At 41.7% G+C, this 60,948-nt stretch overlaps 1 protein-coding gene across 1 annotated transcript; it reads left to right on the top strand.

Moving 5' to 3' along the window:
• Positions 1-2,179: 2,179 nt before the first annotated feature.
• On the top strand, positions 2,180-32,402 carry LOC137272155 (uncharacterized). Its single transcript, XM_067804509.1, has 3 exons — positions 2,180-2,247; positions 5,163-5,302; positions 31,030-32,402. Exons 1-3 carry the CDS (start codon positions 2,180-2,182, stop codon positions 32,400-32,402), a joined length of 1,581 nt encoding a protein of 526 aa, XP_067660610.1.
• The last annotated feature ends 28,546 nt before the right edge of the window (positions 32,403-60,948 follow it).

The following is a 60,948-nucleotide window of genomic DNA, read 5'->3' as shown; positions in this document are numbered from 1 at the left end:
GCGACTGTCTCAATACATCCAAATTGTACCTCTTAGGACACTAGTACTCGTATGCGAGGAATATCAGTAACAGCATACGGCAGTGGAAAAATCGAACTGAAGACAAAAGCTCACGTAGCGAAACAGAGCACACTTCTCTTGCTTGTTAAAAGATATCATCGATAGGCAGCTGAAATTAGTAACCACACAATCTCACACACCTGCACACCAGTCACCTCACAAGACCACATACACTCACACGCTCTTTCCAAACTAATCTCTCTCTGTCTCTCTGTCTTCTCTCTCTCTCTCACACACACACTCTCTCTCTCTCTCACACACACACACACACCCACACACACACACACTTGTTCGAACCAGTAGACTGTCACAAACCAAGCATCAAAGTACGTGTATCTTTCACAATGTCTGCTATATGTTAGTTCCGAGCTACCTGTAGTCGCTCCAGTGTCTGGTAGCCTACCACCATGTGCTAGCCGGTCCTGCTTGGCTTACCGGCCCGTCGTGTTACTGTTTTCTGGGGCTATTTGTGACAGATGGGAGCGGATGAGGGTTTACAATGTGTCATATGTTAGCCAGGCAATAAGACGCCGACACACAACATCACATTCTCTTCCGCTATTCTTTACAACAAATTTAGCACTGAATAACGATGGATCAGTGATGGATCAATGTTTTTGGATCTTAATGTCTGTTTAGATTAAGAAAATTAATTCTACCACACCCATGCAGATGCATTTAACATCAAAGAATAGATAGCAGAATTGAAAGTGGCGCGTTTTCCAATTAACACGTTGATACTGAGTCATTTGCATGTTGGTTGTAAGAGACAAACAATGAGAAAAAGAACCTCAATTTTAGAGGGCGTATTTTTAGTTAAAGCATTAATGTTGATAAACTGGAGCCGTCAAGACAAGCCAAACAATTTTTAAAAATCGATTGTATTTCTTTCTTTAAAAAAAACTGTATGGCAGTCTTTGAAGTATGTGTTTGATTTATGTGGAAAATATAATGTGTTAAAGCTTCTATGACTTTACGCAGAGCACACCCTGGGGACGGAACACACTCATACAACGTGTTCGGATTGCGCTGCGCTCGTATCGCAGGTCACGTGGTCCGTCAAGAAAACTAGTAACAAACGTTTTCCTTCGAGAGTATCACACAATTTTTTTATTTACAATTTTCAAATTGTATCAACACAATTGTGTTTTTTTCTTCAATGACTTCTTAAATATTTATGTGTTACACCGTAAGTAGTAAATAAAGATAGCTTCTCAGGCCTGTATTCAGTCAGTACATTGTGTGTGGACAACATGGAAAATACAAAATGTGCAAATGACTTGTTTTATTAATTTGGGTTTAGGTTTGATTTTATGGATAGGCGTATATTTGTTATTTTCATTTCATTGTGTGTGTGCGTGCGTGCGTGCGTGCGTGCGTGCTTGCGCGTGCGCGCGCGTGTGTGTAGGGGAGAGGGAGGGGTAGAAAAGGACATGTAAGCTTACTCCTTTAAAATGTCCTCTTTTTGATTGTCATCTGTCCTGTCGTTGTGCGGGAAAGGATATCGTTGATGATACCAATGGATACTGTTGTGGTAAACTTAGCAAAGCATGGTTTCGGATTCTAACCCACAACCTTTAGAAGATTGTCAACACCTTTATCATCGCACTTTGAATCCAGGGTTGGAGTGAAGCTGTTAGATACGTTGAAACGTTGTCCAGGGCGTCATGTTCAAACCAGAGTATGACTCAAGGAGCGTTGCATGTAACACACAGTATTGGTGTTTTGTGGGCATATTGATATATATTCAGAATCAGCAGACATCTACGCTGGTAAACAACGGTGGTGAAATACCGACTGTTACACGATCTATGTCCCACTTGTGCTACCATTCTTTAAACATACAAAACAACAGTGTATGCTACTTTAGGGACCTAACCTGTCCTCCATTGGAAGATAAATCGATCACTATCTGAATCAAAGCGGATATGAAGGATTCACTGATTAATTTGTTATAGTTGAAATGAAGAAGTCACATGATGAAAGACATAATCGGTCACGGAGCCCGCTGAGGATATTCCAACAGTAATCATATTTGTACATGGATTATCTGCCCCTGGATTGTGCGGTCTTCGGTGCGTGGTCTATTATTATTGCGCTAACCCGGTTTTTGTTTGATATGAGGGCGTGTGGTGGGCCGGGAGCTCTCAAAACACGGCCAACAAATATGGCACCAGGAACCTACAGGTGACTACAAATCAGAATCGGACCTTTTGACAAACGAATTGTGAATACGTATCCAGTGTTTCAGGACCAGCAATAATCTCTTGATTTTGTTTTAAACCCATTCTATTCATTATGAACGGACTGGGAGTTATCCAACTTAGAGAAAGCCGTCTCCCGATAATTACACCATTCATCTTAGAACAATGTACACAAGTGGCAGACATAGGCTAGGATATGTACAATAGATGTTAACTGAGGAAGCGTAATGTTTCACAGATATAGCCATGTACACATTGGAAAGGTTTTTGGTTTTAATCTGTTTGGTATATGTGCGTGAGGGCATGTGTATGTTAGTATATGAAACTGAGTGTGTGAAGCATGCGTCTGTGTGTTTGTGCGGTTGCTTTTCAGAGGATGTGTCCTGAGCACGGGCCTGTAGTTAGTCAGCACCTCAAGTTGTCTGAAACATGCGATGTACGTTTCTCCCATGTTCAGCTGGCATATCTCAACATAACCAAAACTATAAAATTACACGCCATGTAGAACTGTTCAAGGGACAATTTTAGACAATACATGACGCAAAAGCCAATATGTCAACTTGTTACGTGGTGTGCGTCATCAGAAGATAGTGCCACAGGCTGTGGCATTGTTCAGCTAACCAAGAGTAATTACATCTTTGTATCTTCCTTACCTCGATTTACCAAGTCTCGCTAAACTCGGCTGTGACGAGGTGACCTTAATTGCTTATACATGAAGTTAGGTGAACGGAATATTTTGTATATCACATTGTGTTATCTAAGGTCTTCCTAAAGACACACCTTTGTTTGATCAGTTCTTGGTTTGGTTCAGATCTGACTTCATATCTAAACAGCAGTACCCACATCCGCACAACACCCTGTCCCTATTGCAACCGGGAGATTCAATCATCTACGTACTGACATGATCTGAAAGGAGCCTACCATTATGGGATGTGACGAAAGCGCTGTAGATAAAGACGTCAATCAATGGAGGTGGTACGTACATATATATCCAGGTCTCTAGTAGTTCGGAACGCTAGCAGTTAAGAACGGAAATAATTTTCAGATATTGTTGGGATCGGCATTTGAATATACCAAATATACTGTTGCGGTATCAATAACTGTCAAATATATATCATGATTACCACGAAATAAACTGTATTACCTCAACAGTGTCCGCATGGCAAGTATGTTTGCTACAGAAATGAAATGAAGCTGAAAACCTATGATGTGTGTCTGTGTCTGTGCATGTGCATGTGTCTGTGCATGTGCCTGTGTCTGTGCCTGTGTTTGTGTCTTTGTCTGTCTGTGACTGAATTTGTCTGTCTGTGTCTGTTTTTGTATGTCTGTTTGTATCTATGTCTATCTGTGCCTGCCTGTATCTGTCTGTGACTGTCCGTGTCTTCTATATTGTCTGTGTTTGTCTGCGTCTGTGTCTGCCACTGTGCTTATGTGCGCATTCCCTTAAGCATGACGTCTTCCACGCTTGCTGCAATACTCCATGTTCCTACAGAGAGCGGGGACATCCAGTTGTATTAGGATCGATGGGAGTTATAGATTTGTAAAGCATCTCTTATGGAAGTGACAATCTGTGGACATATCAGCGACTCATCCACGTCACCCTCTCTTCCCTGTTGGTTCTCCGGATTAGGCATGTACCGGGCCAAATATTGACCACGTGGTGGTGAAACACTCTTTATCCCCATGCTGGCGTGTGTGCTTGACAGACCCTGGATACCCTATGTGGCCGTCAGACTCATGTAATATTTCCTTGACAAACATCATTCGGGCGTCTTGTAAAGTTGGTGGTCATTTGGAAACGATTGCCGTTAAAGAGCTTAGGTTAATTGACAAATTTTGCTGTCTTCAGAGTCAGATAGGATGTGTGGAGATGAGCAAACATGACATGGCTTTACTTATCACCCGCGCTCTGCGGCCAAATTGGGTCTTGCGCCATCAATTGAAAAGCGATGAGGATTTGATTCAAATGTGTCACCTCCAGGGTCGTTTGAATGCGAGGTTGACCTTTTTCACATCCCGCACAAGTAATAACTATTTTGAAATGATATTTCGTCCAAACTAGTAACCGCATGTTTCCCGGTTGTAGTGGGTATGTGCGTCGTCATCTGTTGACCCATTCAAAACTACGATCAGATTAATTCAGAAGTATAATCCTCAATGTAACTCAGTACGTATCTATGCAATGAAACGATCGTGTATTTACCTCTAATATCGCCTTCACACTAAACTTGTCTCAGTACCTCCTTGAAAATGTTCGGATCGGGCTTGAAACTGTGTGCATCTAAACTGGAAGTAGTGGCACCGGTTTACAGTCTGTTTAATAACTTCAGAATTGGGCTTGATCTGACTGCTCCAGAACGTTCAACATGTCCAATGTTATTCCCAATCTAAATTAGGACTGAGTGGCAGCGTACTTAAAACGAGATTGCCGTACTACGAACGAGACTGCCTCACTACGAACGAGTTTACCGTACTACGAACGAGACTGCCGTGCTTTAATCTGGGGACTTGTGCTCGCACAGTGCGGTCAGGCATTTTTTGCAATACGTTTGTACACAGTTACCATCACGCTCATCACGTTCGCAGACAGAACAAACTCGACCCCATTACGTCCTTAGTTGGTAGTATTCCTTACAAATATGCTCAAAGCAAAATTAATTGTTCTGAAGAAGTTCGAAGTACCTTTCTACACTGTCCTGAAAGTTGGCATTAACTTCTCAGTACGTTCTACTGGTTGTTAGTACGGTTATTTTCTTACTACGTCCACACCGTATGCAGTACGATATGACAAGGTTTGGTATAAATACTTGCGGTTTTAACACGATTTCTACCTGGGAAACCTGAACAAGTTTTCAGCTGTTAACATGCAGCTGTCAACATGTAGCTGTCAACATGCAGCTGTCAACTGAAGGAGGAGCTCCGCCTTGATGATCATGAGTCCTTGCACAACTTCTTGAGAATCACCCCAGCCACGTTTGATGAACTGCTTCCACGCATCACTCCAAAAGCTGTGGAACCAAGGATGAAGCTTGCCATCGGTAGGCACCATCTGGCATCAAGAGATTCCAGTGTCGCCTCACAGTTCCGGGTAGCCAGAAACACAATCTGCTTCTTGGTGAAAGATATATGTAATGAATGCTTTGGTAATGGATCTCAGCAAAGAAGTCATCAAATGCCCTGTTCACAGAGCCACTTGGGAAGAAGCTACCGAGGAGTTCCTGAAACGCCATTTTAGCCATTCCACCATGTCCTCTTGTTTTGGGAGGAGGTGGGTGTGAGTCTTTAGTTTCCTATTCTCGCTCTTCCGAGTCTCAGACATGGTACACTCGGACTGTCCTACTAAGGCCTCTGAACGTCCAGGGAACACAGCCCTCTCTTCTGTCACAACTCTGACTTCATCTGGGCTTGTGGATCTTGGAATGAATCTCCCACAACCTGTCGTTCTTGTGTAGCAGGGCTTGGAGTCATCCCGCAGATGACATCCTTATCTTGTCAGCTTGCGGACGGGGTTAACCTCTTTGATAATGAGGACAAGGCGTCCGACTGCGGATCAGAACGTTTTAAACCCAGCACGTGACTCGGAAATTTTGTGGCCGCTACACTTGGTCCAGACTTCTTCATTACTGGAGGCATGGTAATATCGATGTTTCCACCTTGAAACTGAGAACGGGAATGAGAACGGACAACAACGTGCGAGGACTTAGAGAAATCGGGCCAGGACATCACTGTAGTTACGATTGCGGGCACTAGGAACGTAATACCAACTGTCTGGGGACAGGGTCAAGACGACATGGAGGACGGTTTTTGACCGAACTAAACCGATGGTTTATGAACCATCGTAATTCCACTCTGTAACTGGGTAACAGAAACATTATGCTTGTGATGTGGATGACATGATGTGACTACGTTTTGCTTCTCGCTGTATCTGCAGTAACTGCAGTGTCATGTGGCCAGGCTATGCTAGTCTGTGACGTCGTAGGGGACCATTGTGTTGGCGAGCATAGTTTCATGTGTTTACTCGCAATACGTGTTTTGGTAAGGTAGCAAAGGTCTTTCAGATCTGTTTCTATATAACCAAACAAGAGTGAGAAACCCTTTCACGTCCATACTTGTATTTGTCAGACACTGTGGCGAGGATGTCTTTACCAATCACTATGCTATCACTATTCACTATCATTGAATACCCGGGTTTGGCAATAATGTAAGTGTATGCTGCCATAGCAAATGGTCACCCAATTGTTCACGAGAGAAAAAAGGGAAAGTAATGTCAAATTCAGGAATAGACATAATTCTGGTCACTCTTACGTCAGATGTAGACAGCGTGTCTTTGCTGCTGACACCACTGGTGCTGGAAGCATGACTGAAGAACGTCTAGAATGACGCTCTTTGAAATCTTTATTTAGAAGCCATTGCTCGATTGTACCTCAAAAGTTCTAAAATGGTTAAAGATGTTGGAATATTGCTTGACAATTGGTGTCATGGGGATGCAGACGTCTAGCGCAAAGGTCTTACCCTACAAGTTTATGTAGACAGGTAGATCAGGAAGCGAAGTATGTTTTCTCGGTTGACATTTGCTTTCGGTTTCAGCACACTGTCTGCAAGATAGACATGCAATCATATCTTTACTTACCATATTTAGGAACTAATGAAGTTATTCCTCAAGTTGTCCATGTTGGATACTGGTGTACAACTTTGAAAATTCAAATGGTTTGACAGAATAGTACTCAGTCCGTTTCATGGATCGAAACACTCAAGCAAATCCTTTGAAGCCACTCTTCTTGCTTATCTGTTCCTGTATGTCAGCAGGAATTTGTGTTTGGTGCCAGCGTATTGAAACTGTTCATATACAGTCGGTCGTACGTTCTTACAACGAATACAGTTCGGGTTGTTCGCTCAAGCCTGAAACAGTAATGGTTTCAGAAGCATTACTGACAAAAGCTATGTAATTCTATATTTTGACTTCTACTATAAAATGTGTACCCTTCGTCATGAAGTTAACAATTGCCTTTCCTTTGCATGTGTTTTTCACACGTGACACTGTCGAGGCAGAATACGCTCACCGATTCGTACACGCGCATACCTGATATCGTCGGATTTATGAACTCTTTAAATTTTTGTCGCTCTCATTCCCTGAAAACTCGTCTTCTATGACGTTGCAAATGCATGTACCTTCATCAAACCAATGTTGTTTTGATTTTTTTTCATTACTGTTCTGATGGGGGAATTTCAACTTGCTGCAAGCCCAGAATATACAGCCTTCTGCCAAGCCTATCATTAACACTAATTGTGCTCAATAATAATGGGTATTGACTTATCTTATATCCCATGGCGCCTAGCTAAGAAATGTGTGGTAATAAGTTCAACATAGATAACGTATAGAGCGATGCAGTTTTGTCTCAGGGGTATGTTATCAGACAATAAACATTAGATCATCGTTAATTCAGCTTGAGTTTATAATCTACTGCCAATGCAGAGGCCGTTTTAGGTATTTATAATTATGATATTTTGTTGATTTGTAAAGTAAAGCGTTTCAAATAAGCCGCCTTCTCTACCTTTTTCGGAGGACGTGGCGCCATCAACACTGGCACTGAAACGCTGGGTGCTGGTTGTCAGGATATGTTGCCATGCAGTATCTTTGCTCGGAACTCCCATATCCATACAGGCAGTGTGACGTACCTTGAGGGGTTTGATACATTGAAGTTGATAGTCCGGAACATTTTAGATATGTTTTCCTTTTTCACCATTAATATTAATGAAAGCGTGGATTGATATATTTGACATCTGAATTATGTTTCAGTGTATATTCTGCACGAAGGTTACCACGAAATATAGATATGAGTATAGGCAAAGATGGGGTTAAATTAGATTAGACTAGACTAGATTTATTTAAATAAGATTCTATTATCCATGACTAATCATTTGTATTAAGGTCTACTTGGACTGACATGTAAAGTGCAGGTTGATTATCGTCAGAACACAACTCTGGCCTCTAGGGACCTATGGAAGGTGGGTGAGAGTGGAGCAGAGCAATGTCTTTATCCCCGCTACTACACATGATGGAGAGAATGTGGCTGGACAAAGAAACGAACTGGTTTCTTTTTTATTGAAACAAATGACGATCTGTTGTTGTTTGCATTCCACTATGTTACTAGCTGTCAGGTTTCTAGTTAGCATATTCCCTGCAGGGGCTAGGTTTCCATATCAGCAAACCTCGTTACTGTTTTCCGTCTTCGTTCACTAACTAACCTTACTGTGAGGAAGTTCGTCTTTCTCTATTAAGGGTGGGGCCTACGTTTATGGATATACAACTTATTCATTCTGTCACTTGATTGACAACGAGATTAGACTCTGTGTGGGAACGTCGCTTATACACAATATATAAGTTGTATAGCCATAAAAGCAGTCCTTATTCTACCCAACTTCTCCATCGTCTATCAGGATGTAAGAGTTAAAGGTGCCAGTATATCGGGTTATAATGTACTAATTACGTATTATTAATGCCGAAAAACAGTTTTAACACACTTTATGCTAATGAGACATGTTTCGATGAACCTGGGAGTGCGTCGTCATTTAATACAGGGGATCTTTGCTAGGAACAAGGCTATAAATGTCAAATTAGGAGTATGAATAGGAACCCAAAATACGAAAAGACGGAAAACATGCTGTACCTATTTTAAACATTAAACGACAGTCAGCAATACTGCAAGTCAAGTCCACTCAACATTTCAAAGAGCAAAATTCCAATCACAGTGATCGTCTCACAGAGAGGGTGGCCATAACGATGCGGAGCATATGTGAACATGTTTGCATTTGTTATCCTGAGCTTCCAAGCAGAACAAATAAATGTGTGATTAGTTCGGTGTAGAATATTCATTCTAAATCCCATCATCAATTTTACAATCCACAACGTTTGGGCTTTGCTCGTTATATAAATATTTAACGGTGTAAAGGATACGGCGATAGACTGCCTCAAGTTTGTATAGCTAAATACGTTTAAACCACTGAAATTGAACGAATGTATGGATTCCTAAAGCTCAATAACACTGTCATTTCTACAGCACTGTGTTCATTGAAGAATTTCCTCTGATGTGGCTAAAGGTTTTGTGTCGTACACAGCACAGAAACCATGAGAAATACAATTACTTTTACATATACTTTGAAATGTTATGGATCTATCCAGTTACAGTGAATTGACAAACATAGATCGACACAGTTTAACAGTGTTGGGTGGGTGGGGGATGGGGTAGTCTCACAGGATCTGTATGATAGGGATCTTGTGTAATGTAATCTGTAACACAGGGATCCTGTATAATGCAATCCGTAACAGCGAGATATTGAGTAATGCTATCTGTAACAACGAGATCATGTGCAATGCTATCCGTAGCAAAGGGGTCTTGTGCAGCGCCACCCGTAACAAGAGGGTCTTGTGCAATGCCATCCGTAACAAAGGGATCTTGTGTAGCAGGGGTCTTTGTCACTGAAAGATCTGAAGTACTGAGATCTGTACTGAAAGGATCTGGAGTTCTGGGATTCGTATTGAAATCATCTGGAATACTGGGACCCGTATTGAAACATCTAGAGAACTGGGACCCTTACTGAAAGGATCTTATTTAATGAGATCTTTATTGAACGGGGTTCGTTTGGTAAACATTTGGAGTAATGGGGTCTGTACTGAAATGATCTGAAGTAATGGGGTCAGTATTGAAAGCGTTTGGTGTAATGGGATCCGTATTGAATGGAATCTGGAGAGTATTGGCGTCCTTTTGGAAAGGAACTGGAGTAATGGGATCTGTTGTGAAAGAATCTGGAGTAATTAGATCGTATTGAAGAATCTGGAGTAATGGCATCCGTACTGAAAGGATCTGGAGTAATTAGATCCGTATTGAAAGGATGTAGTGTAATGGGATCCGTATTGAAAGGACCTGGGGTTCTGGGATCCGTACTGAAAGGATCTGGAGTACTGGGATAAGTACGGAAAGGATCAGGTGTAACAGTAATACCACGAAAGGTAGGCTGACATTAGAAAGAAAATGCAATGAAACAACACATGGCTCTACGGCGACAGTAAGTGGTCCTACAATACTATTGGGCTTTGTAGTAAGAGGTAAAACACATTTCGTTGTTGCAAGCGATGGTATTGCCCTAAGGCGGAATAAGAAAAGGAAAGGAAAGCCATAGAAATGGCAAGAAATGTATTTTTGTCGTTTATTACGGCAATTGTTTCTGGTCAGCAGCGACTGTGGTTGACATGTGGCATATACCTGTCTGAAGTGCACGATGAGGAACAAATACCATATAACGTATACTCTGGTTGTACAAGGAAATGAGATACGGTTAAAATCAGTACAATTAAACACTTCAAGCTTTGTGTGTTGATCTAGAGGAACTCAGGACGTATGGACGATGTAAGCCATCCACGTCAGCTTTATCGTCACTTGTCCGCTATTGCTCTGGTCGTACAACAGTAGGCATCAACAGCCACATATTTGATTCAGTAAAAAGTATCGGTTTCATTTTCTCTGCTGCGGAAGAACATCAGTTGGCTCTAATCACTTTCACGTTTTAAATATTTCATTGCCATTAAATAAGACAGAACACTGCTGTTGGGAGCACCGCTCTGGCACATGGATCTCCATCGATCGAATGAGTAATAAATACACAATCACTATGGTTCTTCAATCAACTGAAAATGGTTGAACACTTCTAAAACATAGTCCAGCTATATAACACCAAATATTGTCCATTACCTTCGATTCAGGTGCAACTATCTTCAAGTATTATTTAAATCTTTAAATAGCTTAAATTTATCGAACTCTGTAGATATGTACGGAATTCGTACTTACATGAAAAATATCGCAATGGCGAGAAGGAATGCGCAAATATCTCAGATCACAAACTAGTTTTGTTCTCCTACATACACTCCCACTCACTCACAGAAGACAACAAGGTGCTACTGTCTGAAAACAAGGTGCCATTCAGAGAACAAGGTAAAGTGTTATTCACAGACAACAAGGTGCCACCATGAGGTGTCACGGACAGTGAATGGGCTGTCACGGACAGTGCATGGGATGTCACGGACAGTGAATGTGGTGTCACGGACAGTGAATGGGGTGTCACGGACAGTGAATGGGGTGTCACGGAAAGTGAATGGGGTTTCCCGGACAGTGAATGGGATGTCACGGACAGTGAACGCCTTTCCGGTATGAATGAGCATCGGATGTCGTCACTGCCTGGCTGGTCTTCATTCATGTCAGGTTTGTTTATGAAAAGACTTGTTAAATGTGAAGCGTCGAATGGAAGCAAACATCTCATTTAAATCTCATGTTGGTGTACCAGAATAAAACTTCTTCAGTGTCACTGTATCATTGTTAATGTCAGAATGTCTCTCGTCGACACTGTGACCAGAGGAACCGATCGTCTATTGGCGTATATCCGGACGACTCGAACAGGATTTCAAATGACATGCAAATAGAAGTATCATGATTTCATGACTTTGGATATTTTGAACTTCCTTGTGCGGATGTAAATATTTTAGTCCTAAATATATTGAGTGATACATGATACTGATGAAAAGATCGTGCTATATAATTAGATTTGTGCTATCACTCTCCGTGTATATAGTTTCTGGTGTCAATAAAAGCATACCTCTGCAGATCTGTTGATCTTCATCATGTCCGTGGTCCTGTATGAGGAGTCTGAAACGTCGTCACGACAACCAACTTCTACAACAGGGTGATTTCCCACGCCAGGTTGGGAGACTGGGGTGGAAATTGATGGACTCGTATCGAGCTTCTTGAGACCCTCAATATCTCGCTGAGTATTTACTTTTAGCCATTACCTGTATTTCTCGTTATTTGTGCAAAACGGTATGACAGTTGTTAGATCACCATGTGGTTAATGCTATACTCCAGTCAGTCATTGCTGCACTGTCAGACCGGCAGTCGTCTACCCATGGAGGAAATATTCCCCACTAACAGAGGATGTCACGACATTTGTATACTGTTCATCCAGAGAAGGAAGGATATGGAGAGAAAAAGTTGGGCTTTCCTCCGTCAGCGCTGACAAATTCAGAACATGGAGATTCCTACCAGCGTTATGTGTAATGCACTTATCGGCGGGGTGCAAACCTTCTTTTAGGTTTCAGCTTGATGACAGTATCAAGTAGAGATGTGTGGTTTAACATGTCAAATTGGTTTATTCTCAAGTGTTTGTATGTTTTCTCCTTTCGTGTTAGTCATGGGTGTGATGGTCCTCGCCGTGTGTAAGAAAACTTGCTTGTGTTGTCAGCTTAACACGTACTCAACACCAGTCTTGCTGCGCCCAACACTCCGGTGATTGACTGGATCAGGATCATCGATCCACACAAATTATATATAATGGCATTCATGAGCCAAGTCACATGTTAGACCAACAATCGGTTTGAGAAGGCAGACCTATAGTTGTCTTCCAGTACAAACACTTTCAGTTTTTTCTGAAAATTTGGACATATTAGAGAACCTTGAGAATGTTTAGTTTGTCAACACGTGCTGAACGTGTCACAATACATAATAATCTTAATGCAACAATGACAGTATTTGATACTGTCGAGCCGCAGATTAGCAGTGTCTAATCCGGGAGATCACAGTAAGTATCAGTCACTGGGATGCTACACATTGATGATAACGCACCTAGTTGACTCCAATCTACATTCACTTATCTATTGATCTCCATGTATTGTTTTGCAACAAGGGGTGCATATATACCGATATACAATACATATATACCGACATATAATCGGGTAATTGAGACAGAAATGCAACAAAAGATGCTTTGCTCATTACGTAGATGAACTGAAGGAAGATTTCAAGGTCAGAGTGCAAGGTCAAACTATGCTACATGCCATAAGTGCGGGATATCGTGATCGGTGTAACGTTGTATACAGTAGTGTTACATTTGTAGTTCCTGAATTGATAGTCTATCACAGCCTACTCCCTGAATGTTGAGTAGCCGTCCATCCCGATACATAGCTTTTCAAAGACGATTGTATTTCACTATTGTGTACACCTCCTACATTAATCAGCACACGCTACAATATAATAGACGGTTCTTTTATCATCAGAAAGTGTGCTAAATATTACATGCTGAAGACATGTATTTAAATAGTGTATGTACTGATGATCAAAAAGGTTTGTGCTTGCTCACGATTTGATTAAACATTGTATTTCGTTCCATGGGAGCCTCTCTTTGCTGAAAATGTTGTCATAATTCATTTTTACTTTGTAACTATTGTTTGTTTCCCTAATGAGAGATATGGCCTTTACTGGATTGTTTTTTCCTTTGATTCTAAATATATAGAGTTACGTTTGCACTAATCTTCCTGATATATGTGTCAGGGAAGTGGTCAACTTCTTCTACATGTTTACATAGTGACGGTCACGCTCACGTTCACAAAACCTAGGAATCAGTATTTCAGTCTGTTCTTTCAAGAAGGAACATACTGGATTATCTATGCATCCGATTTTATCCAAACGCAATGTATTGTATAGCGATGGTGCAAAATAGTTTATTTTGAAACAAATGTTTGACTTAGTATTTTGTGTGTATCTATACGATGCTATGCTCCCATGTTTTCGTAAGTCCTTTGCAGAAATTTTGCCAAATATTTTGTTCATGTTGTAAGAGCTTCTTGCAAGGATAAGAGAGTAATATAGTTTATAAACTACAACTTCTTTATTACAAATGTTGCGAAGATATAGGTACCTATGATAACCGTTGTCAAGCAACGGGTTTTAAATTTAATTTTAAAAATACAACTTTTATAATTGAGATAAAAGTACTGTGTTGGAAAATAAGAGGTATATATTGAAATTATAATAACTCTAAATCTGAATTAAAACCGCAGGCATAGCGTAAGGTTTTAAATAATTTAGCGCTATTATAGTTTGGTTTTACACATGTGATTTCCAAACAGAGAACGTTTATCTCCATTTTACTATAACTGCGTTATTCAGATACAAAAAATACAAGCTGTCCTGGACAATCGGAGGCGCATAACGTGATTATCTACCTCTGCATGACTTTGATTAACCAAACACAATCTAGTATTTACAGAAGCCATGATGGAATTTCATATGTTTCTATAAATTCACTAAATGCACACTACTCATCTGTTTCATTTAACAGACCACAGACCACAGACCACAGACCACAGACCACAGACCACAGACCACAGACCACAGACCACAGACCACAGACCACAGACCATGCTCAGAAGTGTGTTATACTTCCTGAATAATACTTTCATCGACTGGCATGCTGGCTGAATATCACTTTGTGCCATGTTACAATATTATTTAAATATGCAACATTTAAAATTTGTCTGCGACCAGTCCACCTGTCGTGCGTTAAAACGTTTTATTACGATATCAGTCATGTCAGTAGTGTCAGTGGGTCCGTAGATATTAAGTATGTATATCACCACGATCCGTCTATACAAGTGTAGTCATCAGCATATAGATTCAGTATGCTCTTTAATATCTATCTTAACTCCATGTGACGTGTGACAATTATCCTTTATTAATATCAAAGTTACCCCACAAGGAACTTGGTCTCTTCTGGGTATCACGTGATTACGACTCTCACCTTGGTTACGTCATAATTTGAGACTCAAGCAAAGAGCCAAGGGATCATTCTACGACAGGTGTTCGCAACTCATAACAGGTATACGTGGCTTTTTGAGCGGTGGGTTGTTATATCCAGTGTTATATTTCATGTAGAGTCATCTCACTACAGTCTCATCACCATGGTGAGTTGACGAGGTCGATTGTCCTTGGTGCAATCCTTTTAGTTCGGAATTGTAGCTTTTAAACTTGATTTTCCACGTAGTGTCCGGCCTAAATGAATGGCAGTAGACCGTTATCTGATGTACCCATCCACCCTTCCGCTGCCTGCAGCTATGTTTACTCAGATCGTAAAGGTAATGTTCTCCCCTATTCAATCACAGCCCTCGCACTCAAATTCAATTAAACCTTAAGTTTCAGAAAACCAAAACGAGAGCAGTGACCTTTTTTCTCGAAAGCCTTCATTCAGTGAAAATTTGTTTCTGTATTAGGTGACGTTTGAAGGGCTACTGGAATAACGCCGGAACTTAAGTGTTCATTTTCTACTGCAGCATTCTCTGGTAGTCCTTTCAATTTCCTAACTTATCTTTGGAGGCCATTACGATGTCTATGTTCAATTTGCCTTTGCATGTTTGATGCAATTTATCAAGTCATATTAGAGATCGTAATTCGGACACTGGCAGAAAAATGTTATTGTTCCAGACGAAAACGCACTGAATTCACATAGACAGCTAGATTTAAAACACTAGACCCAATCATGCCCTTGGATTTACCTGTAAACTCTAATTGGCAGTCGTTGCATATACATCGCTCCTGCCAACGAGCGACGGGTGCATTCTGGAAGAACGGAATACATTCTATTCAGAAACGACCCGTTCGTTGTCTTCTCTCAGCGATTTGATACGTGCTGCTCCTTCAAAGAAGAATGAAAATGAAATCTAATTTAATATCTTCCACGTGCATTCAGGTTTACCAATTTCAAACTTTGTTTGGAAGAACAAATTTGGGTTAAGAAGCATCTGGCTCATGTTCGCGTATCTGCAGAGAAACAGAAGGTAATGGCTATTCAGCACTGATATGTAGCATCTGTTTAGCAAAAGACTCTCTAACATGACATTCTAAGTGTATCGTTTGCTGAAGATTCATGTTAGTTCATGGAATGTTAGCAAGGACACATCTCGATGAAAAACCTTCCACGCTAAGGTGTACCTGGAAAACAGCGTTTAGCGGGTCGTGAAATCAATGTTGACGAAGCACAAGACATTCCATTGTCTAGAGATTCTCAGTTCTCATATTGCTCTCATTGTAATACCTATCTTACAAAACACATGTGAATTTTTCATGAAACATACAATCATCAATATTCTGGCCTTCACTACACACAACCCGCCATGTTTTGGTGAAACCGCGAATAAGGCGGTACCCAAACATAGATCTTGTACTCCTGCCATGCCGAAGGAGGATTACACCTGTATGAGTTTCCCGCAGCGGGTCCTCCTCTAGAGCATTAGGGCCCCACGGTCATGTCGTTGAAAGATATAACGGCGGCTTTAATTGGTAAAATTATCTTTCCTGTACCTATTGAGAACACGGAGAAAGTGGATATAAGACACGACATATTCGCTGCCATTTGAAAAGACCTTATACGTTACTGTCTGTGTGATTCTTTTCATTCTTGCATCCATTCAGTGCATACTTTTGTCCACTGGTTCATGCTTCCAGCTGACATGGAATTAGAGTACCATGTGTACGAGTGACACTGGTGTGTAGTCCAAGAAACAAACCACAGTAACATGTTGCGAGTGAGAAAGCTATGCATTTTGGGAGCGATTGAGCGATCTGCTATTGGCCTTGAGCTTTCAGTCAGCGCTTTTTTACTATATAATCAAAATGCCATTTGTTGTTGGGACATATTAAATCATGCAAACAACACAGACTTGTTTGGAAGCACAGTTGAACAAGCACATCCCCCCGCCATGTCTTGACAACAGGACCAGTATGATAAATAATTAATTATGTTATTTACAGTTTCGTCTACAACCTCCACCACACACAACCCACCCTCAACAACCTCCACCACACACAACCCACCCTTAACAACATCCACCACACATAACCCACCCTCAACAATCTCCGTCATACACATCTTGTTTTGTATGTATTGCCTTATCAAGTTGCTTTCAAATAAAGGCAGTTACTGGTCTTATGTATATTTCAATTTTTCCTATAATTGGCCTGACGGGCCCACACAATATAAGCTATTAACACACAATAGCATATATTATATACGCATTCAATATTATATGTTATATATTCTTCCCATAACTGGACTCACAGGCCCACACAATATTATATATTAACAAGGGTTGCCACTGAACCAGTGAACCTGTGACACTTAATTTTCTATAATCATGCCTTTTTGCAAAATTCTCTGATGAATATACCTTCTTAGACAGTTATGTTGATTTCATTTACATTAATTCTTTTGGCATCGTTTTGGCATTTTTCCATAAATGTATGAACTGTTTTCATAAAAATAAATTATTTAATCTGAATACGTTCACGATGACTCTGTGTATCGATCCGCGCTACGATGTGTGAAATATGTACTTATTGTATCAATGTATCCTCCCAGCATCTATTAATCTTACAAACTAGCTGTCGCCCCCTCTACATTACCATTCAGACCGAACTAACTGACATGTGGCATTCAGAAGTATCAGTTTCAGTTTGAAATATTTACAAACATGACCCAGAATCTTAGGACTGACATTTCCAGGGTTCAGTACAAGTGCACCAAGCACTTAAACATCTGACAAGCCTGAGTGTTTCGTATAACATCCAGTCCAGGGCGCTGTATAGGGAATGAACTTTCCTTGGACGAGCATCAGGAACTGAAGAAAAGGAGAACATGTTGATGACGGGTGAAAGGCAGTTGCTGATCTGACTCATCAATGATGGCAAACTATGTCTACTTACCATGGCGGGTTGTTGGTGGTGGCTTGTTGTCGTCTCTCCATTCTGGTGGTCATGAAGACTCGTGATTAATAAATCACATGATCGATATAATTATCACAAGAAACCCACAATACCCTTTATTTTTATTAAGAAACACATGTTCTGCCATCGTATTTTATGTCACTGGATTGTCTGGTTCAGATACGACTGTTTACCGGCAGCCGGCAAATAGCTGTATGAGTGCCGGTTTAACATACAAACAACCATGTTGTGCAATACAAGTGTAGTCGCTTTTATCTGTATTACCGCTGTGAGTTCACTGACAAGGTGCTTGTCGGCCCCGTTCAGTTAGTTGCATAATCTACTTGTCATATGAACACTTGACGCAGAGTCACACATTGACGCTTTACTCAAATCTTTTGTTTCACATTTCAAGTTGGTCCATTTCGCCCAAGCAAAGAACTTTGAGCGTTGCAGTCCTTCTCCACAAACTGCACGGAAGCTCCTCGCAGTGGTCGTTCAGGGAGACTTCCCTTGAAACACTAAACCGACGATACCTGGACGTCAAGACTACAGAATTTCTGATTCAGGCATTATGTAAAAATCTCTTCTGGACTACTGTAATGCGCTTCTTGTCGGTATCCCAAATTATCGTATACACAAACTTCACAAGGTGGAGAATACTGCAGCCAGAGTGATGTCTCAGTCAGAGAAATCGGACCACATTACTCATATTCTTCACTCACTTCACTGGCTTCCAATCCACTACCGCATAACATATAAAATTCTACTCCTTGTTTACAAAAGTATACATGGTCTAGCTCCTCAGTACCTAAGTGATCTGTTCCACCGTTACACTGCTGTACGCACCCTCCGATCAAATGACAAGTGTCTTTTGACAGTTCCTGTGACTAGGACAAAACTTATGGTGAGAGGTGACTCTAGGCAACCGGCCCTCATCTATGCAGCAATCTGTCATCTCACCTCAGAACACAACCAGATTTGGCTGTTTTTAAATCAGATGTAAAGACTTGTCTTTTCGCTGAGGCATTTGAACTCTATGTGAAATCAATACCATCTTAGAGCCAAAGCACCTTTGAGCGGTTAACGGATATTGGCGTTTTACAATTGTATGTATGTATGTATGTATGTATGTATGTATGTATGTATGTACGTACGTACGTACGTACGTACGTATGTATGTATGTATGTATGAGCCTGTGCTGATTGGACATGGCACTTCACCCATAAACACACCATTAACATTGAGATGATATACTACATTCCGTGAATAACTGGGGAAGGCCTTCATAGCGGGTAATTAATTTCGACATGCCTCACAAATTTATCTGTACGAACAATGTACAATATTTCTGTCATGAGGACTCTTCATATTAATCATACACCTCCCTCCCGCATCCTTGTGTAGTGAGTGTGTGTAGTTTTACGCTACATTCAACAGTATCCAAGCTATATGGCAATGGTCTGTAAATAATCAATATTGGACCATACAGTCGAATGATCAACAGCATAAGCATCGATAAGAGCAAGTGGAATACGATGCCATGTGTCAACCAAACCATCGAGCCTTACTACCCGATCCTGTTAGTCGCCTCTTACTACAGGTACAGGTTACTAGTGATCAATTTTAACTGGGATCTTCACGGATGCCTCCGATTATAAGTTATATAATGTTGCCAGGCTCTGGTGACGGGCATGATTCATGTATGAGGGTGTCAGTACTCTTGTTTTGTCCAGTCAGTTTAAATGGAAAATGAAAACATGTAAGGACGGGTACACCCAACATAAATATTTTTTGTGAAATTGTGAGCCTTTAGCTCCGAGCTCCAGAATTTCTGAGTGTGTTTGTCCTTTATCTGTGTATCCTGGAGTTTGTCTAGCCTCCATATGTAGGTACACACAGACCTGACCTGCCATGAGATCGTCAACAACTTAAGTTAACTGTATGATACTCCTCCTTTTAACTTGCCACCTTTAGAAGCAGAATGCTACATTTGTTGAGTCCAACAAACCAATGTCACCGAAAAAACAATCGGCATTTGTTCTTGTCTTTTGTTCAGAGTGGATTCACCCTTGCGAAGACGTTCAATGTCATCTATGAGACAAGCAGCGTTGCAGCTTCTGGAGGTCTGTAATGGGGAGGTTTAATCATCTTTATTATTTGAAGCTTATTTGTCAACAACAACCCGAGCTCGCGAGGTCGCATATACTTTACAAGGTCTATTCAGATCCATACCCTTCCAGGCTTTAGTGCTGGACCACGGGGACATGTAATAATAGGCGTTTACTCACAATACACAGAGCGACTCTATAATACAATCTCTGCGGTGTTCGCGTCTTTATCCTTGACGTTTCAGTGGTCAGTGGTTCTTCAGGTTATGGAATCTCTTTCTGCCGATAATACAAACTGTTTTTTTTCTCTGGAATTACTTTCAAATTTTCTATGTCCTTTTGTTGAAAACGCAATATATTTATGCCTTTTTGTGATCAAGAGTGTACTGTCTCTCGTATATTCCGACCTCACGAATATTTATTATCTCAGATGTTCTTGAGGGACATGTCAGCGTGGACATTCTTACCTTCAGTGTATTGGTGTATTGAAAGCACCACGATTCAGTGTTTAATAGGTCAGGAGACCTCTAACTTGGGACAAACGATATATCGCAGCTCTAGATGCAACTCAATACAATCATTTCGTCATTTGGACCTGTCTACTGGGAGACGTTATTCTCCCGAGTGGGACAACGACTACATCAGGCAGTATCAAGTATGTGCATACTGAAATTAGTATATCAACCTTTAGTCTTTAGAACATAGAGAAGGCGTGGCATGCCCTGATGCTTTCAAACTCATATAATATTGTTGTATTATTAATGAGTCTCTATCGTTCTTGCTGAATGATATAGTTCCAGCGTTTCAGAAGTTTCAAACAGACGTGCAGCAGTATTGTCTTTGACACAAAACACTACCACATCACCATCCAAACTGCCACAGACTAGGCTACATCTCTGATCTCGGGAGACATGTGTTCCTCACGCCTGTTTGTCAATGCGATTGGTGATATGTTGAAATATTGATATGAAAGGCGGGAGAATAAGTGCATCTACGCCCAACACGTATTACTTGCAAATGACACTTACTATTAACATCGTCGCGAACGTTTTTACCTTCCATTAGGTGATTAAATGTCAGTCAGAGCGTCTTGTCAAATGTAATGAGCTGGTGTCTTTTTGTTGATTCCAACCTGAATACAATCGCTTCAAAGAACCAAGTCATCTAATTTTGCATAATAGGTAGCGCAGCGTCCTAGGTGTGTATTCCTTTCTTGCCTATTGGTGACTCCCACGTGACCGCTCATAGAAACACCAAGTCCGCGCATTCTTATGCATATTTCAATGCGTTTAATAAATCAGATAGGACTTAACTATACGTGAAACTGTCAACTCAAGCTGAAGAGATTTGTATTTTGGAAGATTTCAGTGGCAGGGGTTAGACATGATACCACAGAATACTGAATAACGTCTTGGGAAGATGTATATGAGAGTTTGCTGTATCAGGCCAAAGTCAGAAACAGATTCGTGTTTTGTATCCTTTGATCAAACTACCAAAATCAGATTGTTCCATCATAGTTCTATTTATTTATTTATTTATTTATTTATTTATTTATTTATTTATTTATTTATTTATTTATTTATTTATTTATTTATTTATTTATTTATTTATTTATTTATTTATTTTGTTTTTGTTTTGTTTGGGTTTTTTCTTTTTGTTTTTTTGGTGGGGGAGGTTGGTTTGGGCTAGTTTGTTATTTTTTGTTTGTTTGTTATTTTTTGTTTGTTTGGGGTTTTTTTTTTTGCTTGTTTGTTTTCTGTTTGTTTGGGCTTTGGTCTTTTGTTGTTGTTGATGTTTTGACATCACCGGTGGGATTTTATCGAGGCTAACCGAATATCCCACAAAAGCCTGCAGTCACGCAAAATCATCGTAAGTATTATGTTTTGACAAGTTGAGTACACCCCGTCATGTGTCACTAGTGCTTGGGGTACGGCTCAGGACTTTCAATTTTCCACTAGTCTCAGGACGCCAACCTGCGTTTTCCTTTGACGGTTAAGTTCTATGTGTAATTAGGGTTGCAGATAATCAACTCAAGATGTAAACTCGTCGCACAAGGTGATCATATAGCAGCTCACATTACAATAACAATATGCAGGGTGCTAATATTGAACATTGTTTATATCTTTGGAATAAGTAACTGTGGAACGCCCAATAGATTCACGCATTCATGGCAAAAGCAGCACCTAGATCTGCGATTCATCCCTACATTTCGCACAAGTTGTTGCCGGGTCCACGTACAGAGTCAGCAAGAGAAAACGAGAGTGGATGTCTTGGATATGTACTGTATAAGACTAGGTCCACTGCATAAACAACGAATGGCATCGATGACCACTGCAAACAACTCGGAGAATGACCAGTGTCTGGGAGGAGGGAGATCTGCACAGTTCACATGGGCCACGAACTCACAACCACCTGGAAAGGTGGCATTAACGTCTGAAGAGATGAGCCGCACCCAAACATCTTCGAGATCGTGTCGTTCCTTCACGAAAACAGACCAACACGCAAAACAAGCTGGTCCAGTAGACTGCTGGCCAGATGCGTCCGACAGGATGACGTCCGTCACCCACGTCGGACAACGAACACTGTCCCATAAGTTTGCTGACTCCCACTTGTTAAACTAGGGTTAAATCTGTGGATCAATCACTGTGAAAGACGCGTGCTGTATGTGTCATGAATACGCATCGGATATGAGATGTATTTATTAAGAATATGCATTTACTTATGCAAACCGTTGTAAAAATAAATCGGTAAAATCTGTCAACTGAGTATGTTGATGAGTGCTCTAAATATGGAAAAAGACTGGTAAAAATATTAACTGTGACCGTCTTCTCATTGGGTGTGCTCTCATCCGCATAATCCGGATTATCCCCTCCTAACAACACGTTGATCCCCAACTGTACCCATAATCTGTCACTAATAGTCTCCGGACGCCGATAGTTGTTTTTCACTGAGCCGTGAAGCTCGGTCGAAAGGTCGCTTGAACCGTGCTGGGTATAACCGGGTTTGCGTTCGAATTTAAATACAAGCAAGCACCAAGGTGGTATTCTCTAGCTAAAGTAAAAACATCCGAAGCTTTACTTTGACGTTAGGTAATCACACTAGTAGCATCGCGATGCCTGGTTTAATTATCATGGAGTCCCTGTGTAAGAAAGGAGTCTTTCAGAGAGTTAACGTTGTATCATTGGTACAATGTTGTTTGATGTATTGTGCAGCAGGCTGCACATAGCAATGTACCATGATTATGATACGTCTCAATGAGTTCAAAGAGTACTACGGTCAATCATCATTATAGTCATGTCAAGTCGCGAATTGCGGGGTGATAGCTCACTTGACAAGAGGTATGACTTTCCAACCCACTCACAACACAGCACCTGAGTAAAATAAACAAGGAGTTTATTACACCACGGTCACGGGATCATTTTTACATGATCATTCAATAGTAATATGTTACAATAATAGTTATCAATCAGCTGTCAAAGAACATAAACACCATACGTAGATTCGTTATACGATATACATTCAAAAGTATGTACCGTAATGTCATTTTAAATGCATTACACATGAAGCCAGGGTGAGTTTATACTCTCTACATTGTACAGTTACAACACAGCGTAGTATTCGCAATGTAATACAGAAGATAAAATATCCGATACATTTAATACAACATCTACACCAAACAAGGTAGAGTTAATCACTAAGTAACTGAGTACTACATTTAGAGACGTCACGTTCCACATAGCCCTAACGGTTGACATCTACTGGAGATTATGGTTAATATAGAATTGCAATGGTAAACATAAGTCGAAAAAGAAAAAAGTAAAGTTACATACTTGAGTGGATTTACTAGACAGCCACCCCCTGATTTGTGACTGTCATCCGTATTACATACCTATTCCAGCTATCGCAGATAATCGCCTTTACAGATAAAACTTGCGATAACGTTGTTATTGTAAACTTGAGATTATGTCATTGAGATGGCCCAAGGCATCGATGGCCAGTCGTGAGTATGCCGCGAAGGTATACGTGGCACGCACGTGATTTGACCAGCGTGAACTACAAACGGCCTTAAAGACAGATGCATGCCTTGCACCGTGGTTCTGTCAGTTGTAGAGATACTTCTTGGGGGGGGGGGGGGGGGGGGAGAGAGGAGGGGGCATAGAGCGTCAATCCACTCTCGATCAGATGTTGTTTAACATTTAAGGTTACATCATTGAAGAACTCAGTGAAGCTTCAGGGAGATTTATAACCGACACGTGGAGGTAATTCCAAATCTCACATATCCGAGGGAATTCCTTAGTTTGCCATACGTTCGCGAATTATTTCAGGTGAACACATAACTAGACGTAGCAGATGTTTGTGACTGGTGCAGGTGGGGCAGGATACGTTCACCTTTCCGCGAACACCTTTTATCGTCACTATTTCACAGTGATCCATAAACACATGCTCTGTCATCATATCACATGGTGTCAATCACTGGATTGTTTGGTTCAGACCCGATTTATTTACAAGCAACATTATGCAGCTGTAATACTGCTGAAATAAATATCCGCTCACAATAAAGTCACTATTTGACAACTGACTGTGCTTTTGGCAGAGATTTCTTCTGGATGTGAATACGGTTTTCTCGCCTCTATTAACATAGTGGTTTTCCGGATGTTTCACGATCTCTTCTTTTACAGCGTAATTACACACTACTGATCATTCAACATTTACTGTGTGCATATTTTGCATTTCTCAAACAACACTCATGTGCTTACAAGACAAGAGATACATAAAGGATAACCTAAACAAAACAATCATAACAAGCTTGACCACACATCGACTGAGCAATGCTCGAGTGCAACCGCTCAATATTGATATGTAGAGTTACACTGTGCCCCCATTTAAAAGTGTAACCACATATCACACTAGTTTCATTCCATGTGTAGAGCTACTCTACTCAACGACTCCATATGATCTCGGCACAGAAATCTGCGCACGTCTTAACAAGCACAAAGAGATATTCCCTGGTCTAAACTCAAGATGATTTGTGAGTAAAAGTGTGAAATCCATTTGAGGAAACAGTTCCTTCCACTTCGACTGGGATCCTCTGGCTCCGTCGTGTGGAGGACTTCAGAGGACGATACTTGATGCCCGGCTTGCTGTGCAGCGTTATGGGGATACAAAAACTACTGGTCGGCTTGTACTGAGATGTGTGTTAGTGGGATATCCATGTTCAACTGCTAAATGGCCAGCTCCACACAATCATCGGCTTGCGGTCCGACGTGCAAGACGCTTTTAAATACACGTATCTTGAACGTAACACTAAACGGCATTTAAACTCAAAACATTTGGATGTCATGAGGGTGAATCGCTGGGTGAGACAGTAGTTTCAGCATATTATGAAAGAAAGCTAGGTGGTACAATTTACGAAAATGTAACAAGATAGTACAGAAATACTGCTCGACTGATAGTGGGACGTAAGTTGAAAAGACGACATAGTAAGAAGCAGAACGAAAACTTTCCAACAGACAATTTTCTGATTATGTTCAGCAATATCCCACCAGTTCCAAAGTTTAGTTATATTGTTAGTTGTATATCATAACATTTGAGATGCAGTCGACATTATATCGTCTTTTCATAAATATTTTAAAGAGCCTCAGGCGGCACTTGCTAAAACGCTCTGTGATTGAGGTTACAACGTTGAAGTAATATTTAATAAGAGATATGTGGAGGATATGCTCGATATCCGATACGACGCTGACAACAATCACCATAATGGTTGCCATTTCATGTGAGCGATTGCCAACCCATTGTCCACTCTACTAGTGTTCATTAATTTCTAATGGATGTGCAAATGCTTTCGTCGCTTCTTGTTTAAGAGTAAATCAACAATTCACACGTGTCATCGGTTCCCAGTTCCGCATATCGATACTTATGTTGATGATCACTGGATTGTCTGGTCCAGACTCGATTACATACAGACATTTACATTTAAAGACCTCCGACACATAGGTGGAATGTTGCTGAGTGCGGCGTAAAATTTAATTCTCTCACTCACCATACCGTGGTCCAGGTCTGAAAGTAGTACACAGTGTTGGAAGAAACAGTATTCTGTTGATGTGTTAATATTCGGTACACGTATAATCGACACAGACAGAGACAGAGAGACGGATTGATAAAGGAACAAGTCCCAAAATGTAGTGTAGGCCTGGTCAATAAGTTGCCATCCATTATATTCTAACATGCTTCTTTTTCATCCATTCCCATGCATACCTCAGCCCCACAACACAACGACGGTCCCTGTGCGCACCTCAGCCCCACAACACAAATACGATCCCTGTGCACACTTCAGCCCCACAACACAACGACGGTCCCTGTGCACACCTCAGCCCCACAACACAAATACGACCCCTGTACACACCTCAGCCCCACAACACAACGACGGTCCCTGTGCACACCTCAGCCCCACAACACAAATACGATCCCTGTGCACACCTCAGCCCCACAACACAAATACGATCCCTGTGCACACCTCAGCCCCACAACACAAATACGATCCCTGTGCACACCTCAGACCCACAACACAACCACGGTCCCTGTATCTGACACATAACCATTGTACATCCATTCTGTTTTATCATTCCCACTTTTTCTGCCCGTCAGACAATGTGTCTGTATGGTGAAGGGAAGGGAAGGGATAAAAATATTACATTTCATGTTCTCAGTAGATTGTGATTCAGTGTGCTTCCAAAGTCACGTGACAGTAATTAACGCGCTATGGAATGTACATTCTTATCGAGTGACGACATCCGTTTACACAGTCGGCATATTGCCATGTCACGACATCATATGGACATCCAGTTTGGGACTTCTCCCCTGACCCTTTAACATATGATCTAAAATGCCATTACATGTAACACCGTATCACAATAATTACCAGCAACATCGAGCCTCGCTGGCGGCAGATGAGCAACAGACACACAGAATATACAACCGTTGTTCAGTTTAAAATATCATCTGTAATCTATAAGCTGGTGACAAGTAACATCCTCTAATGGGTATGTGATGTATCAAATCCTTCAGTATAAACCTTATCGGAAAGTATGTAACGGTTTTGCTGTTTATCGTAAGCCTTATGGGTCGTTAGTGGAATCAATCAATTGTTTGCTCTTAATGTTACTTAGGGTAACGGTTGCTGATAAAAGTCCCAGCTATGGATGTGTTGACGTGGATGTGTTGACAGCGTCCCAATGTGACACATGCTCCACCATGTACAGCAATGTCATCTGCTACATTGGCCAGTCAATATAGATGACAACACAATGCTACACTGATAATTTAATTTGTTTTGCTTCCCCCCATCTCATAAATAAAAATATGCATATTTAAATTTAACGGGTTGGTCTTTTTCCCCACGAGAGCCTGTTTCGCGCTGTTTGTATTCAGACACCCTTGACAATATTGATTGGACTTTCGAGGTTTTAATAATATAATATATTTCTATTAATTATTCATAGAGACGAGAATAATGTTGAACACTTGGCATCAAACATGAACTTTAAAATATAGAATTAGATATCTAGTTGCACGCCACAACTGACATCACTTTCTAAATGTTATTTGCAAGTATAAATGCTTTGATTATATTTTGATAATTTGGTTTTAATGTGTATACGTGAGTATACAAAACATATTAATACTACGCCTCAAATTTAACTTCATGTAACTTTCATTTCTTTTTTCCTATCTTTCCATATCGCCATTCCTCGATGTCTTCACTATCTCCCTCTATCCCTCCATATCGACATTCCTCGATGTCCTCACTATCTCCCTCTATCCCTCCATATCGTCATTCCACGATGTCTTCACTATCTCCCTCTATCCCTCCATATCTCCATTCCTTGATGTCCTCACTATCTCCCTCTATCCTCCCATATCGCCATTACACGATGTCTTCACTATCTCCCTCTATCCTTCCATATCGCCATCCCTCGATGTCCTCACTATATCCCTCTATCCCTCTATCCCTCCATATCGCCATTTCTCGATGTCCTCACTATCTCCCTCTATCCCTCCATATCGACATTCCTTGATGTCCTCACTATCTCCCTCTATCCCTCCATATCGACATTCCTTGATGTCCTCACTATCTCCCTCTATCCCTCCATATCGCCATTCCTCGATGGCCTCACTATCTCCCTCTATCCCTCCATATCGCCATTCCTCGATGTCCTCACTATCTCTCTATCCCTCCATATCGCTATTCCTCGATGTCCTCACTATATCCCTCTATCCCACCACCCCCGATGTCCTCACTGTCTCCAGACTATAATAGCCACCCCTGTCCGTATCGTCTCTCTCTATAGCCACTTCTATTAAATACCGACTCCGGCAGCTAAACAGCTTGAGCCCTCATCTAGCACCACCATGCATAATAAATGTATGCATCTCAGTCAAGGTGTTGTCACTGATCCAGTCTACCCACAAGTAAGAAGCAGGCGACTGGCTCAGTATTGACACAATCTGTTCCTCAAATTCAGTTCTCCACTAAACGATCTTATTAGAACTCTTTTGTAAACAGAGGCTTTGTAATTGATTCCGCAAATAAAACATTTTCTTAATAATATCTTTTTAACAGATTTGTAAAAAGACTACTCTTCACATTCTAGGTAATCATTCGGTTAGCTTTCACCATTCTAATTTCCTCAGACAAGAAAGTGTGTGAATGCTGAAGGTGTTTGTTATTCTGTCAGATGACCGATGCTAAGCCTCTAACCTAATTTGTAGCCAACTGCTCTTCAGTCTTGTGCTTAAATCAGGCTAAATTGAATACCAGGCTGAGTGAATGTGTTTGAACACGATCTGTGGAAAACACAGTGTGTAAAGTCTGCTGTCAATGAAGAGTCCATCCCCCTTGTAATGTAAGCCAGATGAACCTGTCTTTTGAAAACGGTATTTCGGAAAAGCAATCATCATTGGCCGATTAATCATCTTCGCAACCGTTTAAAAAAAGTGTTTTAATCACATGTTTCTTAACAACTAATCATTTTTGATCGATATGATGCATTTCAACTGAATATTCAGATAAATAAATGCTTGATACGAGAAGCCAGTGACGACACGACTGTGCCAAAAGCACTATTTATCTTGCACAAATTTCAAATATCTCCCTGGGGGTTTCAAGTACGGCAAGTCTTTAACTGGGCTAAACAGATGTCACATATCGCGTCTGTTTTAACACAAATAATGCGGTTATCATGTGAAGTAGGTCTATATACAGAAGATGGAAATACACTGACATTTCTCTTTGATCCCAGCACACTAGCAAGGCCTTCCTTTCAGTCTTGTCCGTTTTTGGACAACCGTTCTTGTTATGTGCACATGAGTGATTGAATGCGCGCGTGCATGTGTGTTTCTCTCTCTCTCTCTCTCTCTCTCTCTCTCTCTCTCTGTGTGTGTGTGTGTGTGTGTATGTGTGTACAGAAGACCCATCGATATATCCAGTCATCAGTCCCACTGAGTTAGCCTGACAGTTTTATGCCAGCAGTCATACGCTGTTACGCGGTCGGTCATATGTCCACAGGATTGTTAATCTGTCGTCAACACACTGAAATATAAAGACGAACTAAGGATTTGTTCGCTGAATATCCAATTGAAGCAAAGCGCCAGTGTTGTGTCCCAGCATATCCTCTTTACTTGCATGTACATTAATATTTCGCGTTGATACTTGATACAGTTGCATTTTGCCCGTTCTCGTCGGTAGTCGGTTACATAGTTTTAGCTTCTGTAAATAATAGAAATTAATATTTTTAAAGAACCTCTTACAATCTCTGTGGGCTTTTGTTTTGGGGTATCAAAGTTTCAAGGTATTTATTTACTACCGCAACAAGATCAGCGCCAACTCCTTGCATCTAATCATATGCCCCAGATCAGTTAAATCGCTATAATAATTCGTCATGGTATTTCAAAAAGAAATAAAATCTCGATTAATTCTGTGTAATAGTTTGGCTTCTTGTTTCCATTATGTTTCATTAAACATCTGAACATATATTTCTCTCTCCACGTTGTATTCTGATGCTGACAAAGGGTGGAATCATGACTCAGGGTCTTCACGCCATCTTGTCTTAAGCTTTTGCAGCACATCTACACAATTTGCCGCATCGTCATTAGAAATGAGTTAAACATCCTGCCTGTCAGTCAATCGGTTAGCCAACAATTTCGTGATGCCTTTGTGACGTTCATTCAATATGCGGGGTCGGAAGGATAGCCAGGTGGTTAAAGACCCGGGTTTAATTCCGACATGTGTTCAACCTGTGCAGGCTATGTATGGCATCAGCTAGCGTTCTGTTGCTAGCCAAGCGTGGACACAGGGGTCTGAATTTTACACAGATGAAGCTGTAAGGACAGACTTAGATTAATACACGAATTTTAAACAATACAGATAAAATTATACAATTTATGCAATAGCATATCATGATACGCGAAATAAATAAAACATAACTTAAATTATACAAATTAAACAATAATTAAACAAGATTGAATGTCTGCGACTTGAAACACAAATTCAAAGCTTTTGCACAGTAATTTTATTTGGATGTGAAAAACAGCAAACCAAACCATCTGCATTTTGATAATAGAACAATGAAGGTCTTACGCCACATGTAATCAGCTTCTACTCTGTAATTCCTACAATCACATTTTAAAATGGATTTTCTCGTGGAGTTAATCAGGATTTTGGATACAACTAACATCGGGAAGAAACGACTTAGTTACAAAGTTTATGATACACATCAGTCTCACAGTCGGGTCAAGCAGCTACAGCGTGATCCATAGAGTTTCATACTGCACCATTAATTCCAGCGTCAGTAACTCCTGGACACGACAGGAAATGCCACGACGTGATGTACGACTCCAGCTACCACCACACAACAACCACGAGGAATGCAGCACACAACAACCACGAGGACTGCAGCACACAACAGCCACGAGGAGACGTTTCCTTCTGTGATAAAGGTTTCTAACATTCTGACAATGTTAGATCCTCTGGCATTTGATGATCATGCTGACATGAACAAACTTTGAAATTTACAAAGGACATGTAGCACACAACAGCCACGAGGACTGCAGCACACAACAGCTACGTGGACTGCAGCACACAACAGCCACGAGGACTGCAGCACACAACAGCCACGAGGACTGCAGCACACAACAGCTACGTGGACTGCAGCACACAACAGCCACGAGGACTGCAGCACACAACAGCCACGAGGACTGCAGCACACAACAGCCACGAGGACTGCAGCACACAACAGCCACGAGGACTGCAGCACACAACAGCCACGAGGACTGCAGCACACAACAGCCACGAGGACTGCAGCACACAACAGCCACGAGGACTGCAGCACACAACAGCCACGAGGACTGCAGCACACAACAGCCACGAGGACTGCAGCACACAACAGCCACGAGGACTGCAGCACACAACAGCCACGAGGACTGCAGCACACAACAGCCACGAGGACTGCAGCACACAACAGCTACGTGGACTGCAGCACACAACAGCCACGAGGACTGCAGCACACAACAGCCACGAGGACTGCAGCACACAACAGCCACGAGGACTGCAGCACACAACAGCCACGAGGACTGCAGCACACAACAGCCACGAGGACTGCAGCACACAACAGCCACGAGGACTGCAGCACACAACAGCCACGAGGACTGCAGCACACAACAGCCACGAGGACTGCAGCACACAACAGCTACGTGGACTGCAGCACACAACAGCTACGAGGACTGCAGCACACAACAGCCACGAGGACTGCAGCACACAACAGCTACGTGGACTGCAGCACACAACAGCCACGTGGACTGCAGCACACAACAGCTACGTGGACTGCAGCACACAACAGCCACGAGGACTGCAGCACACAACAGCCACGAGGACTGCAGCACACAACAGCTACGTGGACTGCAGCACACAACAGCCACGAGGACTGCAGCACACAACAGCCACGTGGACTGCAGCACACAACAGCTACGTGGACTGCAGCACACAACAGCCACGAGGACTGCAGCACACAACAGCCACGAGGACTGCAGCACACAACAGCTACGTGGACTGCAGCACACAACAGCTACGAGGACTGCAGCACACAACAGCCACGAGGACTGCAGCACACAACAGCTACGTGGACTGCAGCACACAACAGCCACGTGGACTGCAGCACACAACAGCTACGTGGACTGCAGCACACAACAGCCACGAGGACTGCAGCACACAACAGCTACGAGGACTGCAGCACACAACAGCTACGTGGACTGCAGCACACAACAGCCACGAGGACTGCAGCACACAACAGCCACGAGGACTGCAGCACACAACAGCCACGAGGACTGCAGCACACAACAGCCACGAGGACTGCAGCACACAACAGCCACGAGGACTGCAGCACACAACACATAGTCAAACGGAGTATATGAAACATATTCTTCTACCATGTCATTAACAGAACAACAATCGCAGTATCACAATTGTAATTATCTAACCATGACAAGGCTAAGTCCAATGCCGTGATAGCGCTAGATTATGATATCGTCATCAATGCTAGCTCACACAAACACTCACTCACTCCAAATGTGGAAACTATAGCATTAGCTGTGCCTTGTTTTCATAACATTTGCATGTTTTACATCAGTGGGACTGTTTTTCGTTCAATGTGTTTTCACTCCACCAATTATCCTGCGGAGATTGGAAGCAATCTTCATAATGTTGTTTTTTCCGTGAATCATAGTTCTTGCATGAGTTATGTCATCTTCGTCTGATCACCCCTTTCACAGGTGTTAATACGATTACATTTGTGTGAACGAGGTGATCATTAATATCCCAAGCTCATCCTCATCTGAGAGGAGGCGTTTGCCGTTTTGCTGTTCCGGAGATTAACATCTGGTGAGGATAATGCTTTGGACATTTATTAAACTGGTTTTCATCGACGTTCAAAACCAAATAAATGAGTTCATTATCTCCAAAGGTTGAGAAATGCTCGTGCTATACATTGACAAATATTACAGAACAGATGCCGGGAGGGAGAGGGGGTGGGATGGGGGTGGGGGGTTGTGTTGAATTGATTTGCCTCGTCACTGTGTGGGAGCAACATCATTCAAATTGTTTATCATGTAAGATCGATATATCTGGTTGTTAGGGACAGTTAGTTTCGTTACAAAGCATTCTGCAAAAACTGCTTCCTTTTTGTTTGTTTTGTTTGTTTTATACACCTTGTCCACATGAGCTAAAAGGGTAACCCCGTCAGCAAGCTGACAAGATAAGGATGTCATCTGCGGGATGACTCCAAGCCCTGCCACACAAGAACGACAGGTCGTGGGATATTCAACAAGCCCAGATGAAGCCAGAGTTGTGGCTGGACGTTCATAAGGTCATAGTAGGACAGTCCGAGTGTACCGTGTCTGAGACTCGGAAGTGCGAGAATGCACAGAAGCCACGTCCCGGGTCGCATTGCTGTATGTTGAGGCTTATTTTGTTCAAATTTGATATGAACGCGCTCAGCCCCACGTTGGGCACAAATGTGGCGGCTGGGATTCGAACGACGGACCTTCTGATACGAGTCGGACGCCTTGTTCACATGACCAAAAAGGTTACCCCCGCCCGCAAGCTGACAAGGTAAGGGTGTCATCTGTGGGATGACTCCACGCCCTGCTACACAGTAAAGGAACTGTTATCTGTGGGATGACACCACGCCCTGCTACATAGTAAAGGAACTGTTATCTGTGGGATGACTCCACGCCCTGCTACATAGTAAAGGAACTGTTATCTGTGGGATGACTCCACGCCCTGCTACATAGTAAAGGAACTATTATCTGTGGGATGACTCCACGCCCTGCTACACAGTAAAGGAACTGTTATCTGTGGGATGACTCCACACCCTGACACATAATAAAGGAACTGTTATCTGTGTAATGTTATGTTGGCATTACCACCAGCAGAAGATTAACTTGCTAGTGTGTACTTATCCTTACATTGCATCTAACTTTGTAACCGTAAGTTAACATATAAGGAGAATTAAAATATTTGACACGAAAACCATCATCTTCTGTTTTTACTAAATATATTTCCTTGCTTGCACGTGGATATTGCGGCTAAGGGATTAGTAATTATTTGCATCTGATAACTGCCATACGTGTCTAAATGTGGTCTTTTTTGACGGAAGCATAGCAGTTGACTGCTGTGTGTTTTCGGAGACCTTCTAAAGCGAGTTCCCTAGAGTTAATCTGTGAGTGTTGTAGACATAAGTAACCGGGACACAAACGTTGGATTTGTACAATATTTGGGTTGTAACAAACACACAAGTGAATCTGGTCTTTACATGTGTTCCTTATTTCCATACAAGACTCATTATCTTTCAATCTTGGACCACAAGGCGTCTGCATTTAATTGAGAAATTAAAAAAAACTTAACGCACTTTTGTGGGTTATAGCCATTTGTATCTTGTATAATGCACCTTCTACTGGCATTGCTTTAACGCACATCAGCTGTTGGAGGATAAAGAAAGTTACCGACACTTCGCATGTATGCAGAAAACACTTGTTGGTTTCTGTCAAATGCATACTCCGCTAGCGAACGTATTTGTTGGACTAATGATTTTGCTTAGGTAATGTTGTGATTCCTGGTCAACAACGACAGTTATAACTGATGACGACATAACAGGTTTATAGAAACGATGAAGGAGTTAATGGTAGCTACATGCAGAGGGTTTAACGGATGCTGCAGAGTCCAAATGGCGATCACCGTCATGACGCGCACCTACGCTATTTGCTCACACCTGTAATGGAGTGCTTACAGTCCGACCTGTAGTTACAGGCATCTGGTTAAGCTTGACCTAGCCTCGAAGGGATCCTAATTCAAATAGCTACTGCAACTTTGTCATATAGATTGTCTTGGTTAATGGTTATCCATGACGACTTCTCGTTCCTATTTCTGACAACTTCTAGAATGTCTTCCACGAGTATTGACTAGAACGCCTTCCACGAGTATTGACTAGAACGCCTTCCACGAGTATTGACTAGAACGCCTTCCACGAGTATTGACTAGAACGCCTTCCACGAGTATTGACTAGAATGCCTTCCACGAGTATTGACTAGAACGCCTTCCACGAGTATTGACTAGAACGCCTTCAACGAGTATTGACTAGAACGCCTTCCACGAGTATTGGCTAGAATGCCTTCCACGAGTATTGGCTAGAATGCCTTCCACGAGTATTGACTAGAATGCTTTCCACGAGTAATGACTAGAACGCCTTCCACGAGTATTGGCTAGAATGCCTTCCACGAGTATTGACTAGAATGCCTTCCACGAGTATTGGCTAGAATGCCTTCCACGAGTATTGGCTAGAACGCCTTCCACGAGTATTGGCTAGAATGCCTTCCACGAGTATTGACTAGAACGCCTTCCACGAGTATTGACTAGAATGCCTTCCACGAGTATTGACTAGAATGCCTTCCACGAGTATTGACTAGAATGCCTTCCACGAGTATTGACTAGAATGCCTTCCACGAGTATTGACTAGAACGCCTTCCACGAGTATTGACTAGAATGCCTTCCACGAGTATTGGCTAGAACGCCTTCCACGAGTATTGACTAGAACGCCTTCAACGAGTATTGGCTAGAACGCCTTCCACGAGTATTGACTAGAATGCCTTCCACGAGTATTGACTAGAATGCCTTCCACGAGTATTGACTAGAACACCTTCAACGAGTATTGACTAGAATGCCTTCCACGAGTATTGACTAGAATGCCTTCCACGAGTATTGGCTAGAACGCCTTCCACGAGTATTCACTAGAATGCCTTCTGGCTAGAATGCCTTCCACGTGTACTGACTAGAATGCCTTCCACGAGTATTGGCTAGAACGCCTTCCACGAGTATTGACTAGAATGCCTTCCACGAGTATTGGCTAGAACGCGTTCCACGAGTATTGACTAGAACACCTTCAACGAGTATTGGCTAGAACGCCTTCCACGAGTATTGACTAGAATGCCTTCCACGAGTATTGACTAGAATGCCTTCCACGAGTATTGACTAGAACACCTTCAACGAGTATTGACTAGAATGCCTTCCACGAGTATTGACTAGAATGCCTTCCACGAGTATTGACTAGAATGCCTTCCACGAGTATTGGCTAGAACGCCTTCCACGAGTATTCACTAGAATGCCTTCTGGCTAGAATGCCTTCCACGTGTACTGACTAGAATGCCTTCCACGAGTATTGGCTAGAACGCCTTCCACGAGTATTGACTAGAACGCCTTCCACGAGTATTGGCTAGAATGCCTTCCACGAGTATTGGCTAGAACGCCTTCCACGAGTATTGACTAGAACACCTTCAACGAGTATTGGCTAGAACGCCTTCCACGAGTATTGACTAGAATGCCTTCCACGAGTATTGACTAGAATGCCTTCCACGAGTATTGGCTAGAATGCCTTCCACGAGTATTGGCTAGAACGCCTTCCACGAGTATTGGCTAGAACGCCTTCCACGAGTATTGACTAGAATGCCTTCCACGAGTATTGACTAGAATGCCTTCCACGAGTATTGGCTAGAATGCCTTCCACGAGTATCGGTTGCTACAAAGGTTAACCGTTGCTCAATCCAAGCAATAGTGACACCCTAAGCTAAAGATGTAGGGATATCAGCAGTAAGAGAGAAGGTCCTGCCAAGCACAAGGCAGGAAATGCACCGTGTTCCAACACTAGGATGTGTTTACTCGCATATATACATATGGAAATTAATTAAGCAACACCAAATTCAAAGACACATAAAAACTTAACAAAGTTTAACGAAGTAATTTTGATGATTGATTATTCAATTTTGATGTATTGACATACAGCATGAGCTTTTCATGGGTTGATATGACGCGCGTGAAGCTTGCACAGCGCACGTGCATTGCTTTAACCTCAACTTTCGAAAAATGCACTTTTTCCCTGGGGTGTTTACAAGCGCAGGTTGTCGATTGCATTCGGTTTTTCATTCATTTCAATGTCATGGCACGTAGGAAATTATCAGAGGCCACTCGTTGGCAAATAATCGGCATGAGGAATGCTGGTATGTCTCTAAGACAAATCGGGACTCAAATCGGACGACATCATTCCATAATTTCAAAACTTTTGAAAAAATACCGGGCCACTAATGAAGTTAAAGACCTGCCTAGACCAGGAAGACCCAGGAAGACCACAGTCCGGGAGGACAGAGCTTTACTGAGACTTGTACGGCGCAGGTCCTTCGACTCGAGCTCTCGGTTGAGACAGGAGTGGCTTCCAGGGAGACCCATCTCGAACAGGACTGTTCGGAATCGTCTGAAAGCTGCAGGATACCGGGCAAGGAGGCCAATCAAGCGACCCAGACTGTCTCCAGCCCATAAGGCAGCCCGACTGGCCTGGTGTAATGACCGTTTGCACTGGAACATTGCCTCTTGGAGGAAGGTCCATTTCTCAGATGAGAGCCGGTTCTTGCTGCACATGGTGGACGGTCGTACTCGGGTCTGGAGGCAGAGGAACACAGCAATGGCTCCACGGAACATCCAGGAGACTGTGGCCTTTGGGGGAGGTTCCGTTATGGTATGGGGGTGCATTTCCATGAACTGCAAGTTGGATATCATTACCATCCGTGGCAACCTTAACGGTGTTCGTTACCAACAGGAGGTTCTTGACAGGGCTGTGGTACCTCATTTTGAGAACCATCCTCTGGCAACGAGACCCATATTTATGGACGACAATGCTAGACCTCACAGGGCGCATGCTGTAAATGATTTTTTGCGGCAAAATGCAATTGACAGAATTCCATGGCCTGCCATGAGCCCTGACCTCAACCCCATTGAACATTTGTGGGACTTTATTGGCCGTCGTGTGAGGCAGAGAGACCCACCAGTCCATAATCTCAACGAATTGACGGCTGCCCTGCATGAGGAGTGGAACAGGATCCCCCAGAATCAGATCCGGAGACTCATCCAAGGAATGAGGAGGCGTCTGGAATCGGTGGTGCGTGCGCAGGGAGGACACACTAGATATTGATGAAAGTCGGTGTGCAGACTCTCAGATGACTGTTCTTTCTTTCCATGTGACATTTGTGTTAATACACCTGACAACAACGTCTGTGGATGAATAGTAAATTGTGTCCATTTTTTCATGAATTTAAGACAGTTTTAAGAATTTGGATTTCGTTGCAATAAAGCAAAGTCTTGATACTTTTTCCCTTTAAGTTGTTTGTCAGAGATCGTCTGTTGAATAAAAAAGTGTCAAACTATATCAACCCGGCATATTTTGATTGTCAGAACACTTCAAAGTTGCTCCAATAGAAAAAATTGGGGTGTTGCTTGATTAATTTCCAGGTGTATACATTACAGATGAATGTCAATAACAATGTTTCATAAATGACAGTGCGCACACCACCATCAAATACAACGTAAATCGGGCGGAAATTAAAGAAAAGATAATTACGTCTCTGGGCTACATGTCCTTTGTAAATTTCAAAGTCTGTTCATGTCAGCATGATCATCAAATGCCAGAGGATCTATCATTGTCAGAATGTTAGAAACCTTTATCACAGAAGGAAGCGTCTCAGAATCCAGCTCCCCATAGCCGAGGTTGTACGTTGCCTACTGCTAAAACAAGGCTAGCATGGTGCTAAACGTACAGGATATTTTCAAAGATCAGTGGATTTCTTCTTCACACTCACCCAGACGGGATCTTCTATGTTTGTGGATTATCTCCCCTTGTATTGTTCTTCGAATAATCCACACATGCTAACATACAGATCATGACAGTGGTCTTCTTAGTGCTACGCTCCGTTCCTCCGGGACACACACAGGCGCGCGCTGGCAGGTAGACAGACAGACAGACGGACATAGACAGACAGGCATACAGGCAGGCACGCACGCCCGCTCTCAGACACGAAGTCAAAGTTTTCGGGCTGCAAAGGGCATATTATTTACAGAAACAATGCAAATACAGGTTTACAATCTATTTTATATATGAATACAAGTCAATGCAATTCGGATGCCTTAACCTTTTCTGACAGACTGTTTCAGTTGAAGTTCCTCAAAAGAACATATTGGATCTATGTGAAATGCATAGTCCCTGTAGGGCCCGATAAACCTTTGCTCTTAAAACCTTGACGGTGAAATTAAAACATTTCAAAGAACCAATCAATGTTATGCCAGAGGTACAGGACGCCTTTGTGCTGCAGGATGAGAAACTGTACCCAAGGTACTTGCTTCAGCCACCATCTTAACTCCGGTAGCATCATTCATAACTTTAAAAATTGAAACCATACATTCTCGATGACATTCCGGACGCGAACAGAAACCTAGCATCAAATAAGGCCAGTACTGATAATGGGCGGAAATAAAAACTAGTCCTCTATTTGAAAATTGCGTCACGGATTCTTATTTGGAGGATAGCAGTAATTCCGCTTGACACACTGCGGTACATCTGAGCAATTATCTAATGTAGATGTCTCCCACTGGGTGTTATATCAGCTGGCCTCCAATCCAAGTGGTTTGATCTTGCAGCATATCTTGGTTTGCTTTGTGTCACCTCATGTACAGATTTTCTCTCCCCATCCCCTAAGAGATTTTTATCTGTGACAATCGTAAATTTATTTAAATGATATATTTCCAAAATATTCCAGGTCTCATTATTTGGGTGTTATATAATACCGTCGCTGTCGTCTTCACAGTTTACTGCTGAACTCTGTAATACTTGTGACAGATCAACGGGTGATATGACTCCTCTATTGTAGTTGTGTACCTTACAAAAGAAAGCAAAAATATTTAAAAGTGGCAAAACCCTTTCTCTTCTCCTGAGCATGCTGTACTACGGACAGAATGATGTGTTTGTGAATCTTTATCACATGTTGATGATACCCGGGATTTGCAAAGAGGCCAGCGCATCTTGAATAGGAGAGAACATGGCTAAACATGGACCTCGGTCAAGGTTTAGGTATTCGCCGCCTCAGTTTTAACTGTACTGAGGCGGTGAATGCCTAAACATTGAACGTATATAACACTTTTTTTCTCTCGTTTTTGCTTTTCTCTTTTCCCTTTTCCTTGTTGTTGTTGTTGTTGCTGTTACCTGTAGTATGTATATCAAACGATGTTTTTTCCAAGCCAACATGCAAACTCAACGTGCTCAGAAAGACATACACACACGGGTGAATTGGTTCACCCCGACTACCACGACGGTAGTGATTTTGCTCAGTACACTTGGTAGACGCAAGTCATGCATACTTTAAATGCATACTCTCCTTAAATACAATAATAATTGCAGACAGCCGTGTGACACACACATGGAAGAATTCCAGACAGCAGGTGACGCACACACACATGGAAGAACTGCAGACAGCAGTGTGACACACACACACATGGTAGTATTGCAGACAGCAGTGTGACACACACACATGGTAGTATTGCAGACAGCAGTGTGACACACACACATGGAAGAATTGCAGACAGCAGTGTGACACACACACATGGAAGAATTACAGACAGAGGTGTGACACACACACATGGAAGAATTGCAGACAGCAGTGTGACACGCACCCATGGATGAATTGCAGAAAGCAGTGTTACACACACATGGAAGAATTGCAGACAGCAGTGTGACACACACACATGGAAGAATTGCAGACAGCTGCGTCACACTCACACACATTTGTGTCACGAGCTAGATCGCGGCCGCAACCGTCTGGGTCAGTGTTGCTTTTCTTCGATATACTGGCACGGGATTAAGATGAAGAAAGGTGGGTTATTGGTTGATGCCAGTGGGGTGAGTTAGTTCTACTGCACATATTTCACCTGCTCCAGCAACTGCTGCAGCGATACCGTCAAGTACAGATGCTACATGTTCCCAGTGTAGGTCAATACTTCCACACACACAGCTATTCAAGTGTGTAGGGCTCGGGACCAACACCCAAGGCAAAACTAATTTCAAGTGGGTGATACTTTAAAGATAATATTGAAAAAATCACCTCCTCTCCCTCTAAGCTCTAATCATAAAGTAATATCATCTTTCCTTGGGCTATCATCGTCTCGGTTATAGGTTTTCTACACCCTGCATTAGTCAGGGGATGAACAAGAGGATGTATAAATCCCCCTCCGAGGCCAGCTAGGACGGAAGTATGCCATCCAGTCTATTGCAGAGACAGCAATTGGAAAACTCATGAATGGAAATCTGGAAGTCAAATCAATTCTTTTCACAATAAACTTTTCAATACTGCAGCAGCGTGCTGAATATGCATTTCTGGAAATTAGCGTGTAGATTTAAAAAAAAAAGATTTGTCTTCAAATTGTTAGTGTAGGGATGACCAGACTATAACCCATAGTGTACTTCAACTATGTGTGGCATAGAAACAAGATGTTATTGCCAAGGGAGGACAGACAGAGAGATTTGTCGATATGCAGTAGCAGTTGTTGGTCTGCAGTGTCATGGCTGGCGTCATAAGGTAAAACTACCATTAAATGTTAAACTCATTATGTCCACATAGTGGCATGCAAGCATACCAATTTGCTTTCCACGGTTTCCGAACAGTTCCAGGGCCTTTAGAACAGGTGATGTGGGAACATTCAGTCATCCTCTGTATAGTTTTTTCTGCCTTTCCCAGCAGGGCACTCGCGTTCCGCCGTTATAAACCCTAGTCCTCTTGGGATTTTTCTATCATACAATTCTATCACACCATGTTCACCAATCCTTCCCTCGTGCAGATAAATACACATTCTAGGTAGCTTTGAGCTTAGCCTTTGAAACCCTTCGTTCCCTCACTCACTCACTCACCGCAACCCCCGTTCCCTCACTCTTGCACCCCAGCCGAAGTTTGTTTCACTCTAGCACAATAGTTCATGGAATGAATTCCTCAACTTCGACACAATAAGACCACACTATGAAATGGATTCCTCAACTCCGACACAAGATCACACCAGCACCTGACAGCAATCATTCGTCTCTATTTCTCATTCGATTGGTGACATGTGAGAGCCTTTACTTTTCGTCATACGACCACAGGAGACACTGGACTCAATGATACAATTATTGACCCAAAATAACCCACTGTTATCAACAACAGAATCTACTCCTGCTCTGCTTTTGTCTCACGGAACCTGGTTAAATTTGCTCTGGTTATTGAGGAGCATCAATAGACACCTGATTGAACCACCTTGCCCAAACACCATGTTATTGACATCCAGGTGCTTAACCGTATACAGTGTAAAACAAATAACGAGTTATCAATAGACTTGAATAATGGTTGAAATGATCCGTGAGAGGTCTGTTGTACACAATGCGAACATTACAGCAGTACAAATTATCCTTGAATAAGGCGGATAACGTTGAGCAAGCCAGACACTACTGAGAAATCAATTCTAGTTTCCAATGTATCTTGTCAAATACAAAACTGATGCATAGTTCCTAAAGGTTCCTCCTCCCGCATCTACTCTATGTGTTCTCCCCACCATACAAAACAAATCATTAGGCGAACATAAGGTTTCAGTAACAAAACTGTGTCCTTGTGATTGTTTCAAACATTCTGTGTTCGGAGGATAAATGTGTTGCTACTGTGATGGGATGTATTAACGAATCTGGGTTGAGTCGCCAATATCGCAAGCCTTCAACTAAAAGCATGTTCGCGTTTTTTTAAAACATGGAAAATATTCTCGCTATACTGTGGACGTCGCGCGACTTCGGTGCGCTTTAAAAAGAGAACATTTCCCTCAACTCGGAATCACATATTCTTCACATCTCATAGTTTCTTCCAAACCCGTGAAGGTCCCGGGGTAAAATAGGCCTTCAGCAACCCATGCTTGCCATAAAAAGCAACTATGCTTGTCGAAAGAGACGACTAACGGGATCGGGTGGTCAGGTTCGTTGACTTGGTTGACACATGTCATCGGTTCCCAATTGCGCAGATCGATGCTCATGTTATTGATCACTAGATTGTCTGGTCCAGACTCGATTATTTACAGACCGCCGCCATATAGCTGGAATATTGCTGAGTGCGGTGTTAAGCTAAACTCACTCATTCACTCACTCACTCTCCCAACTTTGACAACGTTATCAAAACATTTCAGCGACCCAACAACCGATATGCTAGCGATACAAAAAATAACATTTGCAGTAGAAGGTAGCCTAGTAAGTTGTCTCCACCATTATTTGAACACCATTCTCATCGTCTTCATCATGGACAAAGAGACCCATAAGTGAATGAAGAATGTCCTATCTGTACCATAGCGTCTTCAATACAGAACGTGAAGGCATCAAACAAGAGAAGTGAATACAAACATACAAAGGTGTTGCAATGAAGTGTATTAACATTGTAGGAACCAGAAAGACTTGAGTGATTGAATTCATATAAACCATCAACCAGATGGGAATTGGCTCTCTCTAAAACATAAACAGAAGACAGAGACAGTCAGTCAGTATGTAGTTAGGAAATATGTTTATGTGACTGGCAGTCCTCCACACAATCTCTGGGTAGCGCCACCATATCCTTTCATTCCATCTTGATTACAAGGCCAACATCCCCGATTTCTGTTCAACCTTACAAACCTCATGTTTGAAAACAAGCCGAGTCGTAGGATTGAATATCTCTTCCTTCATGGCAGTCATTACAGAAATGATGCTGTGACGGGGGAGATGACCGACTCACAGACGTTTATAAGTGGGTGTGCATCAAGATTATTCACATTTCTTGCACATCAATTTTCATGTCTGGTTTGGTTTGCTTAAATGATATTTGAGTGGCCATTAACGAACAACAGGATTTATCTTCGGGAAAATGTGAATAGTGGAAATATCATCAAAGGTACAATTTAGTTTAGATATAAAGCGACGATGCGTTTGTTGAGGAGATCCAAATGTTCTGAAGGGTGTGAATGCATTCTCGAGTTTTGTCCTTAAGAAACCTCGTCAGCATATTGCATGTTACGGATACCTCTGATCTCAAGCAGGATGGATATATATATTTCAAGAGGTAAATCCTTTATACTTAGCCATGGGTACTTGTGCATATATGAGCGAATATCACATATCGGTATATTTTGGTGCTCAGTTGTCACGATTCACCTTGTTATTTGGTAGAGAGATGACAACGTGTAATCCAAGGCTTATGTCAATGCTTCAATAATAAGACAAGGGAACTGAAGAGGGAATATAGGGTGAAGTTGGTATCACGATTTCTACCTACTTGTAGGCGCTGCCAAGGATTCCGATACAAGGGCTACTTGGCTGGTATGAAAAGGTTTGTGTGAATCTACAGGTACAACATGAGGCATGAAAAATGTTGCTTGTGTGAATCTACAGGTACAATATGCTCGGCCTAGAAAATCCAGACGCGATGCAAGTCTCATGACACTGAAGTAATTAGCTGCTTATAGGACAGAAATACACCCCGGATAACACATCGTGGCGGGTCTGACGAATGTAGGTCTCTACAACTAGAACCCGGCATGAGATGAAAAATGAAGATATGAACTGACTGCATTATATGACAATTGTACAGATGGTGTAACTGAAAAGACACGGAAGTTATATGTACATAATACAAAAACAGGCAAGAACGTAACAGTACAATACTAGCAGGTGCTTGATTAGAGCAGTGTGTTAAGACGGATCTAACAGGACAACGTACAAGTGTAATAGAACAATACTATAGGCTCTTGTTTGATATATCTATGTATCATTTAAAAGTCAGTCCTGTCAAACTACTTCAGCTCTACCCAGAACGAGACAAACTCTATCAATAACACTGTCCACTAAACATAGTGGCACCACTCCTGGGAAAGGAGGACATTATGGTGTCAGGAAGCTCCACGACACATAGAGTGTCCTCTCGACCAAAAGAAACCAGTGTCCGTGGTTCAGGAAGGCAAGTGGAATGTGAATCAAACCAGAATGAAATCAAACAGCGACATCACAACCTTATGCTGAACCATTTTGTAGATTCTTCATTACTTGACATAACTATGGACTACTCGATTTGACGTTTACAAAGCTTTCAGCTTACACATCATGACGTCATGCTCTGGCCACTCAGACGGACTTGTGTAACATGTAAAGGACCTTTATGTCCACAACACTCTGAACCTATTAAGATGAAACTTCATTTACTAATGGTCTGGGCATGCCACACTTCCAACGCGATAAATACCCTTTGCCTGACCTTCGGATGCACTTTAACTGTTTTTATGAAGACAAATCGCAGTTAAGTTCACACATTTCTAAAGCGCTGACGTTATGTATTTACGAGTCGAAAGAACTTTGCTGGTTTACACCATATGTCAATGTGAACTTTAAATTTGAATACTGTTGTCTCTTCGACATTTCTATTCCCTAATATCCATATAATCATCATTTTGCAGTTTTCCCGGATTATTTCCGACCAGACAGATCCACAAACGCCAATCAAGCCTACACGTGTTTTGTGTAGCCTTGACCGAGGAAGTGAAAGCTATTTTCTCAGACCAACAGTGAGGTCTTAAGACAGATACCAAGATATGTGCGAGGTTTTAAGTCTCTGGACGCTTAATACTTTATATTGATGGCTCAAGCTGAACGTTTGATGTACAAAGCAAGTATGTTTTACATCCTTAATAGCGAACTGATGACATTACCTTGGTCGACGTTTCCTTGTTTGATGTGTAAGATGCGACTGTGGTATCAACATCTTAAATTGGTAGTAAACTGTCATATTGTAAAGAATTGTGGACAACAGAGTGCATGGTCGTTTTTCATCAAAATCCGTTTTGGCAAATCCCTGGTGTTCTAATTGAGTCTTTTTGTTTTGACAAAATAATGCACAGTAAACCACATTTAAAACAAACTTACAGGGACCACTCATTTTAGCTCGGTATTACCTCAGGTTTTTACAGTCATGTATTTCTAACCGGACAAAACAGGCAATTTGTTATATCCGTCAGTTCGTTATAAATGCCTTCGTTGTAAACGTTGTTTACTGCAACAACACTGCACAACATGTTTACGCTATCCGATATGAACATCAATAGAAATACAGTTCAATTCGTTTTCTACGGCTCTGCGATTCGTTGTGCAGATGAGCGTCATTTGGGCACCACAGAACCCTGATTATTATTTTGAAAACAGGTTCGGCGAAATTATTGTTCCATGGTTGACAGTAATTTACCGGAGATTGCTGGTTTTCGCAATGGCACCATAATTTCACTTCCACGCAGTGGGCAGTCTGGTTTCTAACAAAAAGCAATGTCGTTGTCAGTCACAGGATCGTGTTACCCACACACCCCTGGTTAAAATATCACAAGAGCATGTCCGAGCGCCGGGTCAAGCACTTCCCGTCACAGTGATCTTCTCTTGAACATCCACTGATGCTGACTAATTGACAGTGCCTGAAATCTGTCAAGCAGTTGATTACAGCACTGGAAAACACGCTTCATGAAGTGATGTACGAGTGCAGATATATTATTCTCTGAAAGCACCGGTGCGATGTACCCATTCCTGACAAATAGTGGAGTATGTAAAGCTGGCGAGGTATATACACAGGCACTTTATTTCTGCCAACTCATTCCTCCTGCGTGGATGTCATTGAACAAGGAAGGATTGGGTAAATTCATCATTCCTGTTAAACAGTAGCAGTTATAATTCGATTGTTTTATAGCAAGATTATTTACAGAATGTGCGGGTGTCTTCACAGCGTGATGGAGCACGTAACGCCCCTCAATAACCACAAACAAGTAGTAAAGTTACAGTAAACAAGCAAAAACCACGAACAGTCAAACATTGTTTAATATTTATTGTCAAATTCTGCATACCACTATCTCTGTAATCACACGTATCAACAGGTTTTATGTAGTTACATCAATCTGGTACTGTGGGTGGAGCTTACTATAAACAGTAAAACACTCGGTCATGTGAACGTGGCGTACGTTCTTGCAAGGTACCTATATTGCGATATATATTGTCGCACACATTGTTGTACATATTGTGGTACATATTCAGGTACATATTGCGGTACATATTGTGGAACACATTGTACATATTGTGGTACATATTGTGGTACATATTGTGGTACATATTGAGGTACCTATTGTGGTACATATCGAGGTACGTATTGTGGCACATATTGAGGTACATATTGAGGTACCTATTGTGGTACATATTGTGGTACATATTGAGGTATATATTGTGCTACATATTGTGGTACATATTGAGGTACATATTGTGGTACATATTGAGGTACATATTGTGGTACATATTGAGGTACCTATTGTCGTACATATCGAGGTACGTATTGTGGCACATATTCAGGTACATATTGCGGTACATATTGTGGAACACATTGTACATATTGTGGTACATATTGTGGTACATATTGTGGTACATATTGTGGTACATATTGAGGTACATATTGTGGTACATATTGAGGTACCTATTGTCGTACATATCGAGGTACGTATTGTGGCACATATTGAGGTACATATTAAAGTACATATAGCGGTACATATTGTATATAATGTAGTGTATATAGCTGTACATATTCTGGTGCATATTGACATACACATTGTCGTACATATTGTGGTACATATTGTACATATTGTGGCACATATGTAGGTAGATATTGAGGTACATATTGCTGTATATATTGTGGTACATATTGAGGTACATATTGATGTACATATAGCGGTACATATTGTATATATTGTAGCACATATAGCTCTACATATTGTGGCACATATTGAGGTACATAATGCGGTACATATTGTGGTACATATTGTAGTAAATATTGAGGTACATATTGAGGTACATATTGTAGTATATATTTTGGCACATATTGAGGGACATATTGAGGTACATATTGTGGTACATATTGTAGTACATATTGTGGTACATATTGAGGCAGATATTGTGGTACATCTTGCGGTATATATTGTGGTACATATTGAGGTACATGTTGTAGTACATATTGTGGTACATATTGAGGCAGATATTGTGGTACATCTTGCGGTATATATTGTGGTACATATTGAGGTACATGTTGTAGTACATATTGTGGTACATATTGAGGCAGATATTGTGGTACATCTTGCGGTATATATTGAGGTACATATTGTGGTACATATTGTAGTACATATTGTGGTACATATTGAGGCAGATATTGTGGTACATCTTGCGGTATATATTGTGGTACATATTGAGGTACATATTGAGGTACATATTGTGGTATATATTTTGGTACATATTTGCTGCAACATTGCCACATATTCAGAGTGACAGGGGTGGTACTGCAACATGGCCGCATTCGTATTTAAGATTCTCAAAGTTGGTAATGTGCGTTCAGCTGTTGCCACACAATAATCATATTTTGTTTTTAAGATTTCAAGTAGCAGACATTTTGTCCTTCACTTGGGCAATCTTGCAGTACACTGAGGGCGTGAAAATATGACCAAACCACGTGTATCAGCGTCACAAAGCTAGAAGATAAGTCATAGACATATAATGACAAAACACGAGATGGTCTAACCCACTGCTGGAAAATGTAAACGAACAATCCAGATTTACACTGTGTATCTAAGATGTTTCCAAGCTTCTAGGATGTCTCCAAGTACGGGTATCTAGGGTGTCTCCAAGTACGGGTATCTAGGGTGTCTCCAAGTACGGGTATCTAGGATGTCTCCAAGTACGGGTATCTGGGATGTCTCCAAGTACGGGTATCTAGGATGTCTCCAAGTACGGGTATCTGGGATGTATCCAAGTACGGGTATCTAGGATGTCTCCAAGTACGGGTATCTAGGATGTCTCCAAGTACGGGTATCTGGGATGTATCCAAGTACGGGTATCTAGGATGTCTCCAAGTACGGGTATCTGGGATGTATCCAAGTACGGGTATCTAGGGTGTTTCCAAGTACGGGTATCTAGGGTGTTTCCAAGCTTCTAGGATGTCTCCAAGTACGGGTATCTAGGATGTATCCAAGTACGGGTATCTGGGATGTATCCAAGTACGGGTATCTAGGGTGTCTCCAAGTACGGGTATCTAGGGTGTTTCCAAGTACGGGTATCTAGGGTGTTTCCAAGTACGGGTATCTAGGATGTCTCCAAGTACGGGTATCTAGGATGTCTCCAAGTACGGGTATCTAGGATGTCTCCAAGTACGGGTATCTGGGATGTATCCAAGTACGGGTATCTAGGATGTCTCCAAGTACGGGTATCTAGGATGTCTCCAAGTACGGGTATCTGGGATGTATCCAAGTACGGGTATCTAGGGTGTTTCCAAGTACGGGTATCTAGGGTGTTTCCAAGCTTCTAGGATGTCTCCAAGTACGGGTATCTAGGATGTCTCCAAGTACGGGTATCTAGGATGTCTCCAAGTACGGGTATCTAGGATGTCTCCAAGTACGGGTATCTGGGATGTATCCAAGTACGGGTATCTAGGGTGTTTCCAAGTACGGGTATCTAGGGTGTTTCCAAGCTTCTAGGATGTCTCCAAGTACGGGTATCTAGGATGTCTCCAAGTACGGGTATCTGGGATGTATCCAAGTACGGGTATCTAGGGTGTTTCCAAGTACGGGTATCTAGGGTGTTTCCAAGTACGGGTATCTAGGGTGTTTCCAAGTACGGGTATCTAGGATGTCTCCAAGTACGGGTATCTAGGATGTCTCCAAGTACGGGTATCTAGGATGTCTCCAAGTACGGGTATCTAGGATGTCTCCAAGTACGGGTATCTAGGGTGTCTCCAAGTACGGGTATCTAGGGTGTCTCCAAGTACGGGTATCTAGGGTGTCTCCAAGTACGGGTATCTAGGGTGTTTCCAAGTACGGGTATCTAGGGTGTTTCCAAGCTTCTAGGATGTCTCCAAGTACGGGTATCTAGGGTGTCTCTAAGTACGGGTATCTAGGGTGTCTCCAAGTACGGGTATCTAAGATGTTTCCAAGCTTCTAGGATGTCTCCAAGTACGGGTATCTAGGGTGTCTCCAAGTACGGGTATCTAGGGTGTCTCCAAGTACGGGTATCTAGGGTGTCTCCAAGTACGGGTATCTAGGGTGTTTCCAAGTACAAGTATCTGGGATGTCTCCAAGTACGGGTATCTAGGGTGTTTCCAAGTACGGGTATCTAGGGTGTTTCCAAGCTTCTAGGATGTCTCCAAGTACGGGTATCTAGGGTGTTTCCAAGTACAAGTATCTGGGATGTCTCCAAGTACGGGTATCTAGGGTGTTTCCAAGTACGGGTATCTAGGATGTCTCCAAGTACGGGTATCTAGGATGTCTCCAAGTACGGGTATCTAGGATGTCTCCAAGTACGGGTATCTAGGATGTCTCCAAGTACGGGTATCTAGGATGTCTCCAAGTACGGGTATCTAGGGTGTCTCCAAGTACGGGTATCTAGGGTGTCTCCAAGTACGGGTATCTAGGGTGTCTCCAAGTACGGGTATCTAGGGTGTTTCCAAGTACGGGTATCTAGGGTGTTTCCAAGCTTCTAGGATGTCTCCAAGTACGGGTATCTAGGGTGTCTCCAAGTACGGGTATCTAGGGTGTCTCCAAGTACGGGTATCTAAGATGTTTCCAAGCTTCTAGGATGTCTCCAAGTACGGGTATCTAGGGTGTCTCCAAGTACGGGTATCTAGGGTGTCTCCAAGTACGGGTATCTAGGGTGTCTCCAAGTACGGGTATCTAGGGTGTTTCCAAGTACAAGTATCTGGGATGTCTCCAAGTACGGGTATCTAGGGTGTTTCCAAGTACGGGTATCTAGGGTGTTTCCAAGCTTCTAGGATGTCTCCAAGTACGGGTATCTAGGGTGTTTCCAAGTACAAGTATCTGGGATGTCTCCAAGTACGGGTATCTAGGGTGTTTCCAAGTACGGGTATCTAGGATGTCTCCAAGTACGGGTATCTAGGGTGTTTCCAAGTACGGGTATCTAGGATGTCTCCAAGTACGGGTATCTAGGGTGTTTCCAAGTACAAGTATCTGGGATGTCTCCAAGTACGGGTATCTAGGGTGTTTCCAAGTACAAGTATCTGGGATGTCTCCAAATACAAGTATCTGGGATGTATCCAAGTACAAGTATCTGGGATGTATCCAAATACAGGGATCGTGCAGTACATGTAACCCTGTTCCCAGATTCATGTACTTGAATGTGCCACCACTCCCTAACGTCGACCTTGTGTACTGTGGCACTGTGGTACTGTGGTACTGTGGTTGATAAAGACAAATGAAAGCGACATCCTCACCAGCATAGCGTTCCACAAGGAGCCACTGATTCACTTCTGTCAACAAGCTGTTCTGTTTGTCGCTTGACTTTCCACACCCATTTCAGTTCGGATTTAAAAAGGGAGCTGGTGCCGAGATTGTCGCGCTTGTGTTACGTGAAGGTATCTCCCACTATACAGAAAGAGATTCTACAGTGCATTGTACGTTTATGGACAACGAAAAAGCTTTTGATAGAGTTTGGCTTCATCGATTGTTTTATAAACTGCATCATTTTGGAATAACCGGAAAACTATGGCGTCTTATCTATATTATGTGTTCATCCATGCAATCTTATGTTAAGTATAATAGCTACTCATCCCACATTTTTCATGTAAGGCAGGGTGTTGGCCAGGGTCGTGTTCTATCAGCCTGGTTATTTACGCTTTATGTCAATGATTTGTTGCATGAATTCAATAACTCAAACTATGGACTCTGTCTCCAAGTAATACACCAAGTATCCTCCTAGCTGATGACACTACAATGCTTAGCTGTACTACTAAAGGGATTCAGTCCCTCTTGAATATTCTATATGATTATGCAAACAGGTGGCATCTCAAGTTTAATGCAAGCAAAAGTGTTATTATTGTTTTTAACAACATACACAACGGTGCTTTTCCAGATGCCTACATTGGCAGTAACAACATCCCTGTGAAAACAAGTATTGTTTATGCCGGTGTGAACATCTGTACAGCAAGATCATCCTCTGCTCGCAGAGATGTGAAAAACTGCGACTCACTGTAAATGTCAATCATAATCATGGCTTATATTTTGGTGGCCTTAACCCCTTACACGCTGTACACATTTGGCAAAATGCAATCCCGCCATGTGTGTTGTATGGTTGTAATTTCTGGTGTGAGTTACCTTCCAAGGAATATGATATGCTGGAATTAGTACAAAAATATTTCTGTAAAAAGGTTCGAGGTCTATCTAAACGGTCCAGTTCAGTTATTGCCAGAAGCTGTTTGGGACTCATTACTATACATTCACACATAGAGCAGCAAACCCTCATATTCCTCGGGAGATTAATACGTACCGTCATCGGTTTTGTTTTTTAGAAGATGTTCTGTCATAGATTCACACAGTTCCTGTGCGATGACGCTCCCTCGATATGTCTAAAGAGTAGGACCTCACCCATCTTTCATATGTTAGCTTTGGTGCGAAAATATGGAACATATGACTTATATATGTACCTGGAAACGTCTGTACCTCCCAGTAAACAACTATGGGCACGCCTGGTTAAAATTGCTGTTCATGAACTAGACAACAAATACATTATTTCAGAACTATCTTCAAGAGCAGCTTTAGCACGGTATCACCTTATTTATGAAAATTGTCTGAGCAGATTATGGTGTCTTGCCCTAGAAAAACATCTATGTTTTTTTTTTTGATATTGCAATGCTATTACACATCGGCACTTATGTAATTCAATCTCATGAATGTCTTTATGGTACGTTTGCCTATGACAAAGTTGAGGATTTAATTGGGAGAAACCAACAATAGTTTCAATACTCAGTATACAGTATGGGTAATCTGTATAAGTGCTGTAACTATTTTGAATGCTCAAGGTTTGAGTGTATGGTTTCCGAAAGGATACTCCTTCCCCTATCTTTAACCAGTATTCCCTGTACAGCCTGATAAACCTGTATTCTTCAAAGCTTGACGAGTTGATTAAACATTTTCAAAGAACCAATCAGTGTTATGTCAGTGGTACAGCAAGGCCGTTTGCTGGTGAGTGAGAAAGTGTACCCTCGGTGATTGTGTTGTCCTCTGCCTAAATTCCGTTATCACATCTATATCTTCAAAACCTGAAAACATTAATCCTCGATGCGAATCCGAACGTGAGCTGAGCCTAGCATCACATAAAGCCCCGCAATAGGAGGTATAGACATTACTGGTCATCTAGTTGAGAATATCGGTTATCGTTACTGGGTTGTTAAGTGTACAGTCAGTCAGCCTGACACAGTCTCGTACTATACTTTGGTTTTTCCAAAGATTTCTCAGATTACATTGGCCATCATGATGTTGAAGATTTCATGGAAAATACTTTACCCATATACCTTGAATGTCTACGGCTGCTGTTCGGAAATACTAATCTTCTTTTCATTTCATATTTGTACAGAAATGTAGTCACAATGTATAAGAAAATACGTTATTTTTTAAATGTTTGCTTTCAAAATCAAATCCCTGCAAAGACGCTATCCAGCACATTATTGTCATGCTATTAAGAAACGTCTGTGGTATATGAACAGAGAACGCTTGAATGATTACACGATGGCGATGCCACGGGCCCATGGCAGACTCTGTCGGTGTAATCTGCCATCCCATTCGCTATGTCAAACTATCTGACATACCTGGCTTGACTGATTCTGCCGGGAAAGCATGTTGCACAGACAGAGGGTGGCCTACATCTACACCATGATACGATACATACTGTATAGCAAGGAATCACATTCGGAATTCGAATAAACTCTGACATCTTAACATCTTAGTTTGCTAACATTTCAGAATTACGTCTCTTAGGACTAGAGTAGTCAACCATATCACCACACTTTACATCGTCACATCTCCAATCAGTATCCCATTCTGGCCCCTAATTTTAGAGAAAGAAAAGTGGCAACACACAAGCAGGTACACTGTCATTTCTTTCGTGATATGCCCTGATATGATCATATTGGCATGTCAAAGTTGTGTTTATACGATGACCTGGTGTTAGCAAACACAGTTAGTATTTCTTTCTTATCAATAGAATTTGGCCCTTGGTACCAGTCACATCAAGGCTGACCAGGGATTGGCAAAAAAACTTTTGTCACCAGGACTGAAGGTTTTCTCTGGAGACTTCTGATCAAAATGGACTTTCATCTTGTCCTGGGATCCGTTCACATTCTTGCTACCAACTCCACATTTTCACGAAACATTAGTCCTAAATGATCAAACACAGTTCAACAAATTCATTTCAGACCCATTATTAGGCCACTGAAGCGATCCTTCAAGTGCCTCAATGGTTCATGAGCAGTGTGGCTAGAAACCTCAAGCCTGGGGACTCCTGAACTGACTCCCTTACAGCACACAACAACAACTAAATGCCTTCATTCGAGTCGTTCTCAGTTTTAAAAGAGTCGTTGTCATATTGTCATGAGTCGGTGGAATCTCTCCAGAGTTCCCGGACATAAAGGCTGACATGCGGTAGACGTAACCTGAGTTATGTCCAACTGATGGAGAGACTGGGGGAATATGCCTGACATGAAAGTGGAGCCTGTATCTGACCAAATAGTCTTAGGCAAACCAAACACAGTGAAGAACTTCACCAATGAGCATAATTTCCCGTAAATGAATAGGGTCTGGAAGCACATATAGTAGCTGGTATCTGTTGACTTCTGACTCACAAAGACCAACACTATCAATGATTACCCTGCGGAAAGCCTCTTCGAAGGCTGGCTGTCAGTGGTTCGCCTGGTATTTTCTGATTTGGTTTGTCAGCCATTTGACACACATTGGGGGTTTTGCAAAACTCAGTCAAATCATGACTACGATTCTTCACCTGCCGAACCAAAACAAGACTTTGACATTTACAAAAGCATTGGTAAAAGAACGGCTGTTTTGTAAGGCAAGCTTCTACTCTCAGACTCTCAGAAAGTGATATCTCCAATCTGCTTGTAGACTCTACTGAAAATCCAGCATAGAAGCTGATCTCGCCTACAAACTGAGAACCAGACTTTGACCGATTTGATCTAGGATAGGTAGATAGGTCCTTCGGTCGTACTCTGCGAACTCTTGAAAAGCCCGACTGCCTAAAACGTAACCTATGAGTGACTGAATAATCGTCAACCGAAGGAAGAGTCTGGTGAAGCTGGTGGACTTTACGGTCGTCAAGATAAACCCACGGTTTCCCTATCCCTGGAAACAACAAAATGCGCCAACCCTTTCATAGACAGGCCTAAACCTCTGCCTGTGAGTCCCAGTAACCAAGTCTCAGGTGTGCACATCAGCCTGGTAATCAGAACTCTTGTGTAACTCAAGTCTGTTTCATCTGGTATTATGTTTAAGATTACTTGAAATTACCTCATCACTTAATCCCATTAAAAACGTGTCAATCACATTACTGGCTTCCCATTCTTCATACTGTATGATGCAAACATTTCGGCGTAGTATGTAAACATGCTGCGGACTTTGTACATCACCTTTAATTATCGTGTAAACATCAATCAGGATTATTCGTCTGTGCTTTAAATGTATCAACACATCTTTAGTCATGTGTATAAATGCTTTGTCTAAAGTATCGTACATCATTTACTTTATGGCGGGGTTAGCTTCAACACTGAAACAGTGAAGCCATGAAACTACCCCCGTTCTGGAGATGTACAAATGACAGGGAAACGTGAACTCCCTTTAGTTACTTAATAAACAGACGCCAGGACTTCTACTAGAAAGCAGACGATTCTGTCATAAGCCCATCGTAGCACTTTCTGGATGATTCCGGTCAAGATATAATACCCTACTGTCCCCAGCTGACTACATATATGATGCATAACACGTGAAATGCTGCACACATAACAAGACGAATCGGCGAGCGTCCGCCGCAAGGTATGAGAATCGAAAACTTCAAACTGACGTCAAAGCGGTGTATTTTTTTACACATTTTTTTTTCTTTTTTTTCATTCCTGGTCAGAGTACATTTGCAGATTGCAAACCTCATACTCATTCATACACATACACACCAACTAGAAGTTTCTGACATGTTAGATGCTGCAGAAGAAAAATTTCAGCAAAACTACTACCTATGCATACGTAGGCGCATGCAAACACGCACGCACACACACACACACACACACACACACATACACACACACATATTGCAGCATATTGCAAAACATTTTCATAAGATTCCCATTTTGTATAAAATTCGGTATATTTGGATTTGTTAAAGCGTCTATTTTTTCTATCTGGTAATAGTATTTAACCTCATTCTGGAAATGTTTTATGTCTGGTAGGTAGTTTCGCATTTTGCACCTGTAGGTGTGAAATTTGTCTAGCAAGAGTGTAAAATCAAGATTTCATCAGACTGAAAATTGTGAGTAGAGCCAAAAAAGGATTAAATGTAAAGTAATATTTATTTTACCAGCATGTAGACACTTTGATTCAATCCATAGTGATTTTTTTCCAAACAATTATGCTTACAATACAGTCCCAAAAGAGAAGTTTGATATATTCTGGATCAGCCTTGCAGAAACTGCATACACAGTTATCAACAATGTGCATCCTGATTAGGTAAGTATTGACAGGTAGGATTTGGCGGAGTGATCTGAGATGGAACTATCTAAGCTTAGGGTCTGGAGTAGTTTTGTGTGCACTTGTAAATAGGCTAGGCCAGTTCATGCTGATTAAAAGTTCTTCTCCCCACTTTTCAGTGACTGTTAAAGTATCTTCAGTCTGAGGTATTACGTAGTTGTATTTCTTTGAGCCTTTATTACACGAAAATCGATTGTTTATGTACAGATTCGTATTGTTTCTTATTTCCAAGTCAAAATATTGTAAAGGCATTATCAGTAGTATATACGAAACCTACCCCTTTGTAGCAAGTAACGTGATAGCAGCCTCCCAGATTGGAACCTCATGTCTATCAAAAGGAACTGTCCAAAAGAGGACTTTCTTGTATTTTCATTTAATTGTATTTTTATCAAGTCTCCAGACTCAGCAGTAAGTTAAATTTTCGAGTGAATTATTTTTTACGTTATTTCTTAAGCGTTGTCTCATGTAAGGATATTTATCTCATATCTCATACATATGTCATACTAGTATATCTCATACATATGTCATATACCTCATACAAATAGCATATGTATCTCATTTATATTTCATCTTAAGATACTCACATTGTTCTATTTTATTTTAGCTTGACTTGGTTTGTTCATTTGTTCCTTCTAAATTCATTAGTTAAAGGGAGATAACTTTCTATCATTTCCTCTAATACAAGATGTTTTATAATTAAGGGAGATTAATCAGTTTGCACAGCATTTTATCAGCCTCTGCTTTTGGTTCAGGAACCCTAGTTTTTCTCTTCATTTCAAAAGGCACATGACAGGAGGCACATGACAGGTGGTCTGCCTTGTCCAATTGAAGGTTATCTTTACAGTGAGAATATAATTGTATCAATACATGTGGCAATACAACCTAAATACATGAAGACTCCTCCCAACCTCCATTGGAAATGGGCCAACTTCTGTCACTAAATGTCCACTACGGCGAGTGGCACCAGTGCTGCGAGAGGCTGTGAGTAGATTACAGTGCAAGCTGGGGCACGAACACAGAATGTGTCCCCCTTCATAGCATCTAACAGAAAGAGTCATTATCCTCACATTCGTGTGGAAATTTGATAAAAGCAATTCAATACTCAATTTCAAAATAGAATTAATGAAATATGGAGACATCATGATCGTACTCTAGAAAAGAAAATCGTTGCTTGATTTAAATACTGAGTCCTGTTAGGACCTGATAGAGGGATTATGAACGTTAATCAACCTCATCCGCAGGACATTCTAAACTATTAGGATGAAGGCTTATTTACTTATAACATATGGTCTTGAAGATCTAAATGAAGGCGAGATTTTACAAGATAACAGAACACTCGTTAGGACTATGTGCAGTTTATTACAAAATATACACTATTTTGGTGAACAATGAATATTTGCCAATGATGGTGTCTTTTCGGTATACAGAATATCAAAACAATCAAACCGCCTTAGACAGTTTTGTGGCATTTTCTCTTCTTCTTGCTTGGTAAAGCCTTGAGAAGACTCGCTGTGTATGTTATGATCTTTATGTCTCTCTCTGTCTGGACTCTCCCGATCTAACGCTATGTTCCAAGCTGTCTTACTACAACAGTGCTGAGAACTGAATAATACGTTTTTGTCACGATAATCGCTGCTCTTGCATATTAAATATATCATATTTTACGCTTGTGTTTGTACTGTCATTCCATATTGCACTGCAGTAGTGATACTCATGTACTGATTTTGTTTTAACTTACTTAATGTTACAAGAGCAGTGGTAAAACCAACACATGCCCTCGTTTGTTGGTTTCACGCCTTGGTCTTCTATTTAGTTTCAGATTTGGAAAGTATTCGTAGAACAAAACTCTTGATAGCCTCTTCTGGAATAGTAAACTCTGAACGAGGCAGTATCGGCTTCTTTTATGGCCAGCTGTGAAGATTGTGATGTTTTATAAATGTTTATCTGCTACATGTAACTAGTGGATTGAGATGGGACTAGGTTTGTTTTGACCGAAACATCACTTAATTAGATGATATCGTTAAGCATGTTTCTGGATGTTTTTATTATAATCAAGGAAGACTTGAACTCTTAATGAGAATATATTTTCACATCCCCAATATCTCTTTTATAGGCTTAAGTTAACGGTCGATGCACTAATCTGGGGGAGGGACTTATGGCCTGGAGAGATCTATCCCTAGTCACGCAGTTGATATCCGCAGTGCGGAGACAGACAATACCTCCTCATCTGCGCTAACTGACCCATCAACTCTGATAGACTCTACGATTTTCTCTGGTTTATAGTCATTTGTATCCTGTGTAATGTAATCACTCCTGACATGGCTTCAACATACGGCCAATACAGCGGGATAAGAGTTCTAATGAAATTCCCTTAAGCTGCTGAGGAACGTGGACAGGTCTTGTTCATTTCTGTCAAATCCAACCCCCGATAGCCGACGTCAATGCTGATGTAATGATTTGGCTTAGGTAATGCGGTTATTCCTGGTCAGCAACGACAGTTGTAACTGATGACGACATAGCAGCTTTATATACAGGATGAAGGAGTTAATGGTAGCTATATGCAGAGGGTTTGGGGAGTGCTGCAGAGTTAAGGTGAAGTACAAGTCAACATCGGGGATTGATCCTATTTAGGGTTCTGTCACAACAACGAATGTTGTGTAGCATGTATTCGTTGTTTTTCTATCATTCATTCATTCTCCTTTCCACTCCCAAAAGGAGACCTGTCCATCCTTCACTCGGTGTTTTCACACAAATCCAAGCACAAAACCACATCTCTACGTTCTCACCGCATCAGTCAACAGCTGCATTCGTTCAGTATACTTTACGGTTCAATCTTGAGTCAAACGAAGTTCCTACAGGCACAGTTCAAATTAACGTTGAATTTTGAGTGCTTGGTAATTGTACTGTCAGGTACAGTGAAGCACGTAGCCCGATATTAGCATAATTGCTCACCTGACTTAACCTTCAACACGTGTTTCAAAGTCTCCAACGTCATTTGTATATTATAACAGCGACAGCCCTTATTATAGTGAAGGAAGGGAAATCTCCAGTTTAAAACAATAGGGAGTGGCATTATGAAGATTCAGGTTCACTGAATGGATACACTCTTTGACGTCTGTTGTTGTCCCTCGCCAGCTACACCCCGTCACACGTACACTGCAGTCCGATTTGCAGTGACATCGGAAGCAAGTGGTTATAGATCAGTGTCAATAGAGATGATATAAGGTACTCTCGAAAAATGGTCACGTATCCTGTCGGGCCTCTGAAACTGTTCACCAACCTATGTATCACATCCTCCCAAGGAACCTGAAATAAACATGAGAAATATTCGTCTCTGCATATAGGTTCCTCGAGACAAAGCGTCATTGGACAACAAACACCATGGCTGAACGGTATTTGCCCATAACGTCCCCAGGGAAACAGAAGGTCCTGCCAAGCACAACGCGGGAAATGCACCGTGTTCCAACACCAGGATGTGTTTACTCGCATAGATATTACAGATGAATGTCAATAACAATGTTTCATAAATGACATTACGCACACGACCATCAAATACAATGCAAATCGGGCGGAAATTAAAGAAAAGATAATTACGTCTCTGAGCTACATGTCCTTTGTAAATTTCAAAGTCTGTACATGTTTGAATGATCATCAAATGTCAGAGGATCTCACATTGTTAGAATGTTAGAGACCTTTATCACAGAAGGAAGCGTCTCGAGTTAACTTGCCACTGCATATGAGAGAATCCAGGTCTCTCATGCTTGAACCTGAAATTTAATCACAGAAGAAAGTGACCTGATTATCAGAGTTACAAGTGGATCGACATGCTACAAATAAAAACGTTATGTGTCTTTGTTTTTCCATGCGCATTACACATGCGCGCTTATCCACGCACACACACCGATATGCACGCACGCATACTATGACGCAGAGTTGAGTATGTATCCAATGCATGTTATTCCACTGACAAAGATTAGGTGCTAGCCATTAGGTACCTGTTGTCTTTTCAAGGTCAGTCTGATTTCTATAAAGAGCAAAACATTCAAGCGTATGTTTGCATGCTTAAGATGGCAGTGTAAACAATAATATTAACCCAAAATGCATTGTTCATAAAAACAGGAAGTAATTATGAAATGCGATGTGCTGATATACGAAGTGATTTGACTGGGTAACATTTATTAACTCTATCTCGGCTTGATGACTGTGAGCGCAGTCACACCGCCACATCTCCATGAAAGAGAGTCTGTGAGTTTAGTTTTAAGCAATATTCGAGCAATGTGACGTTCTGGGACACAAAAAAGGGAGGTCCTGGGACACCACAAATGGGCATCCTGGGACACAACAATCAGATGCCCCTAAGTAACTGAAGGAATTACGGCAAATTTGAAGGAATTGCATCTCAAATGTAAACAAACGCAGCCCACTCGCGAAACAATTGCAGCGATATCAGTAGTTT

Source organism: Haliotis asinina, chromosome 2, assembly GCF_037392515.1.
Source record: "Haliotis asinina isolate JCU_RB_2024 chromosome 2, JCU_Hal_asi_v2, whole genome shotgun sequence".
NCBI lineage: Eukaryota > Metazoa > Mollusca > Gastropoda > Lepetellida > Haliotidae > Haliotis > Haliotis asinina.
The sequence above is the reverse complement of the archived record's forward strand: the minus strand, read 5'-3'. Positions and strand labels throughout refer to the sequence as shown.

What these genes read in the sequence shown, in the direction of transcription:
- LOC137272155 (XM_067804509.1), top strand. Translation starts at nt 2,180, where the DNA reads ATGAGGGCGTGTGGTGGGCCGGGAGCTCTCAAAACACGGCCAACAAAT. An exon ending in ATGGCACCAGGAACCTACAG is followed by an intron (nt 2,248 to 5,162) that starts GTGACTACAAAT and finishes GTCAACATGCAG; the next exon opens with CTGTCAACTGAAGGAGGAGC. An exon ending in AAGGATGAAGCTTGCCATCG is followed by an intron (nt 5,303 to 31,029) that starts GTAGGCACCATC and finishes AAATTTACAAAG; the next exon opens with GACATGTAGCACACAACAGC.